Source organism: Chelonus insularis, unplaced genomic scaffold, assembly GCF_013357705.1.
Source record: "Chelonus insularis isolate UGA/USDA-ARS -01 unplaced genomic scaffold, ASM1335770v1 contig_85_pilon, whole genome shotgun sequence".
In the NCBI taxonomy this organism is placed as follows: Eukaryota; Metazoa; Arthropoda; class Insecta; order Hymenoptera; family Braconidae; genus Chelonus; species Chelonus insularis.
In genome coordinates, this window is record NW_023276773.1 from 755,978 (window position 1) to 828,066 (window position 72,089).

The 72,089-nt window shown below is 32.8% G+C and overlaps 4 protein-coding genes and 3 long non-coding RNA genes across 11 annotated transcripts in view; 6 read left to right on the forward strand and 1 right to left on the reverse strand.

Annotated features, from left to right (window-relative positions):
• Positions 1-24,636: 24,636 nt before the first annotated feature.
• Positions 24,637-40,593, reverse strand: LOC118071542 (uncharacterized). Of its 4 annotated transcripts, none has more exons than XM_035090739.1 (5): positions 40,210-40,593; positions 29,281-29,522; positions 25,722-25,871; positions 25,461-25,598; positions 24,637-25,350 (listed from the first exon to the last, which is right to left on the reverse strand). In XM_035090739.1, exons 1-5 carry the CDS (start codon positions 40,274-40,276, stop codon positions 25,138-25,140), a joined length of 810 nt encoding a protein of 269 aa, XP_034946630.1. In that variant the 5' UTR covers positions 40,277-40,593; the 3' UTR covers positions 24,637-25,137. The 4 variants fall into 4 exon arrangements, with proteins under 4 accessions (XP_034946630.1, XP_034946628.1, XP_034946627.1 ...); XM_035090737.1 differs by lacking the exon at positions 40,210-40,593 and adding an exon at positions 31,859-33,843 and having other exon boundaries at positions 25,731-25,871; positions 29,281-29,540; XM_035090736.1 differs by lacking the exon at positions 40,210-40,593 and adding an exon at positions 31,859-33,841 and having other exon boundaries at positions 29,281-29,540.
• LOC118071549 (uncharacterized) lies at positions 30,146-33,819 on the forward strand. The gene is made up of 3 exons (XR_004690906.1): positions 30,146-30,529; positions 30,643-30,769; positions 33,679-33,819. It is a non-coding gene; the product is annotated as an uncharacterized lncRNA (long non-coding RNA).
• Positions 34,713-47,839, forward strand: LOC118071548 (uncharacterized). Its single transcript, XR_004690905.1, has 3 exons — positions 34,713-34,739; positions 34,826-34,999; positions 47,672-47,839. It is a non-coding gene; the product is annotated as an uncharacterized lncRNA (long non-coding RNA).
• A 12,539-nt stretch (positions 47,840-60,378) lies between these two features.
• On the forward strand, positions 60,379-61,659 carry LOC118071547 (uncharacterized). The gene is made up of 4 exons (XR_004690904.1): positions 60,379-60,471; positions 60,553-60,707; positions 60,909-61,129; positions 61,216-61,659. It is a non-coding gene; the product is annotated as an uncharacterized lncRNA (long non-coding RNA).
• Positions 61,660-63,823: 2,164 nt separating this feature from the next.
• On the forward strand, positions 63,824-65,718 carry LOC118071544 (GDP-D-glucose phosphorylase 1). The gene is made up of 6 exons (XM_035090741.1): positions 63,824-64,252; positions 64,329-64,609; positions 64,687-64,789; positions 64,863-65,178; positions 65,248-65,463; positions 65,600-65,718. The coding sequence occupies exons 1-5, from the start codon at positions 64,040-64,042 to the stop codon at positions 65,373-65,375; spliced, it is 1,041 nt and encodes a 346-aa protein (XP_034946632.1). The 5' UTR covers positions 63,824-64,039; the 3' UTR covers positions 65,376-65,463; positions 65,600-65,718.
• A 60-nt stretch (positions 65,719-65,778) lies between these two features.
• On the forward strand, positions 65,779-68,214 carry Elp4 (Elongator complex protein 4). The gene is made up of 5 exons (XM_035090740.1): positions 65,779-66,148; positions 66,236-66,271; positions 66,355-66,986; positions 67,309-67,521; positions 68,030-68,214. The coding sequence occupies exons 1-5, from the start codon at positions 66,022-66,024 to the stop codon at positions 68,126-68,128; spliced, it is 1,107 nt and encodes a 368-aa protein (XP_034946631.1). The 5' UTR covers positions 65,779-66,021; the 3' UTR covers positions 68,129-68,214.
• A 314-nt stretch (positions 68,215-68,528) lies between these two features.
• Positions 68,529-72,089, forward strand: part of LOC118071545 (CD82 antigen-like) — a 3,796-nt gene continuing 235 nt past the window's right edge. Inside the window, exons 1-7 of one of the 2 annotated variants that reach the window (XR_004690903.1) lie at positions 68,529-69,212; positions 69,295-69,513; positions 69,591-69,773; positions 69,847-70,056; positions 70,141-70,369; positions 70,447-71,024; positions 71,196-72,089. The exon at positions 71,196-72,089 is cut by the window's right edge and continues 235 nt beyond it. Coding sequence is in view for 1 of the 2 variants with exons in the window: in XM_035090742.1 (XP_034946633.1) it covers positions 69,150-69,212; positions 69,295-69,513; positions 69,591-69,773; positions 69,847-70,056; positions 70,141-70,369; positions 70,447-70,505 (963 nt within the window). In the remaining variant the exon portion in view is untranslated. Of the gene's footprint in view, positions 69,213-69,294; positions 69,514-69,590; positions 69,774-69,846; positions 70,057-70,140; positions 70,370-70,446 lie in introns of both variants that reach the window. The other variant, XM_035090742.1, reaches the window with a different exon arrangement.

Genomic DNA, 72,089 nt, shown 5'->3' on the forward strand with positions numbered 1-72,089 from the left:
GCTACCGATGAAGTGATGATTGCTGCTGATAGATTGGATCTATATTAACTAAATATTCTTGTCAATCACCACCCATGACTCTCACCTACTTCATATTGTTTATAACAATAGCAATTTGTTGTAAACAATTAAAAAAAAATTCCAGCTATTGAATGATCATTATTAACGATAAATCAGACCAACATTGACGAAATATTGCTGTTAATACCTACACATAACTCCAGACCATTGGATATTATTTCTAACAATTGCAATTTCCTATAAACAATAGAAAAAAATTTTATCTCATTCAATTGGCAAATAAATTCCCATAATAATTAAATTCAATTAAATAAATAATGAATGAAAATATCTGACTTAATTAAATCCACATCATCAGCTATCGAGACAGTCCAAGAGCACTGAAAAAAAAACATGCTTGAATACAAAATCGATAAAATAAGGTTCGATAATCAGATAAACAAAGATATTAAGTACTCGAATAAACGTCGACCTTAAATTAGATCTGAGTTAATAGGTATTTATATGAACCACTTGTAGATAATCCCAATCAGGTCATCCAACGATTTTACACATACTCCACTTTTACAGATCGATGATTCACTTGTAAAGATATCAATAGAGATCACCGATGGAATTGGTATCTCAGATGATTCAGAGATGAGTATCAATAAATGAATATTTAGAGTAATCTGGTAGTACCTAAAAATACATACGCTAGAGCTACTTTTAGAAAGATGGTTTTTTAATAAACTACTCGAGGTTTATCGACTCTCATGTGTAGCTGGAGAGTGACTCATTCGTAAGAATTTCTGTAAAATGTGCATATAATATGGTACTAATGCATTCTTTGGGATGTTTTGATACGTATTATCGTGGATAAGAATATAACAAATGGTGTTGGTCGTGTGTCAAGTTGAAGTGCACGCGTTTGTTATCTTGAAACGTGATAGATATAATTAAACACGATATTCTTCGTGAGAAGAAAAACTTGCTGTAATCATCAAAAGTGTCGTTTATTTGAGTAAATAATTACCTTTTTATTCTATTTACATAACAGATGCCTCATACGTTGTTAAAAAGCTACTGTGCATACTGATGAATAACATTCTATTATTTAACATTTTTTTTGCAGGCTTCTAGTTATCGAAAAATGTTTGTATTGTAGCTCTAGGAATCGATGATTTTCCAATCTTTAACATCCAACTCTTGCTTCATTTTTATTTCCAGTCGTTTACTCGTAATTAATTTTCAAAGACGCATCCTTTTGTTGATGTTTAAGTTCAAACGAGTCATTCTTTTGGAATTTTTTTCGCACACTTAGAGTTGTTGGAAAGTGATTGTATTGGTGTGTTAGAGATCGAGAATTTACTCATCTACAAGACCCAAGTCTTACTTTATCAATATCTCGATTAGTTTATTCACAATAAATTCTTAAAGACAGTCATCTACAAGCTAGATGCTGTTCAGACCAATAATTGTCATACTTATTAATTTGCAATTTTTTTCGCAGACTTCCAGTCATCAAAAGTGCTTGTATTGATGTTCTAGAGATCGGCAATTTTCCAAACTACATCATCCTGGTCTTGGTTTTTTACTTTCTCCATTTATCTAGTCCTAATCAATTTTTAAACCCGTCTATCAAGATCATTCTAACCTCAAGTATTTTATCAACAATTTTTTGATCATCTTTGTCAGAATTTTTCGCACTCTTCTAATGACTCAAAAGTGTTTATATGATTGCTCTAGAAATCGGGAAAGATCCAATCTTCAAGACCCCTATGTGAGTTTCATCTTATCATCATCAATTGAGTCAGAAATAATTTTTAAATGCACCTATTGACCACTGTGTCTCCACTTCTTCATGCTTACCACTTTAATTATTATTTTCAAATAAAAGCTAAATAATTCAAGAATTATTATGACTAAATCAGAAGCTGAATAAGCATGAGAAAACCCTTTAGAAAAAATTCCAAGTGAAATAATAAATATTTTTTAATGATTTTAGTGACAAGAGTCTAGTCTCTCATGATTTTCTGCCTTGCTAATCATAGTAGGATCAAGATTTAGCGCATAAAAAATGATTACGAGTGAATTAAAAGCATCAGATTCACGTATCAGATTAATCCTCGTCTCACATTCACTAGTGAGCGCCATCTTATGTTTTATATTTGTTAAGAGGGCGTCTGAGAATCATAAAAAGGGTAAAAAAAAATGAAAAGTGAAGTGAAGAGAAACGAGAAGAGATACAAGATGAAACGATCTTTAAGGAGCTGCACAAGAGTTAAGCGCCGACAGCCTTACAGGAGTATTCTATAACCATGGAGTTTTGGCATAATTTTTCGTCGGCTCCCTCGATCTTTATGCAGATCGGGAGCAAACATCTAGTCTAACCGGCTGATTGGTATTCCTAAACTACTATATGTAGTCTCATCATTTTAGATTTATCATTTTACATTCCATTCTCATGAATTTTATGCTACGAATATTACGTATCTACGATGGATCGGTATGAAAATTACAGTTTTTATTTCAAAAATCCGTCATTTTTTAAAATTAACTTTCACTGGTGTATTCAACATTCAACAGTGCTCCATAATTTTTTCCATTCTTTTGGTCACTCACTATCCCACTTCCGGTTATCAAAATTGGCTTTCATTGTAGTGTTTGAGATCCGTCTTTTTCTGATCTACATACACCTGGTCTTGGATAATTTTTTCCACCACTACTTTGCTTGCAATAAATTTTTTAACAGAGCCATCAATGCTATCACCAATGCAAGCTTCTAATTACATTAAATTGTAAACCAATTGTTAAAAATATTTCCCATGAAGTCAATGTACCGTACATCCATCAGTGAACTCTAGAAAAAAGCTTTAAAAGAGAGAAGGAATAGAGGTGTGCAATATACCAAGTACATTGTCGGCCGGCAAGTCTTAAGATCTAACGTCAACAAGAGTTTACGCGATTTCTGAGAAGTAGACAACGGCATGGTTTTTGTCTACCTCACAGTGTCTTTCTCACTCTCTAGTTTGCCATTACGACCACCTTCACTTTACCGTATATTTATATTCTCTATTATTACTACACACATCATCCAGGCTCCAAGACTTATTTCTTGCTTTCCTGTCTCCAGCAGTGTCTTTTAATAAATCCCCTGGTGACAAATAGACATCAATTATTATTTCCTCACCTCACACTAAATCCTATAAAATACTGTCATTTAAATAAAACTTACCTCCTGGACTCCAGCATTTTTTATCAATAAAACATCTAGATTCTCAAAGTAGAGCATGCTGATGATGGTCTGGATGTTATCATTAAATAAATATTTAAATAAAATTACTGATAAATATTAAGCATTTGTGGATAAAATACTGGTGAATTTGCAGGTAGTTTGGTATATTAGCAGCCTACGCGAATGAATTTCTGACGTAAACCAAGATCAGATGGACATTGGATGCTGAAGTCATTGAATAGAAAGAGTAGTTGGTGGTAAACTGGATAATACTAATGTATGAGCATACTTTCACAACTGACAATGTTCATCGTAATGCTAAGCCGATTTTTTCAATCCAACCTGGCCAGGAATTTACATCTTGAAGTTGTTGATCTAAAAAAGGAGATCATTTTTAAACATTTCATTGGATACTTGCATTTATGATGAGACGAAATCAATACTTACTGTATCATTAGCTCATCAAAGCCGACGAAAAATGGATAATATTGACGGATTTATCGTAGGTTAATTGGAACCAATGCTGATGATGTTGATAAGAATGGTATTTAATTATTGTCTGATGTTTATGAATTTAAGCGAGTATTTATAAGTCAGGTCACGAGAAGAGAAAGGTATTTGGAGATTTTTTTTCCTTTTGAAGCGGAAGATATATCGTAAGTTTCATCGAGTCGTTGGCATTCTATGACTTGGTCGTATTTGAATATCAGCTGAATCTGCGAAAAATACGTTCGGAATCATTTTCTGTATTGTTTCATATTAAATGGGTATCGAAAATAAAATCGGTGGAACTTTCAACCTTTGGCTTCTTTTGTTTCGGGAGGTTTTGAAGCTTCTACAATGCGACCAGATAGTCAACAAGTTGTATAAATAAATAAATTATGAGAATAAAGTTAAATAATATTTTTTGTTACTAAATTGTTGATACTTGAACTAAAATTATTTAGCTTTTATTTGAAAATAATAATTAAAGTGGTAAGCATGAAGAAGTGGAGACACAGTGGTCAATAGGTGCATTTAAAAATTATTTCTGACTCAATTGATGATGATAAGATGAAACTCACATAGGGGTCTTGAAGATTGGATCTTTCCTGATTTCTAGAGCAATCATATAAACACTTTTGAGTCATTAGAAGAGTGCGAAAAATTCTGACAAAGATGATCAAAAAATTGTTGATAAAATACTTGAGGTTAGAATGATCTTGATAGACGGGTTTAAAAATTGATTAGGACTAGATAAATGGAGAAAGTAAAAAACCAAGACCAGGATGATGTAGTTCGGAAGATTGCCGATCTCTAGAACATCAATACAAGCACTTTTGATGACTGGAAGCCTGCGAAAAAAATTGCAAATTAATAAGTATGACAATTATTGGTCTAAACAGCATCTAGCTTGCAGATGACTGTCTTTAAGAATTTATTGTGAATAAACTAATGGAGATATTGATAAAGTAAGACTTGGGTCTTGTAGATGAGTAAATTCTCGATCTCTAGCACACCAATACAACCACTTTCCAACAACTCTAAGTGTGCGAAAAACATTCCAAAAGAATGACTTGTTTGAACTTAAACATCAACAAAAGGATGCGTCTTTGAAAATTAATTACGAGTAAACGACTGGAAATAAAAATAAAGCAAGAGTTGGATGTTAAAGATTGGAAAATCATCGATTCCTAGAGCTACAATACAAACATTTTTTGATAACCAGAAGCCCGCAAAAAAATGACTAAAAACATGCAAGTGTGAATCGAGTATATTTTAGCACAATACGGTAGTATAAATATCAGAACAAGGATGAGAAAATTGTTAAAACAAGTAGGCTACTCAACCGCAAGAGACTGGGTTGATCTTGACCAGATCCAAGGACATGAAGAAATGTAGTAGACGGCCACCCATGCTGGCCCATGATCCTTGATGCTCAGCGCGTGTTCCCACGTACAATGCCTCGGGCGGTGGTCTAGCAAAACTCCCTCGAAAACTTCTTGAGAGGACCCAAATTAAAGTGCGGATATATCTTAGTACGATGCGCCGATCCATCGGCACTGATGCATAATTAAAGGAACCACGTGTAATTGGACGAGCTTAAAAATTCGTGACTACGCTTCACCAAACTACGTTCTAAACATGAAGATTAAATATTTCTCATGGAGATAAATATTATAGTAAATCCATCTTAAACTCTTTTATCCCATTTTATATCACTTTCGTCCTCTCTAGAAACTCCAACATATTTTCAACTGATTCAATTCACAAAAAAATCCATTCCTTCTTTGCCATTTTTTTTAACCTAAAAAATTCGGCAACTCTAGGGTATTTCACTATCGTTATTTTCATCACAAAAGTCACTAGGACATAAAAAATATTTTTTTTTTTATAACAATTAGAAAAAAGTTTTGATTTTTTATACAAATAAAAACGCGAGATTTTTTAGCAAAAAAATTGCAAACTTATCGGTGGAACCAACGGCTTCGTAGTTCTCGAACTTTACACCGCGGCGACTCTTTCTTGCGTCAGCGAATGACGTCGGTATGTATCTAGAGAGATTTAAATATTTACTTTTCAACATAAAATCTTATCATAACCGTCAAAATCACCCTCTGAAGACTATTGGAGTCAACAAGGATCAAGAAAAAAATTGATTTGCGCTATCAAAACTTTTGGAGTTTTTTTAAATTTTAATCAAAAGATCATCAATGATTGATAAAAAGTACGATCAAGTATTCCAAGAAGCCGGAATTTCGATGATTAATCCCAACAGTATGCCAGTGAGTCAAATGATTAACAACCAAAAGTCAATGATTCTTTAAGTGTCTTTATCTCTTGTCCATTTCTCGAAATACTTTTTTGCATCAAAAGATTTCTTTTTTTCTTTTAGTGAAAATGGAAGTCACGTGTTGCTCATCCTGCGTTGATGACGATCTTAGCGAGCAACTTTATACGCAATTACTTGATGAGTCATTTCAGTAATTGGGGCATATTTTTTGGAGGATTTATTGACGACAGCTTGCGCACCGCTATACTGCCAGTAGATTAGCATAACCCGACGATGACTTACACTGCTTGGTTGACATTTTAACGAGCGCAAGCTTCATTTTATTTATCGTACGTGGTATCGCGACAAGGTACAATCCTAAATCTTGGCTCCCACACGTATCCTTTTTTTGATCGTCGCTTATTTTTTTAGTGACATTTAGAAGATACTTGAGTGACCTGGAAACCCTGGAATTCATCAAAGCTGGCTTTTTGGTGGAGATTGGAAAAATCAGAGCTTAGGTAAGTAATAATAAATCTTAACAACAAGTAAGTGATCATAAATCCAACATTAAAATAATCATCAATCTTTTTGATTTACAAGTCAACTAAAAATTAGGTTAATCATCAGATTTTTATTAGGTCTAGTGACTTGATCAAGACTCAAATGATGAAACAATTCTAATGATCCTAAAATTCATCAAAGCCTTACATTCCAATGATGCTGGAAAAATCGGGATTAGCATTGATGCATTGGTTTTGATGTTAAACTTAGGTGAATCATCAAAGCTTGATAACTGATGCTAAACTATATCCAGTTGAACATAAATGCTTTAGTATGAATGACTCCAATATCGAAAATTTAGTTCGAATTAAGACCAAGCCAATATCAGAATGTTGAGAAAACATAATAATATGTTATGATAATATTAAAATGAAGTTATCCATGTACTGCATGACTGCAGGTAACCGTTGAAGGACTTGTAGGCAGACTAGGTATGTTAACAAGTTAGGCGATACTGAGATAAGGATCCAACGCGATCCTTTGTGAACTCGAGGGGTAACGCGACACCAGAAACAACCCAAGATCTGGACCGAAACCAGATCGCTGGTACCTGCTGCTGTAGCTGCTACTTTCTCACTTTCAGTTTCATTATTTATTTATTTTTTTCAAACATGCTTCTTCATCCAACATCAACCGTTTTATCATTTTTAATTGCACTCTTGCTTTTAATCAATTGAAGTAACTTCATCAATGTGCTAGATCATCACTGATAGCCATGCTGATGATCATAAATCAAAACACCTTTTATATCAATCATGTTGTAAAATAAGATGAAATAATGACTCGGAAATGAATTATAAAGCAGTCAGAATGTTTGTTGAATCGATTGGATAATTTTTATGACTGGAAATTACTCGGATAAGAAAATGATCAATCCTGGTTATTGGAGACTAGCTAGTTTTTCTAGCAACATCCTAGACCTTGGGTATAATCCAACATCCATTTCCATGTAAGTAAAATTAAATATAACAAATGAATGTTAAATTGAGTAGGATTTTATGAAGTAAATATTTTTGCAACAATTTTCTGATGTTTACAGATAAAAATGATCCTGCATAAAATATCCTTGAGTGGTATCCTTGAATCGTGCATCGTGAGGTTTATTGATTTCTAAACGAGTGAGATCCGCAAAAGAGAAGAAAACGACGTCGCAGCAGCAGGTCGAGTATCAAAAAGCCGCCGACTAAGAAGAGGAATGTATACTATAATCCGTGGATTTACGAGACAGAAAAGTGGCAGGAAGTTGCCTCGTTTGCACCCAGTTCACAAGGTAAGAATTAGATGTAGTGAATGTAGTCTCACCAAAAGCTAAAAGAGGAACAAGGCAGAGGTATCAGCGCTAGCGGGGTGATTTCTCTATTAGCTTCAACCTGGAACCCTGTGGCGCCAGGTAAAGTCGACTAACACAACATCTTGGATCTCACTGTGAGTTGGCCACCTCGGAGCTGCTTTGTGGGCAACCTGCACACTTTAGTTTCTCAAGTTTTGAGCTCCCGACAAAATGGTTATTTTATAGATTTTTTCTCGTTAATTTTATTGACTGGTAGAAAGACGGAATTTAATATTAGCTAAGTTATTAATTTTTATCGTAAATATTTTTTTTTATCTCCGCGAGATATACTTTAAAATAATTCCATCCATTTTATGAACACAGATCAGTTTTTTTTATATATTTATTTGTTCATCATTTTTCTGCAGGCTTCTAGTTATCAAAAAATGTTTGTATTGTAGCTCTAGGAATCGATGATTTTCCAATCTTTAACATCCAACTCTTGCTTTATTTTTATTTCCAGTCGTTTACTCGTAATTAATTTTCAAAGACGCATCCTTTTGTTGATGTTTAAGTTCAAACAAGTCATTCTTTTGGAATGTTTTTCGCACACTTAGAGTTGTTGGAAAGTGGTTGTATTGGTGTGCTAGAGATCGAGAATTTACTCATCTACAAGACCCAAGTCTTACTTTATCAATATCTCCATTAGTTTATTCACAATAAATTCTTAAAGACAGTCATCTGCAAGCTAGATGCTGTTTAGACCAATAATTGTCATACTTATTAATTTGCAATTTTTTTCGCAGGCTTCCAGTCATCAAAAGTGCTTGTATTGATGTTCTAGAGATCGGCAATCTTCCGAACTACATCATCCTGGTCTTGGTTTTTTACTTTCTCCATTTATCTAGTCCTAATCAATTTTTAAACCCGTCTATCAAGATCATTCTAACCTCAAGTATTTTATCAACAATTTTTTGATCATCTTTGTCAGAATTTTTCGCACTCTTCTAATGACTCAAAAGTGTTTATATGATTGCTCTAGAAATCGGGAAAGATCCAATCTTCAAGACCCCTATGTGAGTTTCATCTTATCATCATCAATTGAATCAGAAATAATTTTTAAATGCAACTATTGACCACTGTGTCTCCACTTCCTCATGCTTACCACTTTAATTATTATTTTCAAATAAAAGCTAAATAATTCAAGAATTATTATGACTAAATCAGAAGCTGAATAAGCATGAGAAAATCCTGCTGTTCAAATGCTATAATCAAAAGCTCATCTCCAACATCATTCCTCCCACAACAGCATCTCGCGTGTTATTGAATCCAGTAAACGATAAAAAGCGAATTTAACAAGTGATTGAACGACAGAAGATGGTAGATGGCATTTAGCTAAAGAAATAGACCGAAAATAAATAATAAAAGAGCAAAAAGATGTCGAAAAGAAGAAAAAAAAAAGAATTTAGATGGCGGTGTGGCCACGGGTAGAGAAACGGTTTGTTTGTTTGCGTGCCGGTGTGCATCCGTGTCTGATCGTGTTTCACGAGGTTTCGGTACATATCACTGTCTCTATCTAAAAAGCTCTCTTTCTACCACTACTCTCTCTTTTTTCCCGCGGGTCGGACAACTCAATAGCCACACACAACGATTGAGCTGAGGGCGAACTGCACACGCTCTGATCATCGTCTGCTTATTGTCGGGTATGTGCTGCCAACAAGCTACTCAGGTAGGCCCCCCGATTAACGTACTATGTTCAAAGGTGAGAGGCCAAAGATTCCCTTTCTCTTCTATACCTTGATACTTTCCTTTTCTTGAGTATTTATCTATCCTATCCAACTATGTCTCTCTAGCTCATGTGTGCCAGTCGACATTCTCACGCTAATTGGCCGGCAACGCTCCCTATAATTTCATTAAAGGGTCTCGTGCCCACTCACTACTCTCTGATATATCTACGTGTATTCTTCAACACCTTTATTATATACGTAAAAAATTCACTTCGACTGAAAATCACTTTCTTGGGTGAACTAAAAATGATCTCACTGAGAACAAAATAAACTAGTTTTTTCCTTTTGAAACTGATGATAGAATTGGATTATTTAATTAGTCATCAATACCTTGATTGAGATGATGAACTTGTTGGAGATTGATAAAAAAATTGATCAATTATTAATTTTAATTTGTTTTGGTGAAGAATTGCTTTTATATTGAGAATGAATTAAAAGCAAATTAAAAGTGTGATAAAAAATGATCTATTTTGGAGTAAAAATGGTTCGAATTATTTTATGTTTTATCTACATGATTGTTCATCAGTCTACATACCCTTGGTCTTGGATTATTTTTTTAATTATTAGTTTGTTCACAATTAATTTTTATCTGATGATAAATCCTTTGCAATGCATTCAACACTGCTCCATAATTTTTTCCATCATTAGTTTGCTCACAATTAATTTTTATTTACAATTCACTCTGTTCTAGCCATCAACAACTCAGAGATCACCATATGATGTTTACTGGGGATAAAAATCCACTTCCAGTTATCAAAATTGGCTTTCATGGTAGTGTTTGAGATTCGTCTGTTCCTGATCTACATACCCCTGGTCTTGGATAATTTTTTCCACCACTACTTTGCTTGCAATAAATTTTTAAACAGAGCCATCAATGCTATCACCAATGCAAGCTTCTAATAACATTAAATTGTTAAAATTTTAATCTTTTTGATGAAGGAAAAAATAATTTAAATAAATTAAACTAAAGAATGGAAAAAAAGCACCGAAAACATATAAGTTTGAGCGTGAGAATTGGCATGATGATGATGACGAAGCTGATGATGAGGGCCATGACATTTATTGAGGTTCAGAACATCAATTTCACAAAGTTGAATAATTCCACTCACAGAGTTGAGAAAGATAGAAAGAACTAAGGACAGAAAAGGCTTACATGAAAACGTCGCGATGTTATGTTTTCTTGTTTACTTTATGTCCCTACATTTACTACCAAGCAGATCGCATGCTCAGGCACGTTCAGGCCACACCAAGTGTGAAAAACGAACATTTTGTATGCAGTCTCTTATATCCAAGCTATACAAAAATACAACCCACCAATGTCCAATGTTAACAACGACCACCTGAAACTCTATTACTGCAATAATACATGCTCATGAGTAATTGGACATATTTGAGATACTTATTGTTGGAGACTTCATCATTCCAACGGTAAGATATTTTTTTAAATAGCAACCTAAAGGAATGGACTTCTTGACAAGTTGGATATTTTTTTCGACTATAAATCTTGAAATAAAAATTGTTGAAAAAATTAAAAGAAAAATGATGACTGGATTACATCCGGGATCATCAATTTTAGGTACATGTGTATGAAATTCGAAGTCATTTGGTTAAATGCTTTGAGAACTAGAGAACTCTCAAAACGACATAAAACAAGTCTAACAATAAAAAAGTTGACATGAATATCAAACAGGTAGAATAACACCTTGAAAATCAAGTTTTTTTTTGCTCTCTGGCGCTTCAAATGAACAATCGGATGTAAACAAATTTGGGGAACATATTTTTTTATAGTCCCAAATGGATCTCTTAATAAAAAATAGCTAAATAGAAATGATATGAGTGTCAGAAATATTTGGTCATAAATAGTCAATCCAATTATTTATTTATTGAGTATTAAATTATTTTTAACCATCAATGCTTTTGTTTATTAATCAATTGTGAGCAAAGTAATAATGATAAAAATAATCTAAGACCAGATTCATGGAGATGAGGAAATTTCCAATGTCGAAACCCACCAATGCAAGCTATTTTCATCATCTGTAAGTATGGAAAAAAATTAATCAAAACATCTGGATATTTAAAATAATTAATCAAGTGTTTTAATGACTTTGTTTAAATATTTGTTACAGGTAGGCTGATGATTATCCAACACCAGGATGATGAAGATTAGTGTTGGGCAAATGAAAATTTAAAATATTCCAGTTATAAATTACCATGTAATTGATAATGAAAATATTTAGAGGATAAAGTGATGATATTTCTGATTGTAATTTCAATCCACAATTTTATTCAAAAATATTGGTGGAGAAAATATTTTTGGAGATCACTGATGTAGATGAGAAAGAGACTGATTTCAAGCACACCCATCTAAACTATTTCGATCACCTCCAAGTTTGCAAAAAAATAGCAAAAGTAATTGAAGGCTATGATCCAAAGTACATGAATGTATCTAATGTAAAAAATTCATAGGAATAATGAGCGATGTGCCGATTACGAATGTCGATGTGGTCCAGGCTCTCATCCAAGCTATTTTGATCAACTCCAAAAAAAGTAATGGTAATTTATAATAATCTACTCAAAGTGGACACATAAACTAAACATAAACAAATCAATGAAGCGTTGTTAACAACAAATTCAATCACTTTTTAATTAAAATATGGATGGAGACTTATAATTGTTAAATAATCTATCAAAGAACGCTCTAATTATTGATGAACAGCTTTTACTTCTCGATATTCCATCTTTATTACCCTCACCCCATCGAATTGAGCACAAGGATGATCCAGATGTAGGTTGGACCCTGCTATTTCCCCTTCGGATTTGGCAACATTCTTTTACACACTAAATGCGCAACAATAGGCTTGTTTAGTCTATGATTTAGTGGATGTTCTGTTGGTTCGACGTAGTTTTTACACATGTATACATGAGATCTACTACCCTAGCAGCTTCTTTATTTCTCTACACATTCCCCCTATCATTTATCTTTACCAATAGGTAGATGAACAACCAAACCCTGGCATTCCTTTTGTTGTATATTTATTCTACACTCACTATATTTCTTCATCATACCCAACTATTTCTTATCCTAAAATCTACACGGAAATTTTTCTATTATAATATTTTCTCGACATTTCGTGGTTTTAAATTTATTCCACTCTCAGCTCCTTACTCTTCTCTTTCTCAACTTACTCTCTCTCTCTTTTTCTTACCTGCTGCCTAAACTCTTTTAAACAATTGATCATTAAGAATTGATCTTTATACTCCGCTACCCTAGATGTCATAACTATCAACATTTACAGTAATTTATAAAATCAATTTAAAAATATTTTTATTTCATCTCCTTTATGATTAATATATTGTAATAAATAATGACAATAATTAGATAATGGATATTTTTTTCAATGTCACGAGTATCGATGGAAGACTTAGCCATGTTGCTCTGAAATAGTTTCCAATCGATGATGATATTTAAATGACTGTATTTCCTTAAAAAATGAATGGAATTGAATGATTGAGGACTCATTTTAAAGCCAATACTCTCTACTTTCCAGTCACATAATTGAAAATTATTTACCAAGTTCTTATACAACTCTAAAAAATTATAAATGTCATTGATCGTTGTATCATATGAATGATAGTTTGAATCTCATCATAAAAACTTTTTTAAAGAATAGCAAGAGCTCGATTGAATTTTTTAGATATTTTTATCAGAAAATAGAGTGTATTAGCTTTAAAATAAGTCCTAGATCATTGAATTTCATCTATTTTTAAGGAAAATACAGCCATTTGAAGTTGATGGTAAAAAAGCTTCTGACGAGAAAAATTCAGATGATTATTATTTTTTTTTATTAGATTGAATGAGGAATATTTTTATTGAGAGTATAAAATAATGAGTGATATCAAGCTTCAATGACAAGTGGTAAATGAACGACATAAGCACTGGTTTGTATAATAATGCTGGACGCTCCGCCCTCCTGGTTTCACGCCTCTCAACCATCAACAATCTACAAGCATAATCTGCGGGCACATAACGATTTCACGGCTCGCTTAGCTGGTCTTCACGATTTATACTGTGATCATGGCTAGAATAAATATGTGTTCTAGTCATTAGTTTCATTCACATATTAAATTTGAAACTGGTTAAATAGAAACTATTCATTTGATTACTTTGAATTGAATTTTAATATTATTCTGATCATCATTAACTTGCTTTTTATTAATTTATAGTCTAGAGTGCAGTATTAGGACACTATTGGAGCGAGGATTAAAGTTAAAAAACCAACTTGGATTAATTATTTCCATTTTCCAAGGTTTCTTTTGATCATTGAGAAGCTTTGGATAATATTCGGTGACTTATTGGACCCAAGATTTTGTTTGTCAGCTGGAAAATTGTGCTAATGGTCCAGCATCAGGACATTCTTGATGAATTACTGGAACTAACAATCCAACGTCAAAAAATTATTTGCCTTCTCCAAATCACTCTAGATCATTCAGAAGTGAACGGAATGTTTGTGGTGATTTATTTTATCAAAGACTTTGATGATATTTGTTGTAATAGCTGCAAAAATATATCGATGGTCTAGAGTGCAGCATCAAGACACTTTTGTCTAATGATTGAAGCTAACAATCCAACTTGGAAAAATTATTTCCATCTTCCAAGGTACTCCAGGTCATTGGAAAGCATTGGAAGATGTCTAATGCGTTCTTCGATCAACCACTTTGGTAATATTTGTGTCCAGCAGTTAGAAAAGCTTGTTGGTGGTCTAGACTGCAGTATCAAGTCTCTTGGAGTTAAAAATCTAACCTGGACATATCATTCCCATGTCCCAAGGTTCTCCAAAGCACTAACAAGTCTCTGAAAATTCCCACCATGAAAAAGAGTAAAAACTGTTCAGGTTCTGATTAACAAAATTTCTTTTTAATCATTAAAAAAAAAAGAATGATTTAAAATACAGAGCACTGATTTCAATTGAAAAAGAACATCAGTTTAAAAAATTACCCCTGATCAGCGGCCACAAGCATGTGTGTGTCCATGTGATGAAGGCCAAACTTGAGCATCGGGGTTGAACCTTTAGACAGATTCTTTAATGGCTGCCCTACGAAGCGGCTAAATCTCTTAGTTAAGGGCATTGTGGTGTATTTGTGAATGGAATCGCGGCGGCACACTCTGATCCATCAGAGAATAAAGGAAAGGTAGTGAAGAGTGAGAAAGATATAACCACCGGCATTTCCATTGATGAGGATCTCCAAGTTGGAGTTGTTGTTGCCAATGGCGTATTAATACTGTATCATTGCCACCCAATTTTGTGTCACTGTTGGCTTACCAATATTACTAATACCAACCACCAGAAGTCTTTGATCCCAAGTCTTTTTTATTTCATTTATTTATTTCCTCGTTTTATTTCTTCTCGTTGGTGTCCATGCGCTCTTGACCAACCGATAGTGTCTCGAAGGAGACTAACGAGATTCTCTTGCCACCCAAACTGCAGAGATTGGTCATTCTCCATCACCAGTTAAAAGTTAAAAGTTGATAAAAGTCAAAGAGGAAAGAATTTATTTTTACAACTAATTTATTATGTTCAGGGATAATAAAATTAGGTGATTTCAATTAAGGAATTTTAGACAAAATGGATGATACTGATGTTTTGTTGGAATAATGTAGTTACTGAAGAAAGAAGCAATACCTGCAGGTGTTGTTACCTATATAGACACGAGTCTGGTCATGCATAGACTCGTTCTTACTGGCAGCATCAACGTATAAAAAGACATCTGGCTATCAAAAGTGTCCCAGCTTGATCTTGTGATGCATTTAATTATTAATCAATTGTGAGCAAAGTAATAATGATAAAAATAATCTAAGACCAGATTCATGGAGATGAGGAAATTTCCAATGTCGAAACCCACCAATGCAAGCTATTTTCATCATCTGTAAGTATGGAAAAAAATTAATCAAAACATCTGGATATTTAAAATAATTAATCAAGTGTTTTAATGACTTTGTTTAAATATTTGTTACAGGTAGGCTGATGATTATCCAACACCAGGATGATGAAGATTAGTGTTGGGCAAATGAAAATTTAAAATATTCCAGTTATAAATTACCATGTAATTGATAATGAAAATATTTAGAGGATAAAGTGATGATATTTCTGATTGTAATTTCAATCCACAATTTTATTCAAAAATATTGGTGGAGAAAATATTTTTGGAGATCACTGATGTAGATGAGAAAGAGACTGATTTCAAGCACACCCATCTAAACTATTTCGATCACCTCCAAGTTTGCAAAAAAATAGCAAAAGTAATTGAAGGCTATGATCCAAAGTACATGAATGTATCTAATGTAAAAAATTCATAGGAATAATGAGCGATGTGCCGATTACGAATGTCGATGTGGTCCAGGCTGATGATGTCAGGTATAAATAAAAGAAGCACACCCATATCTCTCTAAAAGAGTGGTTATACTGGCGGTCATCTCTTGGTGCAGGTAATCGGATACTCTGAGATACAAATATGTACGCATTAATAGACAAATACCAAGATATCCACGATTAGTATGAGTCTTGCTATAAATATACACTAGTATATTTTAGACTGGTATTTGGCCTAGTCAGATAGGCAGGCGATTATTATTGAAAGTAGCGGCGCCTCTGACCGCCGAGAAGTTGTTAATTCAAATTGAACGTGAAACGACAGTAGAGCGGTTAAAACGTCGCCTTTTGGAGCCGCGGTGGAGGGAGCCATGACAAAGGGACCAAGAGGATGATGATGATGGAGAGTAGAAGAAAGAGAAGAAAGATAGTGGGAGCTTTGACTACCTACTCTGGCTCACCTCAAATTCTCGCCGAAAGAAATACGATTCCGCGTTCACTGGGACAGCTAGGTATTTTCGAAAGAGAGAAAGAACTCTGGCCATGAGCAAGATGGTAAATATGAACAGGATAGAACAGGACCAAGACCCCCCACAGGCCAAACTCGCACTTTCCCACGTGCGGGTGATCTCGTTTTATCTGTCCCGACAACGACTCTGCATACTTTTATAGCCTGCTCCAGCGAATTTAGCTGGCTTTGACTTCGAGAGCTGTTAAGACGAATTTACTGACCACTGAGCTCCTGATGATATGGAACGTGCCGACTCACATCCGGTATGCAGACAGTTTTGCTGTATGTGGTTAACTCTTTTGGATTCTTTCACGAGTTATTTTAACACCGGAAATTGTGTGTTATTTCTCATCCAACACACATCTTGTCAAACACACTGGCTATCGATTAGACAACGAGATAAATTGTTATTATATATGTGTCTGACAAAATATATATAAAAGAGGAATTAGATATACTTGAATATGCTGATACAAGATGTTTGAGTCAACAACCCAACTACCTCGTAGATTAAGTGAACAGGAATCTTGGTGTGTTGGGACACGAGTATCTAGCTCCAATACGACATGCTCTTTGGAATTCCTCACGGTCGTTTCGTGGATGTTAACAAGACATCAGCATGGGACTCGTGCCTAGATACTCTGAAAAACGATTAAAGTGGGGAAAAAAATTTAGTTGATGCTCGGATTCTCTCTGAATTCCTAATGTCAATATCACCTTTTTTTCTGAAGGAAAAATTTCCTGGACTTGGATCAATTAGATATCATTCTTTCAATATTTGGGTAATTATTTCTATTAGCTAATTGATAGATAATTCTACTCCACCAACAATTAGTTCTCAAATTATAATTTGTTTAGTCATTCAAATCCTCATTAATTATATGATTAATAATTATTTATTATTTTGTTTAACGTAGTTTTATTGGAAAGAGACTTTATATCAATAAAATAGCATCAAAATAAATCGAAAATGCTATTATTTTTGATGAAAAATATTTAATACTGTTGATTTAATCATCATAGCTTATTGTTGATGCTAAAATCAGTGAATACAATTTTAAATAAGCTGATAAATTAATAGCTTCAATAATTAGTTTTTAATCCCATTGCTAATTATTTAATTAATCATTTCTTGCTCATTGTTATTGATTAAAGCCTTTTGATGATTTAAAAAAAATTAATTTAATAATTTTTAATAGAAAAAATATTGTTTTAGGATTGATCCAATCATCACCACCATCACCAGTAATTTTCCAACCACCTTGTCGACCTCTTCTAGCTTTTCATCAACACTAAAAAGTACCAGAAACATGATTCATTGTCCATCAATAGATCTAAAATATTAAAATAACATCATTGATGATTTACCTAGAGGATTACCAAGCCACAGTATCTCCAAAGTACGCAGCAGAAAACTCACAACCTGCCAGTTATTTATCTGTCCTCATATTATATTGTCGTTAAGTTGGTCCAAGCCCTTAATCTCATGGCATGAGGGATCAGTTGTACAGCTTTTATGCATCAAGAGAGTAGCGCCTCTTCAAGGTTCAAATGGTCCACCTGGCTAAGGAATAGGTGCGGTAATCGATGCTTCACGGTTGACTCTACACTTCCGTGCTCCTACTGTTTAACGGCAAATTTTAGTCAATGGTTTTTGGTACTTCTTGAGGAAAAGCACATTAGTCATGCCTTTAGCACAGTTGTAGTAATATTATAAAAAGCCAATGGAGAATAGAGTATTTGAAGTACCTGATGTCTGGATTTCACGGATTCTTGTCATGAAAAATAGTATAACAAAAGTAGCTGTAAAAATGAGAGTATCCAAGTGTCTTGACGCTTTTAGAAATGGTAGTTAAAAGAAGTGGCTGCAGTCGACGTTGGTGGTGGATTTAAGCTGTGGTCGGTGGAGATGCAGGTCTCTTGAACACAACACCATCCCACTTTCTGTACTCCCATCTCTTGTCTGGCATTCCAAAACAAAGACCCGCGGTGAATATGTAAATCAGCCTGGCCATGGTCACGATGTCGCGACCTCGTCGCCTGCTGCCGCCACCTTGGCTGAATATAGTCCTGGCTGCTGTACCACACGTACACTGTAATCGCGATACCTTTTCAAAAAATAAGGGCCTCGAAAATCTGTAACGATTGTAATGGCTCACGAACCAATACTTTGAACTCACGTTTAAATTTCTTTATCTTGCTAAAGGTTTCGTGGATTATAATATTAAATACTTAATGAAAAATAACCTCCATCTTGGTGACAAAAAATGGTACATCAAATATTCTTTCTATTAAATTATTGAAAATAATTATTAACAAGCCATTTTTGGAAGTTGGAGTATCTACAAGTTCTAATGTTAATATGTAGAGGGCTATAGCAGTTTCCTGCTTCCTTGACGCCCTCAGTCTCCGCCAGGACATTCGGCCATTTATGAGTCTACAATAAAGAGCTATGGTGTATGTCTAAGATTGTTATTGTCTTTATTTTATATAATAACCTTTCTCAAGCATTACAGAAGTTGTTGTGATGGGATTGATGGCTGAAATCAATTTAAGAATGAAAGTCATTGGAATAAATCACGAAAAAAATGGCAATGTTGATGTTAATGGTGAAATAATAATTTTTCAAAAGTAAGTTGAAGATATTTTTTCTTTATTGGTCACATAATTTACATATATCTAGAATATAAAAGGGCACTTAAATTGTAGACTCATGAAAAAAAAAAAGATGTTAAAAGTCTCTACCTAATTTAATAACTCCCACAGCGAGATAATATTCCAAATCAGAGGCAGAGAAAAATCCAAAATTCACTTTCATAAAAGACTACACATCAAAGAGAGAATTCTCAAGAGATCGGTCAAAGCTAAAATCTACTGGTCCAGGTTCCCATGCATTTCGCGAGATACCTGACCAGTTCTATGGGTCATCAGCTTCTCTTCTTTGGTATCAGCTGCAATTAGCCGTTAAAAGTGTTCGTGTGTTCGCTGCCACTATCTCAAAGCATCCCACGCGTTCAGATTTACCGGTAGGTGTATGTTATCACGTGCGACAAAATGCATCTCGTTGGTTGGGTTACAGCTGTCCAAAATTTAAGAGGAAGAAGGTCGAATAAGAAATAAAAAAAAGCTGACTTTTTATTCAGTTAATGCTGCTTTGGTAGACCCATTTTTTTTACTCTTTGATGGAAACAAGGTCCGAAAAAGAAGCACTACCGGTGATGATGATTGAATCATTCTCAAGGATACCAAGATGCTTTTTGTTGGGGGGAATTATTTTGTTGCAGTTTCATTTCTATGATTTTTAGTCAGGATAGTTTTTATTGATTTATTTTATCAAAAAAACTTTTTTTGTTGATTTAGAGAAACATCTTGATGGTTTGGAGTGCAGTATTAGGACACTATTGGAGCGAGGATTAAAGTTAAAAAACCAACTTGGATTAATTATTTCCATTTTCCAAGGTTTCTTTTGATCATTGAGAAGCTTTGGATAATATTCGGTGACTTATTGGACCCAAGATTTTGTTTGTCAGCTGGAAAATTGTGCTAATGGTCCAGCATCAGGACATTCTTGATGAATTACTGGAACTAACAATCCAACGTCAAAAAATTATTTGCCTTCTCCAAATCACTCTAGATCATTCAGAAGTGAACGGAATGTTTGTGGTGATTTATTTTATCAAAGACTTTGATGATATTTGTTGTAATAGCTGCAAAAATATATCGATGGTCTAGAGTTCAGCATCAAGACACTTTTGTCTAATGATTGAAGCTAACAATCCAACTTGGAAAAATTATTTCCATCTTCCAAGGTACTCCAGGTCATTGGAAAGCATTGGAAGATGTCTAATGCGTTCTTCGATCAACCACTTTGGTAATATTTGTGTCCAGCAGTTAGAAAAGCTTGTTGGTGGTCTAGACTGCAGTATCAAGTCTCTTGGAGTTAAAAATCCAACCTGGACATATCATTCCCATTTCCCAAGGTTCTCCAAAGCACCAACAAGTCTCTGAAAATTCTCACCAAGAAAAAGAGTGAAAACTGTTCAGGTTCTGATGAAAAAGGTTTTTTCCTTCCGATGAACCCACGCGTCTCCATCGTGTAAACTTCTCGGAAAGAGCAGCGCGGTTCCCACGAACGACTCAGTTTTTCTCTGAATAAGACAACACACAAATTTCAACCAAGAATAAAGACAGAATCTATATATATATATATATGTATAAGAGTCTCAATTGAAGGGCGCCGGGCTCATGTAATCTCTTTTTGGAATCTCAATTTCTCATGACGTATTATCCCTATATGTGAGAGCGTGTAACATCAAAATATTTTTTTTGTGCAGTGTGTGGAGAACAAAGGAAAAAGTTGTTGTTTTATCATAAAAATAATCTACTGTTGAACATATATGACGACTTTTTTGAGAAGCAAAACCACATTTAGCTTGAGGCAAACACGAGCCGACAGATCCATCATCGCGGCAGGACGCATCCTGTTGGCTAACAAGACAAAATTAGCTGTAAAATAAATCTAGGGCTATTTTGGAAGGTACAAAAACGTATACCGCGTGCTGAGGTTAGACAAGTTGTTTTGGGGGTGGATGAAACCTATTAGCACGCGGCAGCAGGCCTCAATCAGCGGCAGTTATAAGAGACCTCTAACTATCAGTCTAACTTACAGTGGATCTATTTTCTCCAAAACAACCTGAAATAAATTTTTTTCTCATCTTTTTTTTCCTTCAAAATATCTCTAACAATCACCATTCGCCATGAATACCATCAACCTAGCATCTTACTGCCCACATTCTTGCATCAATTAAAGCCATCATGGATCAACTTGTGCTGCTAATCAACCACAAACATCCACTAGCATCCAGCAAACAATAGTATTTAATCATCGAGGAATATCTTAGCTGATAGATATCAATTTTAATGCAATGATCTCCAAGGAATGATGTAGTCCAGGTCTAGTGTTAGCAAGCATTCATTTTGATGAATTCAATAATAAAACAATAAACCAAGAAATGAATGTAGTCTTCATCAAAAAGGCTTGAAAGTTGATGAAAAAAAAATTAATCAGCAATATGAATTGAAAAAAGTACTTCCATGATGCAACATAAATTCCTGAGGGATGAGACTGGTGCTGAGAAACATCTCAAAACCAGCAAGGAATAGTAGTCCTGATGTTTATTGAGTAGACGAGCTATGCGGGCACACTGTCCTAATTACAACAAGGTCTCAGGATTTTTTTCAAGCTGAAAAGAGTCTAAAATATTTGCCCGAGGCGATCATGGGACTAGACTAGATTTTAGCGTACTCCCAGGACCAGAGAAAAGGATCATGACGTGATCAGATGAAGCCGCCAGCGGACGTAAGTGACAGCAATGGAGTCGCAGTTTTCCCAGCCATTCATGAAAGCATGGATTTTTTGGGGGTCTTCTCACGACTCATTCATACCTTCGCTGCATGAGATCCGATCGTGAAACGTGCCTACCTGCCTTCTCCACCCATCTACTGTCACTGCCGCCGCGTCCGCGCGTTAAAACCGACGCCACATCAACCACATCTTCCCCTCCCTTCTCCATTTCGTCATTCTACACGGATCACCATAGAAATAATCGGTGTACTGTGTGTGATTTTGGCCTGTCTTTCGCTTGTCCGACACGGGTTCCCACCTACTCTCAATCTCTTCAAGCCTCTAGTCATGGTCCAACCATCGGTATGATGATATCACCGAGCTCACTGCATGCTTTGCTAATAAACAATCCTCCAGGCTGCTTTGGATGGTGCTTTTGGATGATCTTTAAATACTTTATTCAACCAAGAAGAATTGTTTATAGCGTCAATTAACCAAAGATCACTAAAATATGTTAAAAGAATCTTTCCTCAAGCTAACCAGGATGATGTTCCAGTTTTAATAATGCTTTAAAAACCATCTTTTAGCAAAAAAAGATACTTTTTCAATTGAAACTAATTTTTTCAAGCAACAATTAATAAAAAATGATCAAAATGTGTTGATAAAATTATAGAAGTTAGCTTTATTGATGATCAAAAAAATTTTTATCCAGCAATAAACAATTTTTCCCATCAAAAATAAACTGGACCCCATTGAAAGATGTTGAAAGAAATATTATACAAGCTTGGTCTGAGAATAGAAAAAGAATAATCAATTTAAATAATAAAAAAAGGTTCTTTATTTATGAAAATAACTCCAATGGCAAGGAGAAACATTGACACCTGCTCAACAAGCCCAAGATGATCAAGAGAGGAAGTGAAAAGGACCGGCTGCAAACGTCAAACAAGGTCTGAGAGAAGTTAAATCTTTACGAGAGAGCGCACTGCAATATGCTTGTCGATGACAACGAGCTAACAAAGTTGGTAAACACGGCGGCTTAGCACAGAGTCTTCATATATAATATATTCTTGCTCATTTCCTCTCAAACACGTGTACAAACGAGTGAAGATAGACATACACACTTGACTCCATGATCATCATGGGAACCACCAATCAATAATAACCGTTAAAATATCCCATACTAAATTGATAAAAATGGTTGACTTTAGGTATAAAAGTTGAATAAACAAGTCAGATATAATTGGATGTTGAACGGTCTTTGGTTTAATATGATACAATAATAGAGTATAGGACATATTCAATGAGTAGGTAGCAAACCCTTAATCTGTAGCTTCTCTTATCCATATTACAACATTGTATATCATTCTTAGGATTATATTTTAATCTTTCTACATGTTCATTTCACATATATACCTAGATATATATCATCAAATCAGATCTTTTCAAACATATTATTTACAATACAATCGTCTTACCCGAGACAATTATTTGATCATCTTACATATCTATTTATTGCATCCAATATCCAGAATTTTTTTTTTTACAAAAGTCCAGGGTTGATAAACCAACTGATGGACCTGGTTCAGATCTCGATCATAAACAAGTCTAGATCATCAATAAGCTTTTGATGACATCTATATCCAACTGTCCATCAAGTTGGCTTATTTTCCCCCATCATCCTAAAGGACACTTGATTTGATAGAACGCTGCTACGACGTTGTTAACATATCACTTTCCTTGTAAAACAATAAAATAGCAAATAAATAGACAAACAAAAAGAAAATGCATCAATACAATCATAATTGATTGATATTTTTTAAATAAATAAAATGACATGATTTTTCTTTTATTTTTAAGATAAGGAATATTATTTTATCAAAAATGATCATTAAAAATTGCATATCACAGTCTTGATGATTAAATGAGAGATGCATGTGATCTGATACATCTTGTCTTTGTGATTTTTATGAAATCATTTACAATAAAAAATAAATAAGCTCTAACTGACATTGAGATAGAGAGGTACTTAGTCAGTCATGAATAATAAAAAAAAAAAAAAGAAATGTTTTACAAATAATTTTATAAATAAAAGCCTATATAAAATAAAAGGATATTCCTTTCACGTAGTAGCAGCGTAATTATTATTTTTTTTTTCCTTTTTTTTTTTTTATATATATATATAATCGATTTAACAGTTGTTTAAATATATCGATAATATATTTTTATAAAGGCCCATGTGTAGGCTTTTTAAAAAAATAAAATAAATAATCTGAATAAATAAAGAGAGTATAATAATAATAATTATAATAATAATAATGATGATGATAATGATTATGATCATGTATTAATAATAATTAATAATACAGTTAGTCAATAAATATTGATTAGAATTAAGTTGTTGCATATATAACGTTGTGAGTTATCATTATGTTTCATTAAAAATGATTGTATTTAAAATGACATTTTGTTTTTTTTTTTTTATCTCACAATATGCACAAATACTGTATATGTATGTGTGTGTGTGTCTGTGTACGTTGTTTTGTATTTATATTATCTATAAATAAATATATAAAATCGATAGTAATTAATTATTAATATTACTTATAAAAATTCTGTGAAATAAAAATAATAATCATATCATTATTATTACTATCTTGGACGTGAAAATGTTTGTTTTCTTTTATCAATATATTATAATAATTATTATTATTAAAAATAATAATAACATTTGAAATTGGAGCATATTTATATTTGTACCAATCTCATTATTTTAATTAAATTTCCTACTATTGTTTTTTTTTCTTTTTTTTGCATCACTTCAATTTAGTCTATCAAATAATTCCGTTTTGATAAAAAATTAAGTGCTGCACTTGATGGAATTTCAACAGATCTTTGGATCACATTTTAGTATTTTTTGTTTTTTTAAAAAATAATAAACAGTAAAGTACATACGTGCATGATTAGCATTACTAATTAAAAAAAAAAAAATGTATAATTGTATCGATAAAATAATCGATAAAAGTCGGCGGCGATTAGCCAGCGAGAGACTAACACAATTCGACGTAGCTAAACCATATGATGATGATGATGATGATGATGATGACGATGATGATAATGACCACACAAAAGTGCCAAAAAAAAAAAAAAAAAGAAATGTAATACTTGGAATTTAAAATTTCGAGTTCAATAATCAGAATGGCTTAGCAACTATCATCACGAAGTGGAAAGAGTTCGTGGGATTCGTCTAGAGAAACGAATGATTCGTCGTCGAGTAGTCCTACGCCGACCACCGCCTTGCCATCCTCAAGATTCCAGGTTACGTTTAAGGTGTTCAAACACTTGCACTACATACTCCAAGCCATTCATGTAATCTCGGAAGATCAGCCAGTCTCGTAGATTTCTGTATGTTGATGATGATGCCATAGCACGATATTCAGGTGTCATGACTTCTCGAGTCACGTCTGCTCGTGGTGTTACACCACGTTCCATCAAAGCTACCTGTAGCTCACATAGAACCTGTCAAGAAATAATTCATTTAGTTTATCAAGTTCTAGATCTTTCAGAGTTATCAACATTTCATCAGTATTCTAACAACGAAAATAAGTTCATAAATTGACAATGCTTACCGTTCGGAGTTTGTACTCGGTGTCTTTAAATTGTTTGAGAAACTCAAGTCGATGATCCTCTTGGTCCCAGACTATTTGCTCTAAACCCACAGCGTATTTCTGCATAAACTCGTAGGCATTTAAGAGGGCAGTATCGAGCTGTAAAAATAAATGACAATGAAACAAGTGAAGATGAGTGGAGAAAGAAGAAAGCAGTGAGAAAATTTGTGAGAGATTGAAGATGATGAAGGAAAAAAAAAATTTGATGACAAGCGCACGAACCATTCGCACCTCCAGCTTGTTTAAATATTCCTTGGTTAATTGTTCTCCCAGCTGCTTTGGGATGTCTTTGGAGCCTGGCAGCCAATCGTAATGATTATCTTTCCATGTTGAATGTACATCGTTCAATGTAGTATGAAACGTTTTTTTAACCTAAAAAAAAAAATATAAACAATTTATTTTTATTTTTTCTAGGTTACAATACTGCTGCCATCTTAGAATTAATTTCAACAATTGTCTAACCTGCTAAACAAACAATATTATCAATTGTTTAAACGCATCAATAATTTTGTTTATCAAATGAAAGTAATTAATTAATAAATACAATTAAGTTATTATTATTAACCTAATTGTTATAGGTTATTATTCAGTTAAAAAAATGTCCAGTTGAAAATAAATGACTTGAACTATCCTAAATGGTTGAAAATACATGAATTCTACTAAAATACTTCAAATTATAAACAAATATAAACGTTTAAATAAGTTTTTAATGGTGGAAATGAATTATAACCTCTACTAAATAGGTTATAATTCACAAGAGCAATAATAAAATCATCAGAATTATTATGATCATCACAACTCCCCTATAAAAAACTATATCAAGCTTCCCTACTTGACAAGAAAATTAGTCACAGTGGCTTTTGACTAACACATAATAAATTCGGGGAAATCATCATTGTCATAAATACTAAACGCAAAACACTTGTAGTAGAATCGGTGACTAAACTACTCGACACTCATAATGCTTGGCGCCTTAATTTGATAATTCAATTAAAACCAGAGTGATCTATCAAACCTAGAAAGACCCAAGATGATGACAAAAAATATTACAAAAATTTTATTATTAAATTCATACGAGGAATCAATGAATTGCAGGCCTAGGTAATGTGGTTTTATTGGCACGCGCCACATAATAAAGTGAGCATGGATGATATATGTGTGATATCCGGAGTGTGATGTAGTGTATAACGTGAACGTTGATGAGTATAAGTAGTGTATCAGCTGGCTCACGAGGATCATTTGACGAGTGGGGGCTTATCTCTGTCCAGGAATGGCAATAATCAACGTGAGAGCTACCTACGGTGGCAATTATATGCGATAATGCGATTAAATATAATATAATACAATCCCTGAAGTATATATTTGATAAACCTTTAACCTAGCAATACCAACAATAACAAAATCAGGGATTCTAAAAGGTTAGTTTTTTTTTTTTTATATTTTCTATCAATACATATAGAAATTGATTGACTGTTTTATTTCTTTTAGGCTTTCCTTCTTTTTTGTTGCGGGGGCTCCTACGGTGGTCTAAAAATGTTAGGGTCAGCTCACTCTGCATAACTGTGACTAAGTCTTTGGATGTTTAAATTGGCTTCACTTTATGCCGCCCAGTCAATTACGAAATTTTTAGGTACAAGGTAAAACAAGGTAGAAATCTTTAACGCTTTACTTTGTGTAAACCTAAAACACGACAACCTTGGAAATAACTCACTACACTTTCGCGTCAACCGGTTATTATTTATAATACTTTTCTGAATGACCAAAGTCTTACTTCTACATAATTAAACACTATTTTACGATAATACTAATCTCAAAGCCCTGAGAATATAATCTGGGTCCAGGATAAATAAAGGACAACTATTGATTTTACGACCCATATTCTTTACTAAACTCAATTAAATCAACTCTTTATGGTTTATTACTTCATCTTCAACTGTTCTGACTACTCTCCAAATCACTTGGACTATTTTTATTGATGCTTTGTTCTCGATTACTCCAATGTTATAAGTATAATTATTTTTACTTTAATCCCATAGACTTTGATGATGATCATTTTTTCAATTTTAATTCAACAAAAATATTCATTATTGACATTTGTTTTAGGTTAAGTTCTTCAATATGTTTATGTGCTGCTCTAAAAGATGCTGTTGATGAATTTTCTATCAAGACCAACTGTAATTATCCAGATAAAAAAATATATCCCAATCTATTCTAGACCAATGAGAAGTCAAAAATAAAAACTGGAATATTGTCACTAACGACTGTATTTGTGGTACGAAAATGACTGCCTTAGGTATTTTGTGCCTCATAAAATTTCTCGTCGACCCATCACGAAATCATGATGGAAAAAAGTGGAGACAGGAAGTAAGCTAAAAAGAGACTATAGAAAAGGCTCTGAGACAAATTGAGAAGTTGGTCAAAATCAATTAGCTAATTTTTTTTTTTTTTTGTATTCTTTAAACTCTTGAAAATTTGTTGACCATATTTTTTTTTCCAATCTCAACTAATCATTCTGACTCTAATTTAACATCGTAAACTAAATACCCACACCTTAATGACAACCTGTGTGATAATTTGTCGGGGTTATATATCAAATTTATTTTTATGCAGACATACAGAATTGTCGGCGTAGAATCTCCGCGTGCCAAAGCCAAGTATACACGAGGAGCCGACGCGTTGTATATCCGGTCTGCACTTTAGTATGCAGCCAGAGTAACAGTGCTCGGTAGTAGTAATTCGGAGAGAGGGGCAGCTTCCGATTTATTTTAATCTCTTTTTTTTTTTATTCCTCTTTTATATTTCTTTGATGTACTTCTGAATGAAGTGTCTTGGCTACTCACTGTACAGTAATAAATGCCACATCACTAGATTGGAATTATTCTAATTAAATTGAAAATAAATATGATGATGATGATGATGATGAGTTAGCATGAGACCAATGCAGACAGTACGACGCCAAATAATCTCCACCACACCTGACCCACAAGTAAGCACAGCATACTTAAGTTTGATAACACGATCCAAAGAATCAACCCAAGACTCATCTCATTTTTCATTCTCTTCTTGAAAATCATTTCTCCATGTTCTTCTTCTATTCATGACAACTGACTTTGAGAACTCTAGTATATCGAGTGTCGAGTACTAGTGATGATGATCTAATCGTCGAGAGACTCAGAACATGGGAAAGAGAATAATTCTATAATATTTCTAAGCTATTGAAAATGAATTATACAACAATAAAAAAAAAGTATTGACAGGATTTCCGGTAGTACAGTTGTCAGGGCAATGGGAATTTCCCATAGGCCAAAAATGTTTGTAAAGAAACCGGCTAAGGTTGAGGCATAAAAAAATAACGTGGACTGAATAAATTAGAAACTGGCTCATTGCTCATAAAACCACTATTAGTTAACACGCGACTATCTCGCGTCATCTGACATTTTTTTACTTTTTTACGAAATTTCTGACCTAAACATGAGTGTTATCAAAAGCTCTTACTGTCTTCAATTATGACGATTTCATAACAATACTTAGTCAGAGGTAAAAGTGTTAAATATTTTTAACAATATGAATATATTGTCATTACTCTTTCTCATTCAATCTACTTTCATTTTCAGTCTTTGAAGAAATATTTATCCTGGCTGGATGTAATGATCAACTTTTATTGTCATTAAAGCAGTTTCCCGGCAATGATTTATCAAGAATAAGGTAGGAATGAATTTATTTAGAAGTTAATTTGTTGGATAAATATTAAGTGAATTTATTGAAATGAATAGGTACTTACAAAATCGTCACAGAAAAGTTGTGCATGATCTAGAGCCGTTTTAGCCTGGACAACAACTTGAGCAAGCAGTTGTTCATCTTTCAATTGTTCGACATCCAAGCTGCCATCAATGTCTTCAGCTGCTAGACCACAGGGGTTCACCCACTTGGGTGGCTGGCTGAGTCTCCGATCGTCAAGAGCCATTGACGTCGGAGCACTTTGAACTGAAACCACAAGGAGTAGCACCAAAAGGCTTCCTAGCCCTGAAAATAGACAGAAAACTATTGAAAACAATTAATGATTAATATCAAGTAAGTCAAAAGTTTGCATAAATAAATAAATAATTAAATAAATAATAACTAACTCTAATCCTAAAAAGAATTAGCGAATAACCTGTCTGTTGCAGTTATAATAATTAATGAGAATAAATCAGAGGAGAGGAAAAGAGAGCTAAAGGTAAAACGAAGTCGGCGTTCCAAGTGGAATTCTTGACAACCCACGGCAAACTGGAAAAAAGTAATGCGCACACCGGGAGCTAAGTACCAAAGCTCCCAGCAAGGAGCATCTTGGTCACAAGAGTCGAGTAAGAAGATGAAGAAAATATGCGGTAATGGCGCACTGTCCTCGCATTACTTGCGACAATTATACCCCATTACCGCCCTGATACTGTGCAGGTTAGTCTCCTACATCATTCCACTCTTTTCTCCTTCCCATTTGTACTCATGGAATCAACGTACGTTGCGGTAGGTCGTGAGCTCATCGATTTATACACCAACATAATGTCTAGAAAATGGTGTCTAATATTTACTGATACTTTTTTTTCCTAGTTTATTACGTGAATTAATGCTGCCAATTAATACCAAGTAAAACAAAATGACTTAAAACCACCTGTGGGATGTGATTATAACTCCAAGACCATCAACAGGTGGCATGGATCCAAGGCCAGAGTTCTCTCTACGATCTATTTACATTCCTCGTTATTTTTGTATTTACTCAAGTGAAAAACGTGCTTGAGCAGCATTTCTCACACGACAGGGCGCAAAATGACAATAAAAAGGTCAATAAAATTGCTCATGATTATGCTTGGGATGTTGATCATCAAAGAGTTAATGCACCATGGGGATTCCCCCAGATTATCCCTAAATTTTAATCATCTAAATAACTTTGGTGATGACTAATTCATCGGATCACTTTCAAATGTGACGTCAAGTTAGAATTGACTATGGAATGTATATTTCTATTTCGAGACTGATAAAAAAAAACGTCTCAGGTAAGGATTGACATTTGGCTGATGGTTGACAGCAGTGATAATTGATTAGAAGTTTTTAAAGTAAATCTTTGTCTTTATAGGACAATAAATCAAAACTTATTCATTATTTTTAGAGTCACCAGTCAAATAGCAGCAGGTGTGGCGGTCACTTGAGGACTAAAAGGAGAAAGAGAATGACTTGGGAACTGGTCAAAGACCTAAACTGTCATAAATTCTTTTAACTTAGGAAATAATAGGGAGGTATGAATTTATTATTTTTGAGGAACTTCAGATAAGCTAACGTGGGTGGTTTTTTTTTCGGTGGTACCGTTATACAAAGACGACGTTGTTACGTTTAATCAATTGATGACGTTGATGTTTCGACAAAGTTTAAGATAAATAAATAAATGAATGAAGATATGTGATGTTGATGATGATAGATGTGATATTAAGCAGTTTATAAAGGCCAAAGCTTACGTAGCTTTTCTACTCTCACCGACGACGAGATAAATTAATCGAATCACGACTCGGCGCTTTTCCGGCCGTTAAAAAGCGCGCCAATCGATTTCCGCCGACTCGACACGTGGAAATACACATATTAACTTGGAGAAATATACCCAAGTTACTTTTATTTTTGTTACTTATTCACTTTAAAAAGCTAATTCACACGAAAAAAAAACAAGAAACATCTTAAATTAGCTAAGATTGTTTAAATATTTTTCTTAAAAATAATTTAAAGGGAAAGAAGTATTGAGACATTAATTAATCAATCAAATATCATTTTTATCATACAAGGTATCATATAGATGCCTTCTTGAAGATTAAAAATTAAAATTGATGCTTGATAGATTTTGATCAATGCTAGATTGACATTAGAGTATTTTAATTAATTAATAGAACAAATTATTAAGTGAGTATTGATGATTTATTTATTGAGAAATATTTTATAAAATATATTGTTGATGAATAGCATTTAGTTTTGTTGATGAGTGGTATTTGTACAAAGTATAAGGAAAAATAATAACTAATTATAGAGACTTGTTTGATAAATTAAACAGACTTTAGCAAGCAAAATTTCATTTCTCGTTATATCTTTGTCAAGACAATAATGTTTATTATCAATAAAGAATAAGCATAGGTGAGATAAAAGAAAATGAAGCGACAGAAATACGTAATGACTCAGCGTCGGATTATGCAAAATTTTAAGCAACCAAAAATAGTATACCCTTGAGACAGCGATTTGAAAAGCCATTATAGTAACAGAATATTAATTAATAAATTAGTTAATTATTTAGACAATGATTAAATCCTAAAAGCTAGACAGTTATTTTGATGTGTATGTAAACTTACTTAACCACGTGGTGATGTTTGTTCGCGAGGACTTTCTTGTGAGTCTTTTAAATTCCGAATAGAAATTATGTCTGACATGACATGGGTTACACGATCTCACACTCGAATGTTTAACATTATTATTATTATTACTATTATTATTCTGTTCAATATCCACATGTCTTTTAAGACGACTGCATAAATGAACAAGTTTCGTTGTTTTGGTCATCCTTGTCATTAGTCTTGGAGCACTGTTAACAGCTGATGTTGATGTATCACGATCTAAGACTCGATGAGATGTAGTCCTTTGATCTCTCATCATAATAACATCCATAGCACCAAAGGTGTTGATAATTTGCACAGTAGTTGAATCCATTATAACCAACACTTAAATCACTCCACAAGTTAAAATAGTTTTGAAAGCTAAATGATTTGTTGGACTTAGTGTTGTAAAATCGTGTCAAATGTCATCGATGACATTAACAGAAACACTATTGAGTCTGCACAGAATCACAATCCGTTTAGCACTGGTTCCCGCACAAGCCATGCACTGATTCTTATATGAGGGGGGAGGTGAACGAAGGAGGAAGAGCAGAGTGTGAGTGAGTCTCGAGTGGGGGAGGAAGGGTGTCCTGAGGAGCGCCAATGTGGTGGAGATTGTGAATAAGGCGGGGGTAAAGCCTTAGAGTATAGAAGAGTCTCAAATTTTCCAGTCTTTAGATAAATTAAGGGTTGGCCAATGTCCTAGACCTTTATAATCTGATGATCTAAGTACAATGATCTCCAATGTCCACCTGGATGAATGAAATACTTGAGTCAATGTTATTTAATTACACTTCAACAATCACTGATGTAACTGTGTATTTTTATTACGTGGTAACACTAGCAATCGCATGTAACGTGTTGGTAATACTCCGAGTTTATGATACTCAAGTGGCGTAAACCAGTGCCTATATACGATTGTTGGTGGTTCTGGTTGATACATGGAGAAGAGCACGTGGCCCATGTTCACCCCGCTTTAGGCCAATTCAACCCTCCCCACTTACTGCCAGGATACATTGGAGGAGCTTGCTTGGGTAAGCTACTTTGTGGACCTCCCTCCAACATCAGAGACTGGACACTACTCTCTTCCCTCCCCCTGTCTTTCATCACCGACTCATTCATAACTCCCCAATCGCTCCACTCCCACCACCAAGCGTCGTACGCCACCGTCGTGGTCAACACCACTAGACCGTACATCACACTCCCACCAGCAACACCTTCGTCACGCTCAGGTAGACCAGTTGTACCCTCCAATCTCTTCAATGCTTATTTTACTCATCCAACAGTGTTTCAGGACTTCTAGGATTCTTCGTAAAAATACCCTTTTTCCATTCTTGCTTTTTTTTTCCTCCTGTTCATTCATATACAGTCGTCAGAACTTTTCATTATCAGTTGTAATTATTCTATTACACAATAGAATACACTTGTGTGTTGAGGATAAACATCACAATTTTCCGGCTCGTGTTAATACACTCTCGTGTGAGATAGCATATCTACAATTATCATAATCACATTGACGCCGCACCCTTACCACTATTTTTATACTTCATTGACGTATCACAGTGTTTTAGGTCATATTCTGTGGGAATCAAACGTCATGATGGTCACCAAAAAAGGAAAATGCATATCAGTTTCTTGTGACGTTTACTTTTTTATTAGTTTTTAGAGCATCTAAGTAATCCAGCTGTTTGTATGGAATATTCAACATATGGGTTTTCCTCTTATTAGTCATAATAATGGAAAATTTGCGAACAAACGTGCTTTTTCATGAAATTCACTTTTTTTTTGTTTTGTTTCAGATTTATTGGGTTATTTTCACCTTTATCTGACATGAAACCATACACGTGACTAATTCAAGGATTGATTCATTTTTCAACAATATGTTGCTTTGAAAAAAGATCTCATTGGTTATATATATATTTTTTTTTATTACTTTTTATTTTTAGCATCTTTATTCTTATATAATGCTCAATGAATCCAAAGAATACTGGGATTAAAAAAAATAATTAATGATTTTAATATTTAATGTCTGATAAAAAAAAGGTATGAAATCGTTTTTATTCAACACTGCTTACCTGTACTTTTTGTTTTTTTTTTTTTTTTATTAAATAATAATATTATTATTTACTCTCTAATACATTGAAATAAAAAGTTTATCATCACTGAATGACTCCAACATCAACAGGAAATTAATAGATAAAAAAAAAAATAGCTGAGATTTTTATGAACAACAGCTGATTGAACATTTCTGCAACAATTTTTATTGCCAATTCAATTTAATGATAATAAATTTATTTATTGAATCATATATTCAGCTGACTTTTAGTGTTAAAAATATAAATTGAATATTTTTAATGACAGTCATGTCATAAAATGTGGGAACAACGTTTCTGAAAGTGATCCTCTACATGTTGATTATTAAATTGCAACAATCACCTTTTTTTCAATCATATTTAATAGTATAACCTCGTTTTCATTCCATTTTTTTTTATACAAAATTAATTAGAGTGTTGATTTATGATTATTTTTTTATTGGATCTAATGTATTCATTACTTTGAAGTCTTTTCTAACCTCAAAGAAAAATAGATCGATTGAATTGGCCAATTAATTGAATGAATAATTATTTATCAAGATTTATGATGTCTAGAAAAATAAGAATTAAATATTATTTGTATATAAACTTATCATAATATTGAACTAAGTAATAAGATAACTTTTCTAACCAAAACATCATTCAATCAAATCAAACATTTAATTGCGAATATTCGACATTTTGTTTTTTTTTTTTGCTACCAGAGGGCGTGTGCTTATTTGAAGAACGCAATAATAATAATAGATCAGGAGAACCAGTTGTCTTAAGTAGGTGTTTAACATGTCATTATTTACTAACGTTTAAATTATAAATATTCTTCACATAACTAATTCAATATGTCTAAAATCCTCAGGTAAAGAGACCCTGAAGTTAAATCCAAAGGGTAGCTGTTGAAAAGGAAGCATTGTAATCCTCTTAAAAGTCAGACTTTGCAGGCGCCACTTGAATCTTCACCAGCAGGACTATTTAACATAGGGGCATACATTATCAACTCCTTCATTGGAAATCCCAGCGTAGGAGAAAGTTGGTGAGTTATTCAGCTTTTACTTGATATCACTCAATAATTTAATTGCCAGGATTATTCCAGAAATACATGAGTGTATTGAAAATGACGCCAGGATTCCAAATTTATATGAATCATTCTTGTGCTATTCATAATTTATTATAAGGATGTTGGAATGTTGACTGATTTGCTGGTCTAATTATATTCTAAAATACTAACATCGGTGGTAATAATGAAAATAATAATGATAACAAGCAACAGATTTAATTCCGTTATCCGCTATAATATGACTAAGAAGCGTGAGTGCCTTTAGTAGGAATTCGTGCCCACGTGCGGTATTCGATGATGACGATGGAGGAAAGGAGATATTGTACTTGTTACGTATAACTTGTAGGTCGTTGTCATAGGAATTAAACCATGTGGTTAAATTCAACTAAAACATAGTCAAATATAATATATAATCAGCGCATCCTACCTTTTATTAGCTACTTAAAATGAGATCAAAGTTATCATTGACTTGAAATTATTTTGATATGGAGCTTTTTTGAAAAAAATTTATGGTGACTTAACATTGTCGTAGTTAATGAACGAATGGTGCTACATTGATGAGTCTAGATTCATTAGAAAGCTGAGAATCTCCTTTTTACAATAGTATCTATGAAGATTCAAGAAAAAATTTATTTGTTTCTCTGATATTTTTTCTAATAGAGTAATGAAGAAATACTCATCTAGACCTGGAGCACAAAAATCATCTTCAACTTCCGATGCTCATAACTTTGGAACCAATGATCCTACAAGAATAAATCTGTGCTCATTGGAAAGCTTAGATTCTGATCTCCAGAAACACATCTCTAACAATTGATGAAAAAATTAGTTGGTCCCTGTATTTATTTAAAATCAAATGATTGAACATCATAAGCTCTGCTTGAAGCATCAAAATCAGGTCTAACTTCTGATGCTTATAACTTTTGGAAGAATTATCGTACAAAAACGAGACTGAGCTCATTGAAAAGCTTGAAATCTGTTCTCTGAAATACATATCCTAGTTATAATTGGAAAAATTTATTTCAACCCCAAAAAAAGCGTAGGAATCAAGTATTCCAAGATAAAAATAATTTCCCACGATCTCCAAGTGTCAAAGTCCGTAGCAATGAGATGTTGGATTGAAAAAGTCAACGTTGATTGTTTGCATACAAAAACGCGACGCCAGCAAAGGGTGATACGTTGAAAGAAATCCAGCTTCATATTACCATCATCAAAGACTAAATATTAGCTCATCAACCGATATTGCGATTACTTAAAATATGTTTGATGATTTATTAGCAAACTTGACCGTTGACTTTGTAAATTAGATAAGCTTAATCTTTTTAACAAAATGAGTATTTTCCCATCATTATTAAGACGCCCTTATTTTACATAATCTCTGAACAATAGAACTGATGTTCTGGCAGTTGGTCTTAATCTCAAGTAAACTCTTTATTTCATCACGTCTAGATATTCGTAAGGGCCAACAATACAAGTTTATCCGGCTTTGGGTTTCGTTAGTTCAAGTACTAGACTCAATATTTTTAGAGTCAGTTGAAATAAATAAACCTCTAAATTATTTGGAACCATGAAGAGATAATGGTGACTGGGAAATCCAAGGCGTTAGGTGGCTACATATTATCTTATCATTTCGGAGTCTTGGAATTTTCTGCAAACAGCTATTGTTCTCCAACATATTAACTCCTTCAAGAAGCTTACTAGTTGGTAGATGATGAAAATTCATTTGTTGGGCTAGAAATATTGGTCCAACAATGAAGGTAGATTTGAAAGTGATGATGATGTTGGGTGTTGGTGGTAGTGATGATGAAGTACTAACTTAAGTAGAAATGAGAATCCAGAAGAATTGTTGGAAAGCGAATTGATGGATGAGTTTATTGATGACCTTGATCTGAACTAGAGAGATATCTGGATGAATTAGCTTGAAAAATTGCACGTTTTCCTGTTAAATGATTATAATATGAGTCATTAATTGGGTTAAATAGTTTTTGCTACTAGTAGCTAGCTAGAACACGAGACCAAGTGTGTTTAGAGTAATAGATTATACGTAGATATGTTGTTTCCACGTAGAGTAGGCTCATGATGCAGAGTCACCACTTAAAATTACTCCGTGATATCAATTGGTTTATATGCATTTATTATTATCAATGCAGTTAGATGAATTATTCAAGCAATTTCATCATACTCTAATTAGTTGGACAATATTTTTTGATAGAGACTAAAGATTGCTTTGGTTGATACTTTTTCTATCAAGAAACTGTTGAAACACCTAAACTGTCATAACTTCCGAACAAATAATGATACATGAATGAATATGGGCTCATTTGAAAGCTTAGAATCTGCTCTTTGAAATGCTATGCATAAAGGTTCAAGAAAAAATTTTATCTATTCAACATTTTTTTTTATAAAGTGGTCGAAAAAAAAAAATCTGAAAATCAGATTTAGCTTGAAATATTTATATTTTTTGAAGGGATGAGCTTGCAGGAATAAGTCAGAGCTCAGTTGGAAGCTATGATTCTGTTCTATGAAAATTTATGTTTGATAGATGAATGGTTAGAAAAGTTCAATAGTTTATTTTTATGTTACATTATCATCGTCATTATTATCATCAGAGTACTTTTTTCATTAATAATAGTTATTATTATTTAATTGTAAGCATTTTTAAATTAAAATGTCACGAGAACTATTAAATAAAAAAAATAAAAATGATTTGTAGATAAGAATGATGATTAATATAATAATTCTGCTCAATCAAAGAGAACAAGAGATTTAAAAAAAAAAATGTTCATTGAACTCTAATCATTTTTTATTGATAGAAAATGATGATGAAAATTAGTGGGAATTATTCAATATTCTAAGTAAAATCGATAAGAGAACTTATGACAGTTATTTTTTAATTATCAGTTTATTTTTCTATAACTATCTAACTTTGAAAGAGCAGGAATGACTGGTCAATGATATAGAGCTTTTTTGCAAAAAATTGGTGGTGACTTAACATTGTCGTAGTTAATAAACGAATGGTGCTACATTAATGAGTCTAGATTCATTAGAAAGCTGAGAAACTACTCTTTACAATGGTATCTATGAAGATTCAAGAAAAAATTTATTTGTTTCTCTGATATTTTTTTTAATAGAGTGATGAAGAAATGCTCATCTAGACCTGGAACACAAAAATCATCTTCAACTTCCGATGCTCATAACTTTGGAACCAATGATCCTACAAGAATAAATCTGTGCTCATTGGAAAGCTTAGATTCTGATCTCCAGAAACACATCACTAACAATTGATGAAAAAATTAGTTGGTCCCTGTATTTATTTAAAATCAAATGATTGAACATCATAAGCTCTGCTTGAAGCATCAAAATCATGTCTAACTTCCGATGCTCATAACTTTTGGAAGAATCATCGTACAAAAATGATACTGAGCTCATTAGAAAGCTTGAAATCTGCTTTTTGAAATAGATATCCTAGTCATAATTGGAAAATTTTTTCTAACCCCAACAAAAAAGAAACAATTCAAATCAAAACGAATAAGAAGCTCCATTATAGTGATATGCTATTTATCAATGAATTAAAATACTTTATCATGATCATTTTATCCTCCATGGTTATTTCTTAATTTCTATTTGTTCCCATACTCAACTTAAAAGTACAAAAAAATATATAAAAAGAGAAAGGTCAATATGCTGACAATCTTCGCCCTGGACTCGTTGCGCAACTTCAAAGGGAGTTCCCAGGGAACAAGAATTGGCCATGTTCCAGCAAAAACACACGAAAAGATGATGTTTTGCTGACTCTAAAGGAGAATCGCGGAAACGATTTGGCCAAGAAGATATCTCTGATCTGATGACAAACTGCAACATGGTTCGTTGTACATGACAACATGAAGCAAAATGCGTATAATAAAAGTGATTATTTAGGTGTATCTGAAAAGTGAATTCGATGCGCGTTCACAAGATGAGAGTAAGAAAGACATGGAGGATTACCGATGAGGAATGAAAGGAGAAGTAGAGAAAAACGACATTTAACCAAGCCAAGTGGAAAAGGCGGGAGCAATTTTTGGTGGTAATTATATCGATTCGTGTGGTCTCGGTCCTTCAGGAGGTGGACAAGAAGCGGATAGAGACATCGGCCACATTCCGGACTACAGAAAGGCACGCGGTAAAACGAGGACAGATATCCGGAGATCTCTTTCTGCTTAACATTTTACCCAGTCCATGGACCACCCAGGAATCAGCTCGTTTGTCCTCGCGCGCAATATTCAGTGCGCGCGTTACCCTTTTTTAGGTACAAAAAATTTTTTTCAACCATTTTGTTCAATAATATTCCCACCAAAAATACCGGTATCCATCATGCTAAGCTTTTAGACACATCCATTGGACTACTTTCGACAGCTTTTTGACGCTCAGACGATTCATGCCTTCAACCCTCACATCTAAAAAAATAAACACACTTTTTCCAGCTTTAATCAAGCAACTTTTATCTCATTTTATCAAGGAAATATTTATTTAAAAAAATTACCTGCAAATATTTAAATATTTTGCTTCATTTATTGACTTTGTTTTGGATTAGAATAATTTTTTTTTTTGCTATTTAATTATCGAGATTAATACGAAAGAAGACATTTTAAATGTACAATTAAAAGTCAGCATAAAAATTAATCTCATGTATATATTTACACTTCTAGAAAAATAAACATTCATTTTTCTAACCTATCTATCAGCCTTACGAAGCTTCCTAATAAATTTTCCAACATTTCTGGGTAGAGAAAATAATCTCAATTATTTCAAAAACATTATAATTCATTTAAATATGATGAAATCAGTTATAAACTGACGGTTATTTCATGATTTAGCATTGCTATCACTACACTAGATTCATTATTCCACTAAATAATCTCCATTATTTCCAACCTCAATATCTAGTTGTCATTATTTCCCAATAATTTTCGCCATTTTCTTGTAAAAAAACATTTCTACCAACCTGATATGACAAATCATCTGGTCATTTTTAAATAAAAACAATCAATAAATAAAACTAACTTCTTGAAATGGTTAATTAGAAAGAAAAAAGAATATATTAACAATTAAAAATGATAAACATTAAAGGTTAAAATGAATTAAAAATAATAAAAAAATAAAACTGATAGGTTGATGAGTGAGTAAATATGAAAATAGTTCATTAAACTCACTAATGGCGTCTCCTTGGTAAAAGACGAATGGAGAGTTTTTGTGCAAGCTGTCTGTGTGCACTGCCATGAATTTATGAATTTAGTATCACGTTCGTACATTTTATCTCTCTATTCTCCACTAAGAATCTTATTTTCCGCACGTAATCATTAACATATTCACCTCACAAGTGATGCAAACATTTTAAAATACTTTTCAATTTAATATATCAACACTTGAACATTTGTTTAACTGTCAAAATGATGATCAGTGTCAAATACTTATTGACTATTCTAGAAATGTGTCTTATTAATTCAAATAGTCGTGATGTTTTTGATTTTGACAATGTGAATTTGAAGGTATTGATGTGATAATAAATATTGTACGTGATAGAATTGATAGATATAATAATCTTCGATTAAAAGTAATATGAGTTGGGATGAAAATAAACACTGGTGTTGGATGTGTGAGTAAGCTAAAAGGTATATCAATACGGAAAATAAATTGCCAGAGGTTATCAAGTAATACTAGAACGAGGAAATAAATTATCTAAAATTGTTTATAATTGTTTACTTAATGTAAATATGGCTAAACATTGATTATATTCCTTGGTTGATGAATAAATGTATTAGAATAATTTTTTTAACAGTATTTATCAGATGATAAATTTATTAGCAATGTATTTTAGGGTTTGAGTATGATATATTTTGGTTTCAAGTGTCTAGAACCGTTTCCAAGTGCAGGGATGCTCTAGATCAGCTTCAATCAGCCACTAGTGAATTTTAGCACAAGAAAATTCTTTCTCATCCACAAACGGAAGTTGGTGATGATTGATGATAAATGAAATCAATGATCGACAACTTCCTATGGGTTGATGGCTTGTAGAGTGTTTATAGAGTCTTTCTCTTTGCATCTTGGAGATGCTGGAAGACGATCTTTGAAGATGAGTTTTTATTTAATATAAAAATGTACACTTACTTATTCGCCGACTTGTATATTAGATCATCGTAGGCTTGGCCTCGCATAATTATCGACTGTATTCTGTCGGTAGACGCACCCTTAAACTTTTACTCATCTCGATGGCATGTAGACGAGTGCAAATTACCTAGACCTTTTTCAAAACCTAGATTTTATTCTTTGTTTATTTTTTTTTTAATGTTTGCTATTGGTAATTGCAGTCAGTTCAAGTGCATTACGTGATTTATATTCTTTTCTTTATATATAGGATTCGAGATTGATATCATTATCTTTAAATGATGCAGGAAAATTTGTTGGGAGGGTTCAAAGGTTGCTTTGATGGATGATTTTTTTTGCAAAACATTGGTGGTGACTTAAAATTGTCGTAGTTAATGAACGAATGGTGCTACATTGATGAATCTAGACTCATTAGAAAGCTGAGAATCTCCACTTTACAATGGTATTTATGAAGATTCGAGAAAAAATTTTTTGTTTCTCTGATATTTTTTTTAATAGAGTGATGAAGAAATGCTCATCTAGACCTGGAACACAAAAATCATCTTCAACTTCCGATGCTCATAACTTTGGAACCAATGATCCTACAAGAATAAATCTGTGCTCATTGGAAAGCTTAGATTCTGATCTCCAGAAACACATCCCTAACAATTGATGAAAAAATTAGTTGGTCCCTGTATCTATTTAAAATCAAATGATTGAACATCATAAGCTCTGCTTGAAGCATCAAAATCATGTCTAACTTCCGATACTCATAACTTTTGGAAGAATCATCGTACAAAAACGAGACTGAGCTCATTAGAAAGCTTGAAATCTGTTCTTTGAAATACATATCCTAATTATAATTGAAAAAATTTATTTCAACCTTAAAAAAATAATTCTTTAACAACTAAAAATGTGATAAACCATTTTACAGCAACTTGTCGATTGTCTCCCAACAAACGTGAAAAATTGAAGATATATTTATGACATAAAGATATTCTCTAACATTGGAGAAAGAATTATCAGGACATATTTTCCATATTTAAATCGTGCTGACAAAGAAAAAGAGTTATTAGAAAAAATGTTGAGGCAATTTATCATTCATTAGTAAACAACTGGAATTTTTGTTTCATCACGCTTTTGCAAAAATTATTGACTTTGATAATAAAATAATACACGTACCTATCGGTACCGGTTGGCTTTGAAGCCGATGAAAAAAATTGTTAGGAATGACCACCGCCAAGGATACACTTTGTGTACCTTATATTATACAACTGACGGCGTAGTAAATCGCGGTGTTATCAATTCGTGCGTGACTATTCTGATCGGTTATAATTTTCCCTACCGATAATAACCGACCTCGCTAAATGTGATTCACCACCTACTTATTTCCGCGATGATAAATACATTTCTAAATCCCAGAAGAGTATACCTTTCAGTCATTTTTAGTAGTACGCCAATATCAACATTCACTTCTTATTGTTGATGCTTGACTATGTTTATTTGTTGCTTCAAACTGATTAGACAACACTTTATCTCTAAATAATTCATTTTTACTACCATTATCTGAATGTCCAGCTTCTACTTGGGATGCCCTGCTACTTAAGAAGATAAAGAAACAATATTTGTAGCAGCCTCTTATTGAAAAAATTCTGTTGAAGACAATCAGGACCAGGTCAGGGATTCCTGATAAGCATAATGAACAATAGGTAACACAAATATTTAAACAAAAATAAATCACAGCATGGTTTTGATTGATTATTTAGTGTTTTAGAAAGTGGAGTTGATTTCTGGAGTATGAAGATGCATGCTGGGTAGATTTTGAGAAGATGTGTAGGTATGTCAGGGTTTTTTTCGTTCACGAAATCCCGAGAATGAATGAAGATATCGACTTTGTACTAATTTTATTCGAAAGATAATGCGATAAAGAAGATCTCAAAGAAGTTTCAACTAATTCGGTCGAGCTGTTTTTTTTATAACAAAGAAACTACGAGATAAATAGAGTGATGGAGAAGTGGAAACACATTCTACCTATTGGATGATCAATATTAATATGTGATTGGGTCAACATCAACAAAGTATGGTTATACACAACTACACATGACTCTTGACAACTCTATATTGTTTATAACAATTTAAATGAGTTATAAACAATGAAAAATAGTTGCTACCGATGAAGTGATGATTGCTGCTGATAGATTGGATCTATATTAACTAAATATTCTTGTCAATCACCACCCATGACTCTCACCTACTTCATATTGTTTATAACAATAGCAATTTGTTGTAAACAATTAAAAAAAGTTTCCAGCTATTGAATGATCATTATTGATGATAAATCAGACCAACATTGACGAAATATTGTTGTTAATACCTACACATAACTCCAAACCATTGGATATATCTGGTTGGAAGTCATCCCTATCATCTTCAACATGATGTTGGCTTCCATTTAAGATACTTAATTAATAAAAAAGTTTAAGAAAAAAAGTGGCAGCACCTAGAATAGCCAATAAGCTAGCTTTCATCAACATTCATTGATGAAGAAAAATAAATAAATATTAGTTTACTATTGAAATGTAATGCTAATGACATCATCTAGGAGATGAATTGTGAAATGAATATCTATCAATATCACTAGTATAATTCCATCCATGATATCCGGAAATTCGAAAGGGAAGAGTACCCATCTGTAGTCTTCACCAAGGCTACGTCTTACTGACCGAGTTGTGGTTTTAAGTTCAAGAATTTCAATGACTCACCTCAACGCCAATAGAAGCCGATGTCCCGTCAGTCTTGCCAAGCTTTTCTTTTCCTTCAATTTTTCCTGAAATTCAAAAAATAAAAATTATTTGAATACATATCCGTTGGATCCAAGGTATAAAAGTCAGAATATAATGATCAGGAAATGGATCAAATAGTTGGAAAAAGGATTAGTGAAGACGATGTGTGGCCTTTAGTATTTATAAGAGGATTATGGAGAAGTATTTTGCAAGTCATGGTTAGACATTGAACTTTGATAACCGCAAATGAATCACATTACCTCACAATAACAAATACGTCAATGATTAGACCAAAGTGTTAACGATCTAAAATTACGGAAAATTTAGAATTGGAATTTATTTATTCCGCAATTCATCGTTTTTCTTACATAAAAATTAATAATAGCATCTGATGATGAAGTAAGTCATAATTTTCACACGTTTCTAAATGGAAATACTGAGAAAGTCGTTTTCCATTTAGAAATGATGTACACCTGCACCTTGTCACATTCAAATGTGTATATTAATTTGATGTTGGTATAAATTGAAGAGAGCAACAGCTCACACACTTGCGAATATATATCTTTATCTGGGTACTTTACTTGCAGATCACTTCCTCTGCGATGATTCATCCTAGATGTATGCATGGATAATATCGCTATGCTTTACATTGCGGTTCGAGGTTTCGGATCTCTGACACCTAAACTATCGCACCGTATATCGCATTACGGGATGGATCAGTTTGTATCAGCACCTGTGTGCTTTTAGGAATTTTTCAATTCTTTTTGTTGGGTTTTGTTCATGATTTTGACCATTAGATGAACATGGATAAATCATAATTAGTTGATGAATTAAGTTAATGTTTGATTGCAGTAAGTTCATTGCTATTTATAATTGTCTTCTTTTTTATACGTAGTATTCAAGATTGATTTCATTATTTTTAAATGATGCAGGAAAATTTGTTGGGAGGGTTCAAAGGTTGCTTTGATAGATGATTTTTTTTGCAAAAAACTGGTGGTGACTTTAAATTGTCGTAGTTAATGAACGAATGGTGGTACATTGATGAGTCTAGACTCATTAGAAAGCTGAGAATCTCCACTTTACAATGGTATCTATGAAGATTCAAGAAAAAATTTTTTGTTTCTCTGATATTTTTTTTAATAGAGTGATGAAGAAATGCTCATCTAGACCTGGAGAACAAAAATCATCTTCAACTTCCGATGCTCATAATTTTGGAACCAATGATCCTACAAGAATAAATCTGTGCTCATTGGAAAGCTTATATTCTGATCTCCAAAAACACATCCCTAACAATTGATGAAAAAATCAGTTAGTCCCTGTATCTATTTAAAATCAAATGATTGAATATCATAAGCTCTGCTATTTTTAATCTTTGATCATCATCACTTTCTACAATAGAATGACCTACCAGTTATTCACCGTTCTCAACAGATCAGCTTCTTATCTCTTATTCTTTCCTTTTGTTGATAACATTATCAAAGAATTAATTACAAGCTAACTAATTAAATTTATCATCTAAAGTATTTATTGATCTTAATAATTAAGTAAAAAGATCAAAAGTTACCTAAATGTATTCAGAATAAGTCCAAATGACAGGTTGATCATCAGTAATCAAAGACAAGCTGATGGAGTTGATGAAAATTATGTGAAAAGACTAGAGGATTCTATTGATAATCCAGTATTCAAGAAACTAGGATCCATATCAACTTCAGAGATTGCTTACACTGCATCCGAGTAACAGACAAATGATCCTCGTGTTTTCGTCGAAGACAGTTAACTGTGAGAATAAAATGGTAACATGAAAAATAGCAGCATAGTCTAGTGACAAAATACCCACGACAAAATTAAAAAAAGTAATAAATCACGTGATTTATACAAATCGATAGTAAGTGAACGAGTGATTCAACACCTTGAATTCCAAGAAACTGTTTCATTCATCCGGTAGCAATGTCTGGACACGCGACGATTTCTATTCTTTCATATTTCAGACACTAGTGAATTACGTCTAATGGTTTTTCCTGAAAGACGTTGACCAATTTTTAGAAGTTAACGTCAGCATATTAACATTGACCTACTTTTTTACATTCATGAATGTCCTATAGTAGGGAAAAAAAAACATATTCTCCAAAGCAGTTCCGTTGGTAAGCATAGCACGTGGTATTTTATCATGATGACTATTGCTTTGGAAAAATGCAAGTGAAAGTTGTTGGTTGTATGGAAATTTATGTCTTGCTTGCTCTCTTGAACAATTATCTACGCTATTAACTGACTAATCTTTATATAGAGAATAAATTCGCGTGTCCTATTACGCATAAACTTAACTTCATACTTTGAATCTCCATCAAAGAACGCTTGAGACGACCCTACCGAATTCTTTATCCTCTTTTCAATGCTTGTACTGACCTTGAAGCCAACCTCTTCATCGCATGAATGGAAAGACTCGATTGAATGGAAAATACTGAAAAATAATGTTATTAGAAAATAATAATAATGGTACATATTTTTTGTTGAAGGATAACCAACACATTTATAACGAATAAGACTTATTGTTGGAGTAGGTCTTGATAAATCATTTTTTTAGGGGTTGAAATAAATTTTTCCAATTATAATTAGGGTATGTATTTTAAAGAATAGACTTCAAGCTTTCTAATGAGCTCAGTCTCGTTGTTGTACGATGATTCTTCCTAAAGTTATGAGCATCAGAAGTTAGACCTGATTTTGATGCTTCAAGCAGAGCTTATGATGTTCAATCATTTGATTTTAAATAAATCCAGGGACCAACTAATTTTTTCATCAATTGTTAGTGATGTGTTTTTGGAGATCAGAATCTAAGCTTTCCAATGAGCACAGATATATACTTGTAGGATCATTGGTTCCAAAGTTATGAGCATCGGAAGTTGAAGATGATTTTTGTGCTCCAGGTCTAGATGAGCATTTCTTCATCACTCTATTAAAAAAAATATCAGAGAAACAAATAAATTTTTTCTCGAATCTACATAGATACCATTGTAAAGAGGAGATTCTAAGCTTTCCAATAAGCTCCATATCATAGACTATCCGTTTCTGCTCTCTCAATGATTTCCGTGATAGTTTTATTGAAAAAATTGTCATAGCTGAGCTAACAAGAATAGATACTGATCATTGAAAAACCTTATAATTAAAATATCAAGATCGTACCTTATTATATCAATTTTCTCTAGAATTTCATATAATTTCCAACAGTTTTTAGCATTATTTTTCATCAATAAAAAATAATTAGAGTTCATTGAACACAATTGAAAAAAAAAACATTGTTTTTTTTTTTCAATCCAACAAAGTTAATCAAATCATTGTCATTCTTATCAGCAGATCGTTTATTTCTATTTATTTTATAACTCTCGTGACATTCGAGTAATAATAACTATTATCAATGGTAAAAGAACTGATGATGAAACAGAAACAGTAAATCATATCATAATAAACTACTAGTCTGTTCCAGTCATTCATTTAATAAATTCCCTACTTTTCATTGAAGCTTCAATTCCCTAGACTTTATCTGATGTTTCCATTGACCAAACATCATCTAAAAAAATTATTACCAGTTCATTAATACTGATCAATAGTTCCAATGATCACGAAGATCAAGGAAAAATGCTGGGAATTTATCAACCAAGTTCTTTTTTCATAAAATAAAAAAACTTTGTTTCCTGCTATAAAAAATTCAATTCATTGTTATTCTAATTAAAGTGATAAAACATTGGTTTTTCAGGTGCTAATTCACCAGTTCCATTGATATCTTCATAAAAAGAACCACGAAACCAAAAGCAACTAGGATCAATTGTGATGTAGATCCAAAGGAAATGATTGAAATTGATAAAGCAAGACTCATCGATATTGAAATATGTTTAAAAACCAGTAAAATTATTCATCTTCCAATTCCCAAGTGAGTATCTCTTAATTTTCCCAAAGATTTAGAGTCTCTCGCTTCCGCATTTTAGAATTCATTTTTTTTCTTCAATAGATTTAGCCACTTCTTTAAACACGCCGCGGCATTTCCTGGTCTAATTCTTTGCATTGACGACAATCCAACTTTTGTTGAATTTTCTTGCTTTTCTGTAACCCAGAGAGACCCAACACGATGTGTGGTGATCGTTGGCTATCCATTTCCTTTGCTTTTCTTCTCTTAAAATCCCCCAGCATGACTATGGTTTTGAATTTTTCGAGTTCCCGACAACTAGGCGCCAGACGCAAGTCTTTATGACAATGGCCAACACCAGGTGATTTGAACGAGCAAGCTGCACGTGCCGACTACATAGCTTTAACACTCAGAATAAAAGATGCTAGACACCCTACAGATTCAGCTTCTATAGCTAACGTGGCTCTGCAAATTTTCTATTTTGCTCCGCCTTGCTCTTGAAAATGTCCAAGTTGAAATACTGATTTTTAGTCTAGGAGGACCATCCCAAGCTTATCTTCATGTTTATTTTATTTCGTAGTCAATTGTTGCCAACATCGCCTAAGGGTGATGGATACTTGGCTCTTTGGAGGATTGTTGATCAGCTAAGTGGAAAAATTACCGTAAATTTGATTTATTAATAAACTTTGGGATTTACTCTTGACACTGGGAGATCCAATTAGCACTGAATCCGGTGCTTTTGTGATGAAAGATAATTTACAACAGTTATATTTTAATTATAAGGTTTTTCAGTGATCAGTATCTATCCTTGTTAGCTCAGCTATGACAATTTTTTCAATAAAACTATCACGGAAATCATTGAGAGAGCAGAAACGGATAGTCTATGATATGGAGCTTATTGGAAAGCTTAGAATCTCCTCTTTACAATGGTATCTATGAAGAATCAAGAAAAAATTTATTTGTTTCTCTGATATTTTTTTTAATAGAGTAATGAAGAAATACTCATCTAGACCTGGAGCACAAAAATCATCTTCAACTTCCGATGCTCATAACTTTGGAACCAATGATCCTACAAGTATGTATCTGTGCTCATTGGAAAGCTTAGATTTTGATCTCCAAAAACACATCCCTAACAATTGATGAAAAAATTAGTTGGTCCCTGTATTTATTTAAAATCAAATGATTGAACATCATAAGCTCTGCTTGAAGCATCAAAATCAGGTCTAACTTCCGATGCTCATAACTTTTGGAAGAATTATCATACAACAACGAGACTGAGCTCATTAGAAAGCTTGAAGTCTGTTCTTTAAAATACATACCCTAATTATAATTGGAAAAATTTATTTCAACCCCTAAAAAAATGATTTATTAAGACCTACTCCAACAATAAGTCTTATTCGTTACAAAAATGTTGGTTGTCTTTTTTATTCTAAATAATTTTTTATATTTTCAATCTCTCAGACCTTGCTTTGAAGGCCAAGATCTATTCCAACTCTCATTTTCAACCATTTATTCATATTTTGGATGGTATCCAACCCCTCATCTAGACACCTTATTCCTATTCCACTCTAGACCTTTGATTTCAATATTTTCTTCGATCTTCATCAACTGGTTCAAGCAATTAGCATGGATAAGACCATCAAATACCGTCTAAAACTCATCTTGTTTACTTAATCTTCCAATTAGCACATCATTAATCACACCTTTCCTTTGATCAAACTCAAACATCCTACACAATAAATCATTTTTCTTGATGAACATGACAGAATAGCTGCATCAATTTCAAGTAAAACTCTTCATCTGATAGAATATAATGTTATTGTTATCCTCAGATCATGTTGGATGATTTTTCGAGCCATTAATTCCACTTGATGATTTTTCATGACTCATTTTTTTTCAGATCTCTAGAGTTTCTTGTGACTCACATTGTCATTTTATTTCATCCTACTTGGATAATTATTTTTTTCTCCTTTATAGCACAGATGTAATTGGTAATGATGACTTATACTTGTCGAACCCGGACCTTTCCCAAGTAGCTTTTTTATTTAAGATGGATCTCAGTTCACGATTTACTTCTCAACATGTTGCTCAATGTTGCGTGATTGTTGGCAATGTTTGGTCTTGATGATTCTTGGGTTATTTCATGATCTAATTGTCTACTTAGGGAGACCGGTATTCAATAGAGTTATTCTGATGATCAATTAGCTAGGATTTTTATTAGATATTATTTTTTTTTTATGATGATTATGATATGCGGAAGTAAGTTAAAATGACGTAAATACTTTTTTCCTTGATGCAATTTAAAAAAACAAATTCTTTCTTATCCTTAAGATTATCAATGATTTATAGAAAAAATCATAGCTTTCGAGATAAATATAGATGTAGAGAAAAAAAAAATTATATAGCGTTATGTAATATTTACTCATGACGTTTAATTGAAATCGTGTAAGTGTGATAGTCTTGATGGAGCTCCGGGATTACCATACGATTGTGCAATGCCTTTCGACGTCATTGGGTCGTTACACTTGCGTGTCTGATTCATCCGACAACGTACACCCACTTTGTATATACTTGGTTGGAATAAGTAATATGAGACTGGAATATAGGCTACGGACTTGGCTTTTCTTGCAACCTAGATATTGATTGTTTATCGATTTCAGATTGACAATTTTTGATTGCAGTCAGTTCAAGTGCGTTTTATAACTTATGTCAGGTGTTTTATTCATGATTAATTTCATTGTCTTCAAATAATGCAGGAAAATTTGTCAAAATGGTCCAAAGGTTGCTGTGATGGATATCTTTTTCTGCAAAAAATTGGTGGTGACTCAAAATTGTCATAGCTAATGAATGCATGGTGCTACATTGATGAATCTAGACTCATTAGAAAGCTGAGAATCTACTCTTTACAATAGTATCTATGAAGATTCAAGAAAAAATTTATTTGTTTCTCTGATATTTTTTTTAATAGAGTGATGAAGAAATGGTCATCTAGACCTGGAGCACAAAAATCATCTTCAACTTCCGATGCTCATAACTTCGGAACCAATGATCCTACAAGAATAAATCTGTGCTCATTGGAAAGCTTAGATTCTGATCTCCAGAAACACATCCCTAACAATTGATGAAAAAATTAGTTGGTCCCTGTATTTATTTAAAATCAAATGATTGAACATCATAAGCTCTGCTTGAAGCATCAAAATCAGGTCTAACTTCCGATGCTCATAACTTTTGGAAGAATCATCGTACAAAAACGAGACTGAGCTTATAAGAAAGCTGGAAATCTGTTCTTTAAAATACATATTCTACTTATTATTGGAAAAATTTATTTCAACCCCTAAAAAAATTCTAAAAAGGTCAATGTTTTTTTAATCAAAAATTAAAAAACTGATAATCCTATTTGTTTTTGCATAAATCTACATATTCATTATCACTAGTTTCTGCTATTCAATCTATCACAAGATTCTCCAATGAAACAACAATCATGAAATCGATCAACATCACCAACACTACTCTCCTTAACTTCAATCATCAATGAAGTAATAGCAACCGATCTAAATGATAACAACTCGATCTGAATTAAAAAAAAAACCAAGCCATTAGAGACATCTGTACATGCTCATATCAACTGCGATTTCTATTTCACACATGAAACCTAGACCAAACCCACTACAACTGTAGACAAACAAGTATTAGCATAAATATCCTACTCGATTGCGTAAAAATAACTTGATTACATGAGAACCTCTTTACCGATCTCCATTCCTCCTATCGACTGAGACCTTTATTTTTACTCCAGTTTCCAGGTTTATCTAGGTAATTTAAAGTCATAAAAAAGACCAATTACTATGGATAAAGATCTAGGCCAGCATGTCACGAAACTCCCACGAGCTGGACACTTTGTTTACTGGTTTCCAAGAGCTAGGATATTTATTTTTTCAGCAGGTGGACTATTTGCCAATAGCTATTATTAGCCAACTGATATAATTATTGAATCGATACCGTTCTAAGAATATTATTAAATAGGTAAATTAAATTTAAAAAAAAGAAGTAATCATGATAATTGTTGACAAATATCAACTAATTGTGTTAGTTTAGAACTCATGGAGTAACAATGGCTTTAGAAAGTTGAAAGTTAGCTTTTTAAAATAAGAATGAATGAATGAACGATGATATTTCCGGTTAGTTAAGATTATCAGTCAAGGTTGGGGATCTTACGTAAGAGTCTAGCTGAAGCCATGGCGCTAGCGTCAAAGCTGTAAACATAAAAGCTAAAATAAAATCACAAATGATATATGGATGTGAAAGGTGTAGGATATTGTTGATGATGATGATGATAAAATGATGGATAGTGATAAAAAATAATTACTTTGATTGTTACAAGATTGTGATGGAGACACAGACACCTGAGGTAGAGTTTATTGTTAGCTCCTTTATCCACTGCAAGAAGTCTACTGTATTTGATGATGATGATGATGAGGATGATGATCAACACTTGAATGTCACAATACACTTCCGTTGTCTTTTGCTCGCTAAACAATAACAAACAGATGCTTTTGTTTTGGTTGATTAACTGCTTTATTAGTTACCAAGAGAATTCACGAGACGAATACGCGTGCTGGATAACGCGAATTGACTTGATATGTGGTGTTGTGTGTACGTAGGCCGCCGATGCGAATAGATTTCTCGGTGGTGGCACGCGTGCGCGTTCAACACGATCTTTATTTACATGTGTTCAACCTGGTATCACGTGTATTAGCATAACTATGAATTTATTGCGAAGGAAATTGTGGGCTGAGAAAAAGCAGAAATTGCTATGATGAAGTTTGATCAATTTTTTTTAGCACTTCTAGTTGGTGGATCAGGCTTTCATTGGACATCTAGAGATCGGAAATTTCCCGTTCTATAAAACCCTGATGATCAAATATATTTATCTCCATTAGTTTAGTTGCAATGATTCTTTTTTAACAAAGGTAAGTTAAAAAAACCTAAGTACAATTGTTACATTGGGATCTCAATGTTTGATCATGTTTTTTAGCACTTCGAGATGGTGGATCAGGCCTTCATTGGACATCTGGAGATCGGAAATTTCCTGCTCTATAAGTTCCCGGTTCTAGAATATTTTTATCTCCATTAGATTAGCTGTAATGATTTTTTAAACAAAGCTAAGTAAATAGAAAATTCAGGAAAAATCTTTGCTTCGTTATCCATCCTAGACTTTATGATTTCTTTTCATCACTTCTATTTAGTGATCAAAAACGGGTTGCGTTATAGTGTTAGAGATCAGAAATTTCCTGCTCTATAAGACCCCGGTCCTAGAATATTTTTATCTCCACTAGTTTACTTACAATAATTGTTTAAACAAAGGTAAGTCGAAGAACCCAAGTAAAATCATGATATCGTGATCATAATGTTTAATTATTTTTTTTCAGCACTTCCAGTCATCAATAATGATTTGCATTGTGATGTTTGAGATCAGAAATTTACTGACCTACAAGATACCGATCCTCATCAACTTTAATTACTTCTAGTTTCTTCATAATTAATTTTTAAACAAATTCAAAACAAAAAAAGGAGACAACAATTCCAGCAGAAAATCAGAAATAAATTAAATTATCATTCCAATGAGTACATAAATATGTGACACATGTAATCATCAGTAAAAACTCAAGCTATTGCCTAGGCTATTATCTACAAATGTAGTACCTAAGGGGAATAATTAGCAGAAAAATGTTGAGAAATTGTTGACGAGAGGATCTATGCCATTTATCGTATTCTCGCGTGCATTTAAGCTCCAGGAAAATATCTGGAGTCATTGTAGGTCTCTCTAGATATTACACAATCACCTGTCACTTGTTTACTAACCATGCTGAAGACATAGAGGTATTACACCAGAGAGAAATATAATTGTTTAAATAATTTAGTGTGACTTGTTGTTGTTACCATCATTATTACTTTTATTATTAACATCAATAGTCAATACTCTTATTACTGCAAAACGGATGTTTACGTCATCAAGTACTTAATCATAGACTTCGGAACACTCCTGTATATTCTTTTTAACAGAATATTATCAGTTAGGAAGACACAAAAAAGTTTACAATGAGCTATTATCTTCGCGTCATGAATTCTTTGCATTTAAATCTAGATATAATGCAACACTGTTGCTTTATGAAAATTCTTTTTTATTTTTAAATAAATTTATTCATGAATAAGAAACTTTATCATCATTCAAATTTCTGTTTCAGTTATTACACTTGGTCTAGAAATATATTGGTGATGTCCAGTTGCAAGAGGATGTTTACTTCTAGATGTCTAGCTATCTTTGGACCTCTCAAGCTGGCTTGGAGTATTATTGGCACACTTCTATGCTTCACTGATCAATTCAACCGGATGTGAAAAAAAAGATAACGTGGAAAAATACTAATTAATGAGTCTTGTGCTGGGGGACTCCCAGAAAGATAATTGATATGACTCTTAGCAGCTTAGAATTTGTTGGAGGTGATGGAAATTTTTATGCTACTCTGGTCAAGATGATGGTAAGTAATAATAATTAACTCTTATTATCATTAAAGATTCATTAGATTTTTTTTGCACATTTTTTTTTATGAATTATGTGATAGCTTTGATCTAGACTTGGATTGATGAAGTTCTTCAGACTTTGGATGATCATAGCTCTGAAAATAATAAAGCTAGATGAGTTTTTGGGTACTCATTGGAAAGCTGTGAATGTCCTCTTTATGATACTGACCTTGGAAATTTTAAAAAAAATGTTTTTGGTGGAGAAAAAAATTTTTATTCGATGATAGAAAGGCTTGGACTTGAAGAAAAGAAATGAAAAACTTTTTTTGGGCTTTAGATGTTGGTATTTTTAAAAATAATGGTGTTATGTTGATCAACTACAGCTCATTTTGTAGCTTAAAGTGTCTTTATTAAGTGCCTATCTTTAGATTTCTAGGAAAATTATTTTTTTTTAGTAGAAAAAAATATTTTTTGTTAAACAATAAAAAAGGTCTTTTTAAGAAATAAAAAACTCTCTTCGGATTTTAAATATCGATATTTTGGAAAATAATGGCCGTAGATCAATCAACCATGGCTCATTTTAACGCTGAAAATGTTCTCTTCAATGCTGTATTCTTGAATTTTTTTAAAAAATTCTTTTGAAAAAGAAAAAAAACTGTTAAAATAATGAAACAATTTTTATTCATCAAAAAACTAGAAATTATTTATTTGACTTTAAAAATCGATATTATGGATAATTATTGTTGAAAAATGATTTCATTGTAGCTCATTTCAAAGCTTAACATACTCCTGTGGCAATGTTATTCATGTATTTATTCTAAAGAAATGATTTTCTTCAACAAACATTTTTTTGTCTAACGATTAGAAGGTTTAGAATTTATTAAAAAATAAAGAAAATTCTTCTTTATTTTTAAATATCGATATCTCAGTAAATATTCATCTAAAATTCATTAACTCAAGCTTATTGTAAAGCTGAAAATGTCCTCTTTAAAATGCCGTTCTTAGTTTTGCTTTAAAAATTTTATTTCCTAAGATTTATGAGCAAATAAGTTGATTCAAAAAAATCTAATTTCTTTCAATGATTAAAATTTCCAACTTTCTCAATTTTATTGTCAAAAAAATCACCGTTATGCTATTATTAATAATGAAACAAGAACCTAAAGAGGTTGATAATCTCATGAAATCAGCAAAAACAATTTTCAACAGAATAAGCATTTATCAATAATAAAACCAACGTTTGCTTCTATTGTCCAACAAACATTTCAACCATCATTTAATATTTATTGTTTATGTAAAAAAATGCTTATAATTATGCGCTGCTGACACTTGATTTTCTTTTAATAAACTCAACATAGGAAATAAACTGGTGAATGCAGTTTATTTGTCAGACACAACCTCCCACTGTGAAATGACACAAAGAATCTTAGTAACGCGCTTGAGAGGGTAAAGAGGTAGCAGAAGTTGTTGGTCTCGTTGCACACGAACAGTCTTTTCTGATGTCGGCGATCGAAATTGTTGTACAAGATCTGTAATTTGTCATCGTGGCAGAATGCCGTCGCAAAAATCTACGCCATCAAACTAACGACTCGCTTCCTTTTCTTTTCTCTGCACCTTCACGTGTGCTACTACTTTTTGTGCATTCACAATTACACTCCTAATTAATATAATCGTATCAACTTATAAAAATCGGGATCTTTTCGTAGAACTCATATTTTTTCTTAATTAAATAATAATAAAATCAATACTTGAATTTATAAGAAAAAATATATCCTATGTCCTTTTTTTGTTTTGAATTTGTTTAAAAATTAATTATGAAAAAACAAGGAGTAATTAAAGTTGATGAGGATCGGTATCTTGTAGGTCAGTAAATTTCTGATCTCAAACATCACAATGCAAATCATTATTGATGACTGGAAGTGCTGAAAAAAAATAATTAAACATTATGATCACGATATCATGATTTTACTTGGGTTCTTCGACTTACCTTTGTTTAAACAATTATTGTAAGTAAACTAGTGGAGATAAAAATATTCTAGGACCGGGGTCTTATAGAGCAGGAAATTTCTGATCTCTAACACTATAACGCAACCCGTTTTTGATCACTAAATAGAAGTGATGAAAAGAAATCATAAAGTCTAGGATGGATAACGAAGCAAAGATTTTTCCTGAATTTTCTATTTACTTAGCTTTGTTTAAAAAATCATTACAGCTAATCTAATGGAGATAAAAATATTCTAGAACCGGGAACTTATAGAGCAGGAAATTTCCGATCTCTAGATGTCCAATGAAAGCCTGATCCACCATCTCGAAGTGCTAAAAAACATGATCAAACATTGAGATCCCAATGTAACAATTGTACTTAGGTTTTTTTAACTTACCTTTGTTAAAAAAGAATCATTGCAACTAAACTAATGGAGATAAATATATTTGATCATCAGGGTTTTATAGAACGGGAAATTTCCGATCTCTAGATGTCCAATGAAAGCCTGATCCACCAACTAGAAGTGCTAAAAAAAAATTGATAAAAAATAACAATTTTAATGAGGATGAAAGTTATTGTTGATTATTTCGCAATTATCCAAAGAGAAAGTAGTCAAATTAAGCAACAAGTACGCAAAGCAGCTGATTCGTGTTTGCGAGCACTGCCACACCCTATCCCGTACAACTTCCGCCCTTTACCAAGACTACTCGCCAACAAATTGTGGCCCTTCCTACCTGTAATTGGCAACCGATGCACTGGGCGTTTTTCTCGGACTCGCCCCAATACGTAATTGCATCCAAGCCTGGTATTCTACAAGTCAACCAATCTATTACCAGCTATTTCTACTATCCATCCAAATCATCCATCGACTTCAGTAACACCAATTAAACCAATGTTGATTATCAGAAAACTTGAGAAAAATAAATCTAAAAAAACAACAAATGATATAAAAGCCGGAAATAGTGGTGGAAAAAAATTATGATTCCTTGGTACCCTGTCATCTAGCGGCTCATAAAGATCCACTTCTTCGCTCTGCACTTGTCATGCTAGTGTATCCATCAGCAAGATGCTGGAGACCATTTTCCACTTGGTCGAGTAATTGTCTTGCTACTGATTGATTTTTGCCGCCTGTTTATTTTATTGCTCTGTTTTTTTTTTTTTACACCAAAAAAAAACCCATCATCAGTTTCTTTTTCTCTTGCTATGATAAAAAGAATGCTTTCTAGACTTTCATCATTTGATATTTTAATTCCAAGAACTCTTGATCATCTATTTCTGATTTTATTTACATTTTTGTTTAGTCAGGTGTATCAGTGTAATTAACGTAATTGCAAGCACATGAATGGAATTTGTGTAGTTGCGGCTATACAAAGAAGATAAAAAAAAAAAAAAATTCAGAAGATGGTTAATTCTATCTCTCTCGACAGGCGATCATCATCAGCTAATAGTCCAGCAATTTCTATTACTGCATGGCAATAATGATCACTGGAACATGGAAAACACGTGATTACTTCTCTTAGAGACATGCATTTCCTGTTTTTCCTTATTAGTGGCTTTATATACATAATTTAGCTTACCTAAAAAATACTTGCCAATTTATACAATACAAAAAGAGTCTTATATTCGAAGATAAACTTATGTTTAATCATTTTTCCAACATCATAAGCTGATTATTTTCATCATTACTTGACCAACAATAAATTAATCATAAAAATAATCCAGTAAAAATTATTAGAAGAAGTCAACAACATCAAGAGATCCGTGCTGTTGATTTAGAAGTCATTGGAATGCTCTGAAAAAAATGACTGTTAGATTTACAATCAATACACGTGAGTGGAGATTTATTTTAATTGTAAAGGAATAGACTTTGAACTCGATTTATTGACAACAAAGGATTAAAACTGAGGACAATTTTAAATTGACTAGCACACAGGGATCTTCTATTCATCATCATATAGCCTAATTTCAAACTTACCAATCACAAAAACTTATACATCAACATTGGACTACCGCTCAGGTGTTTTACTTTGTCAATGTGTTGTTGCTACCAGTTAGGACAAGTTCGACCATGATTGATTATCTAATCAGCTGATTAACGAGTGCTAATTACCCTGACTATCCAGACATTGAAGTTTATTTATTTTTGATTTATTTAGTTTGAAAACATTAAAAGTATTATTACTAATGTTATTTATTATTATTCGGCTAATAATTAGCTGATCAGTCAGTCAGCCATCATCAACCTGACCCTTTGAATGCTTTTATTTATCATGGTATTTAAATCTTCAAACATTTTCTGAATAAATCTGTTCAATGTCATCCTGGTCCAGGTTTCAAATGATGTCCTTTCCGTACTTTTAAAAGCACTTCTTCATTCCTTTTATCAATCATTATCTCATGAGCAACCTAATGATAAAAATAATCTATTAGCACCAAGTCTTCAACAACCCTACGTCATTAAAAAACTTTTTAAATAATATTATTGAATAAAACAAATCTTTTGGTACTTAGAAGTTATTTAAACACCAAAGAAAAAAATGGAGAAGATTATCCACGTGTTTTAGAGTAGATTTTAAGCTCTTTCAAATAGCTTTTTATTTAAAATGATGCCATTACTAACCTAATAATGTGAGTAAATAAATAAAATAAGATCTAACTACTCCAGAAGCACTGACAGATCAATGTAATAACCTAAAAGTCATTAGAATTGTATTGACAAAAATAACCAGAGTAGTCCCAAGTGCTAAACATTGAAAAGTTGACCTGCTGATGAAAATAAAAGGTTAGTTGTAATAAACTTAAACAAGACTGAGCATGCATATTACAGTTTCGAAAGTCATGATGAAAGATATGGAAAAGATGACTGAGATCAGCAACCCTCCAAGCTATTATATACCTTTACGACTTTTGTTGAACAAAAAAACGTCAAGCCAGCTGAGGAGTCTTTTATTTCTCGTCCACTTCCTCCCTCCCTTTCTCACGATAGTTTTGCCGACATTTTCCGATGCTCATATTTAAGCAAAACATCAATGAAGCATTCCTCTTCAATGACTTAGCCAGAGACAAAAAAAAATTCCTCAGAGCACTAGACTTTCAATAGAATGATGAATGAAGGCGTGAATGGGATGTCTTTGGCAAAGTTTCTCTCTAGACAATTGTCGTTTGAGAGTTTCATTTTTTTCTTTTTTTTTGGAAAATAATACTATTGTTAAGATGCGTCCCTTCAGGCGCCTACGGTTTCCGGGCTTGGCCAAACAGGTTATGTTAGTCTACAAGAGAAATTGGAAACAAACTGTGAAAAATTCGTTTCGTAAGCTTCTTTAATCTCCTTGAAACATCTTTAAGTCCATTGATGCTACATTGGAGCAACCATAAAGAGAATAACAGTTGAACTTAACACAAAAAATAGGTAATTCATGATCACAGCTTCCTGCTTGACTATTGGTCACTTTTTGCCTCAGAGTAAATATTATAGTTGGATGTGAGAACCCGAACACGAACGTCGAATAGATGGGAATGATAGGAAAGGGATGATGAAGTCGCGATTTCGATGACAAAAATGCCAATCAGCAGGTGGAAAAGGATCACGCACAGGCTGGGGGTATAATTAGCTAATAGCTTGTTAGGTGGTCTGCTTGTGCACGATAATGGCCGGTATTACAACACGCGACCGTTATTAGAAGCCTAGGCTTACTGCACCCTCTTTAACATCATTTATTTATTCGGTTCGGATGAAAATTATTTCAAATGTTTTTTTACTGAGTTTTAAATTGTTTTGATTGATTTACTTTATTTCTTTTCAACAAAACCTTTGGATAAAATTTTTTTTTTATTTAATACTAAAATATTGTGCACACAAAGTCACTCCATTGTTCAATACACTTTGATTGGTGACAAATTGTCAGGTATATTTATGAGAAAGAAAGGTTAACTCTTCAGACATGTTATGTAATGATGAGAATATTATTTACTTTTAAAGTAAAATGCAATTGTTTTGATTCCTTTTTTTTAAATAGTCTTATGGGTTAAGATTTTTCATATGTTCACAAAATGTCATTTTCTTTTATTTAACACTCATTGAAATTTTTTTTCCGATTATTTTAGAATATTATAATAGGTTATTGTTCTCCAAGGGTCGCAGTAATATACCCAGGTATAAATGTTTTATTTTGTTAGCATAGTAAACATATTAATTTTTATTATATCCTTGCCAAAAGTTAACTTTTTTCTGCAGCTTTGAGGTTAGAAAGGTAATGGTTTTTTTTTCTTAAACAAAGGCAACGCTAATCTGTTTTCAAGGGGAAAAACTATCGCTTTCTTGCCTGAAAATAGAGGAAAAAAAGTCAATTGTCAGCGACAACATGAGAAAAAATTTATTTTCCTCCCTAGGTATGGAAAATACTATTTTTAACTCAAAAAAATTTTTTTTTCATTTTTATAACCTCTAAAAATTTATTGAAAATTACAAAAAAATCATTACAAATTCTCTAAATATTTTTCTCCTGTAAATTAATTTATTTATCAATCAAGTAACATGTACAATCAATTCTCCAATAACTATTGTTTGTTTTTTTTTTTTTTCTTTTAAAGAAATCATTTCAAGGTCCAGAAAAGATGTTCTTCAACTCCAAAATCCTGTGAGAAAAAAATAAAAAGCACATTGTCAACCCTCTTGACTTTTACAAAAAAAAAGAAACCTGATCAAAAAGAACAAAAAAACAAATTCCTGTGGGAGGATACCTTTAAACTACAATAAATAATGCATCCTGATTGTTTTTTTATGGCCTCAATTACAAGATGTTCTATAGCTGGTAATAAATAACAAATGGTCTTTATAAATAAATAAACGTATGCATTGTGTAAAATAACAATAAATAAGGTTGGTATGTCGTTGCAGGTAGACGTGTTTTTGGGTGTCAGGAGGATGGGGTACATTTGGATGAAAAAGACGAGCGAATACAGCAATAAATGTACAAAGGAACGAGGAACACGTCTTCATTGTGGGATAGCTTGTTGATATGTTGGACTTTTGAGGGGATTGATGATGTTGGAAATCAACGATGTACAGAAAGGATCGTCGTGTGGGTTCGAGCGTGCCGGACATAACACTGCGTCTTCCGATTGTTGGTTTTGCCAGTCAAGTTTTTCGCATCTTTCTGTGGCGGCGACTTGGACCCCAAGGTGCATTACACGCAATTAGACGCCAGGGTGGCCCCAAGGTATGCCCGACAAACGGATCTCCCTTCATTTCTTCTCTCCTCTTGTTTCCTTCATTCACCTCCCAGTCGAACAATTGTTCATCGCTTATTTTCTTTAAAAGCAATAATGAGAACAAATTTGCTCCAAGTCAATGACATTTACTTTTTGATATCTACAAGACATTTTCAATTATAATACCTTGAATTCAATAATTTATTACACCTTAACTAGCAATGATTTAAATAATTATCATCAGGATCTTTCAGCACAATAATTGAAATGATTTCTTACAACAGGAAGTGTGGAAAAAGATTATTTTTATTGAAGAAGCTGATTGATATTGATTTGATATATTTTTATTATTTTATAATAAATAAAACCCTTAATTAAAAATTGTTTATCAATTAAATAAACATTATTACACTGATTAAATTTTTTTATAGTAATTTTACCAGTTAATTTACGGCCAAAATTGCTAGTAAAAAATTCAAAATCACTAGGATTTTTTTTAGTAAAAAAAAACTTGGTAAAAATTCCTATTTTTTACTAATTTTTACTAAGTATAATTTTAACCAGCACACCATCTCTAAACTTAGTTTTTTTTTATTAAAAAAAAAAAAATTATGCAAAAAAAGATGAAAAAGTCATTCTGATTTAGAAAATCTTTAGTCAAAAATTTATTATACCTAAACTATTGACAATAACAATAGATAAATATTGTCATCTTACAGAGGGGAAAATTTCCAATTCCTAGCACACTAATGAAACCGTTTTTTACTAGCTGGAAGTATGCAAAAAAAAAAAAAATATCCAACATGATAAATAGCTTATTTGAGAAACTGATCAATTTCCTTGGATTGAAAATCTTTTGAATATCAAACACATAAGGGAAAATGAATAAAAAAAAAAACCATCCCCTAATTTTTAAGCTGAATATATATCCTAAATATACCATCAATGCCATTTGACCTCATTTACTTGCAGAGCTACATCTTCCAACCCTCATGTGACATCTGTATGAGTCGCCCGTGCCGACACAATTCCCCATTTTGAAATTGGGATGTTCTCGTGCCTTCTTTAGACATGAACGACCTGCGCTGACTCGTATGGACAACACCCGGACCACACCGAAACTGGCAGGTGCAAGCATCATCCTTTTTCTCCAATTCATCTGTCCCTTTTTCACGCTCTCCATTCCCTCGAGGACTTGATTGTTCTATTGCTAGCGTGCCATTCACCAACTAAATGATGACAATGACACTGTTAAAGCGTATGAAAAAGGTGTTTTTCTCTTATTGTTGTAATCACGAAGAGTCTGGCTGGTGGTCCAATTAGAGTTGGTGATTCTGATGGATAGTACTAGGGTGTAGATGCCGCAATTGCTCTTATAATTTGCTATATAAATTTTCTCAGTAAAATGTAGAGAGTGATGCTGATGGCTAACTGTGCGGACTTTCTTGCGCCTCGTAAATCCCAATGAGCGCGTTCTTTAAAGGGTATTTAATGTTGCTTCCTTCTAGGCTAACTCATGATTGCACTGCGACAGTTACTAGCTGGAAATCGCAGCCCAGGTAATACAACAAAACCATTCAACCAACGAAACAGTTAACCATTACTTTAGTGCCTTTGATTCCATACCAGCTGCCTTGAGACCTTTTTTATTCATTTTTAAATTAAACTTGATGCAATGACGCTCGTTTATTTGTGCTGATGGATCACTTCTAGGATCAATATTCATTTCATCAGGATTGGTGGATATTAAATGAGCTATTGGGATGATTGACAAATTTTCTCTGTCATTATCATCATATCCATCATGTAGATCAGCTTTTTAGCGATCTAAAATCCTACAATATTACTGCAAAAGTCCAGCCTTTAGGTTTTTTTTAAAACTCTTTTTAATTGGAACTTGATCTTATGACTCTAAGTCTGATGGATCACGCTAGAAATTAATATCAAAGTTTCTAATAGAAAGATCATCATTTCCTGACCATAAACACAATTTGATATACATACTTCGATATAAGTTTTTTTATCACTACACCTTTCATTGCAAGCTTTGGAATGATTATTTAACCTATAATTGACTTTTAGGTTAGTTAATTTCAATTAGACTCAATGTAATTGTTGATAAGTTGAATAAAAAGATGTTAATTAAAACTATTTTTAATATCAACTCTATTTTTTCAGGAATAAACCCTCCGGAGACCAACAAAACGACATCTAGCACTTTTTGTGATGAGTTTTTCAACAAACATCAAGATTCTTCAATACTTCTAGGTAAAATACATTCTAACCTCCAATATCATCAGCAGATATTGAATTAATTAATAACTGGTATTACAGAAGCCAGATCTATCATCAACGATTGAATGTATAATTCTCTACCTTATTCACTCACAACAAATCCTCGTGTGCTTCCATCCACCTCCACCGCTTGAAGCATGCGTACCAATTGTCTACTGTAAACAATCTTCTTCAGTGTCCTGTCAACAGGTGTTGTGACAACACTCATCACAAGCATGGAAACTGTTAAGAAGTTTGATATTTTCCAATATGACTCCAAGGACTTTAATTTCATTGTCCAACAAAATCATCAGGATGCGAATGACTCCAAGTTTGATAGGATTCTGAAAGAGAAATACGAAGAAGGTATGAAGAACAACATTTTCCGATACAAATTGAACATCAGTGAATCTAAAATCCTAGATGGACAATACAGGTTTTTTGCACAGGTAATTTTTTATGTTAAAACCTACTAGATTATTGATATTAATAACATGATAGTTTATTGTGACATCTTTGATGCAGCTGAATGTGGAAAGAGGTTCAAATCGCCGAGCTCCTGAAGACATTCAGTCAATGAATACTCCATTTGATCCATCAAGATTTAATTTCACGAAAATCAGTGATAAGGAAATTTACTTTGATATTTGTGTTGGTGATGGAAATAATGTTGTAGCAGCCAATGTCAGTCCAGTGGAGTATGGACATTGTTTATTTCTACCAGAGAGGTTAAAATGTCTACCACAGCAAGCTACTAAATTCAGTATCATTAAAGTTATTGAATTATTCCTCCTCAGTAAATCACCGTAGGTAGTTCAATCTTACTTATTTATTAACAAGAAAGAAAAATAAGACATTACCATTTTTTTCCTGATGAATCTAGGTACCTCAGGGCAGCATACAACTCACTGTGTGCTTATGCATCAGTGAATCATCTCCATTGGCACTTGTATTATTTAAATATTCCAATGCTGCTAGAAAAATATGTAAGCTTCAACTCTTCTTTATTTGTTAATTTATTATTTATTTTATTTAAAATATGATTATGTTTAATTCCAGCCTTTAGAATGTCTGTCTGAGCCTTTATATTTATTAGAAAATTACCCAGCCAAAGGTTTCTGTATTAAACAATCATCATTTCTAGACAATGATTACCTTAGTTTTGCTTCTGCAGTCTATTTGTTTGTTAAATATCTCCAGGAACAACTTATTCCACATAATGTTTACATAACAAGAGCTAAAAAATCTAGGGAAAGTATCAGCTATGATGATATAAGGGTCTATATCTGGGCTAGAAAACCAAACTTTGGGATCAAGAACACTCTAGGATTTCTTCCAGCTGTTAATGAATTCTCTGGGCATTTATCGATTAAAAGTATTTATAAATTAATACTTTTTATTGATAAATAATAATAATTATGGTAATTTTGATTATCTATTTCAGCTAAAGAAGCTTATGAGTCGCTGACTGAAGATATGGTTGCTCAATGCATGGAAGATGTTACAAATGATTTCTTTTTGAAGCTTAAAAAAAACCTTGAAGATAAGAATAATATATTTGATGGATCATAACTTAAATAAATTAATTTAAACAATAGATAAAAAGTGTGAAGAATGAATTAATTAATGGAAAAATATGCACGTGTATACAAAAGTAATGGTAAGTAGGTTAGAAATTATTTAATAATTAAATTTATTTAAAAGGTAAAATAATTTAAATTTAATAATGACTTTTAAATTATTTTACATAATAAAACAAAGTAATTAAAATATATTTGATCATTTTTATTTCTTAGATACTTTTGGTTTCTGTTAGGGAGGTTAAAATTTTAGGTTAAGTCTAACTTTAATATAATAAATAATAATAATAATAATAATAATAATATTTATTGGATTTAAAACTCCAAAGTTCTACACAATTGAATAAAATAAATAAAAAAAATATAAATATTTAAATTTAAATTATCATTAAAAAAAATAACCTACTGTCGATAAAATTTTTATTATTATCTGATCAACAAATATCTGTCTTACCGACATGAAGTAATTCACTGCGCGCCTGCGCAATATTTGTAAACAAACAAAGGTTATGTGTGGAAAATGCTACGTCAACACGTATTTAATTTACTCTAAAATTAATTAACATTGTTAATAAAAATAAAAGAGTTACTATATTTAGAAAATATTAGCAAAACTTTCTATACCTTTGTATATAATAATGAGTGCCAATAAAATTAATAATCAAGAGAAAAATAAATTAAAGTCAATTCCTGGTACGAAACCATCATTGAAAAATGCGCAATTGCTCATATCAACCGGTATTCCATCACTAGACAACTTGATAGGTAAATTTAATTTAAACTTCAAATCATAAAGTAAATAACCTAAAAATTTCAATAATTCATGATAATTAATGTGATTATTATTTCCAGGTGGTGGACTACCTATAGGCACGATAATATTAATAGGTTTTTATCATAAATATTTAAAAAATAATTATCATAATTTATACTGAAAGAACTCTAGTGTAAATAATCTCTTAAACTTGCAGAAGAAGATTTGTATGGATTTTACTCCAAAGCGATGTTGAAGTACTTCCTGGCAGAAGGTTGTGTTGCATCTCATGAGCTCTTTGTCGCTTCTCAAGACATATCTCCAGAAAAACTAGTCTCAGAATTGCCAGCGGAGATTAGAAATGAGCCCAATCTGATGCCAATGAACCCTCAAATAGACTCAAGTCATGATAAAATGCAAATTGCCTGGAGGTATCAGAACATGAAGGTTACTGATTCACTGTCAAGCTGTCCCAGTGATAACTTTGGTCACTATTATGACTTGACAAAAAATATGGACAAAGAATTGATCACCAAAACACACGTGACATATTGGAATGGTGAAGAAAACAAATGGCAGTCTAGTGATTTTAAAAATTTAGCTTATGTAGATCTGTTGAAGAGTATTCAAGAAACATTGAAAGAGAGACAGTTTTATGTATCATCTAATCCTGAGAAAAGGAATATCATGAGAATAGGAATCTTATCATTGGGATCTAGATTATGGTTAGCTGATAATGATGAACAAAGTCAATCAGAGTTGATTAAATTTTTATACTGCTTTCGGGCGATATTGAGAAATTGTTTTGCTGTTGCTGCCATCACTGTGCCTTCTAGGAATTTCGAACACGTAAGTTAATGAATAAAAAAAAGGAGTTTACACTCATTATTAGGTCATTACTCTTGAAAGCAACAAAGATAAAAATGATTTTAAAATGGAGTAAAAAAAATAATTTAATGGATCTTTTAAAAAAAAATCTTTCCGGTAGAAGTAAATAAACATAAAGAACTTGCTCAGATAATTAATGTGATTATTTTAATAGACATATGATTTTCATTTCCCCAACACTCTCATATGGATGCATTTATTCATGAGTGATTTCGAAGCGTGTAAATTATGCAGACGTAATGAACAATTTGTAGAAGTATAATAAATTGAAATTATGTTCTAGAATAATATTGTTGAAAGGATAGAACATCTTGCAGATACTGTGATATCCTTGGAATCATTCGCGGGATCTTCAAAAGAAACTAATCCTGTTTATAAAGACTACCATGGTCTCTTGAATGTTAGAAAATTATCAGCAATCAATACACTAGAGTCACACTGTCCTGAGACGTTGGACTTAGGCTTCAAACTTCGAAGAAAAAAATTCACAATTGAGGTAAGAAATTTTATTCACATCAGTCATGGTCATGTGGTAGTTCTGAAATCGGGATTTTTCAGCATGGAGGAAATTCTGAAGAAAAATCTTCGAAGATTGTTAAAAAACATTACTGATATTAATAAGAGTGTTTTTATCTTGAATAATAGATAAAAAGTCTGAAAAAGCAGCCTTCGGTTCACTTTTTTGTGATTTTCTTGAAAACTACAAGAGATAAAGGTGAAAGTGTTATGACCTTTTTTGTATAAAATTGCAGCCTCGACATATTTTATTCGAAACTTTTTCCCATATCTTTTACCGTTTTGAAAATAATCACGAAAAACAGATTTCAGAGTGATTTTTTAATTATTATCCAAGGTAGAATATAGCTTTGTTAATATCAGAAATTATTTATAACAATTCCAAAAGTATTTTCTACAAATTTCAGCCATGCTGAAAAATCTGGATTAAGCTATTTTGATTAAACTACTAATTAATTATGCAAACAATTAAATAAATTTATTTTCAGGTTCTCCACTTACCTCCTGATTTCGGTGATTCAGAGCATGATGATAAAAAGATGTCTTTAACTGGATGTGGAACATCACAAAAAATGTTAGATTTTTAGAAGCATACCTTAGTTTTATTTTCCTTAAAAACAAAAAGAATATATCCTTAAAGTAAACAAATTTAATAAACTGGTTTTTTAATGAACGAATTGAAGTTTATTGCTCAACCTATTTAACGACATGTGCGTGACTTGTTCCACAAAAATCGATAGAACGACGTCGGAGATAAGCTTGGTGAACACTAAACAATAATACCTGGTAACAATGCATCATGATGATCTCATTCTCATGTACTTTACACCTAAATAAAATTACCTACTAATCGTAATCTCTATCTTATATAGTCCAGTCAACACAGGGAAATGGATGATTCTTGACAAGCTGGTGGAAAATTCAAAGTAAAAACGGTGTTGATCCAAATTTTCTGGCCCCCCATAAGGGAGGGAAAAAGAACAATAAAAGCCTTTACCATCGAAATATCTCGAAATCTAAGATAAATAGGAAAAAGAAGTCTATAAGTATCCAAATATACTTTAACAACTTAACACACATCTCCATTACCTAGCAAAACATCTAAAAAATTTGCAGGAAGGATATTTCTACCGGTTCCAAAGAGCTAATTGATCCAAAAAACCAACACAGCATTGAAATAAATAATAGTGTGTATAAATACTGAGAATGAAGAACCCATACCTCATGGAGCCCCTCCTATATGTAACCCTCTTCCGGACCTATTTCCTTCCGGCGCCATTACATCTGGTTCCATCCGGTCAATGATGAGCATTGAACGCCCTGATGCGTATCCGAACGTTATTCCACTAGGACTGGAGCCGTAGAAAAATAATTGTTACATGTTCAGTTGACTTTTAAAGTTGGAATTAAACGAATCAACTTGTTTAATCCAACATCACTGTGGCTATGATTATTTGTTTAATCCTCAACTGTCTTTTTTATCAATCATTTTTTATCCTTTAATTATGAAGTGCCACCAAAATAACAAGATTAACTGGATAATCTAATTAACATCCAATTAATTAAATAATAAATCAATTATTTTTAAAGTGTTTTTTAACTTCCAACATGAAGCTTCACAAAAGAACAGTGTTTAGAGCCTTTATGTGCTCATCAAATGTTTTATTCACGGTAATATTAAATTATAATCATCAGTTTTAAGTGTCAATTATCAACAGAATTGGTATTAAAGATTTTCTTTCCTTGCTTTTAGATATCGGGATTTGTTTTAATGTCTTTAGGAGTTATATTGTTGATCGACAGTGATCGGATATTGATGTCAAGATTACTTGGTCCTGATGAATCTCAGCTAAATCAACCTTTATTTTATTACCTGGCATTTGGCTTTGTAGGATTAGGATTTATTATTGTTATTACTGGACTATTTGGATGTTGGTTATCATGTTCATCTCACTGTTGTGTTACTGGTTTGGTAAATATCCATTTTTTCCCCCCAATTAAAAGCAAATTCATCAAGTAAAAGGTCAATTAAAAAATTTATCATTGCAGTACATAACAGCTTTGATACTTTTATTGCTAAGTGAATTCACATTGTGTGCTGTGGCAGTGTTTTGGCCAGACTTGATAGGCGTTGATGTCCATTCAACGCGTCTAGTTCGTGCTCTTCAACGCAATTACGGCTTACCTGGTCGTGAGCAATTTACTGCTGCCTTGGACCTGGCTCAAACAACCGTAAAATGGAGCATTAATACTTAATTTTATTAATAGGATGACATTTAGGTATTAATGAGGTGTTTCATTTCAGTATTCATGCTGTGGGATCAATGGAAGTAATAATTATGGAACATCTTGGTGGCGTTTGCAAGAAATTGGACGACGTGATTTAATTGTACCACTTACCTGTTGTGTTCTTAATAGTACAGGAAGTGACAGTTTTCTCAACCCTGTGGCCAAGGATCTTGAAGCATGCCAGGCACTTAATCCAGCTAGGCATCAGCATGCTCGACATACTCAGGTATTTAGAATCCATTTATTAAATCTTATTGATAAGATCTAGTTAGCTTAATGTGATTTTAATAGTTTAATTATTTTATAATAGGGTTGCTTGGAACTTATTGAAGATTGGGTTCAAACACAGCTGTTGATATTATTGACGATTGGTTTGTCATTGATGTTCTTTGAGATCTGCGTTCTCTCATCGTCTTTGCTAGCATGTAGAAATAGGAAGAAAGCTTCGAAGAAGAAGAATACAAGTGGATTGTCATCTTTTACTTCAACACAGGCATTGACTCCTCATTCACAGTTTACTGATACTGATTATGACTTTGGTAATTTTTGATTTGTTAAAATTACCATTCAATTTTTAGCTCTTAAATCATTTAATAATCATGGAATAAATTTTTAGAAACTGGATTGGATAAAAATCCACGTATGAACATCGCAACGATCAGTAGGAAAGCATGAAAATGGCACGAGGGCAGCGAAAGGAGTGAAATTCTGAAGAGTGTGAGTGATAACAATGGTGGATCTAGTGTTGATCATTCTAATATAATTTCTACAAGTCAACAAAATTTGTCAAAACATGTCAAACAGTCTAAAAGTCAATATTCTATGGATAAAATACCACCAGAGCTTCAAGGAGACAATCAGAGGAATTCATTCATCAGAGACAATTATCGATTTTCATTCTCAAAAGCTGGAAAGGGAAATAAATCTGATCAAGTCTCAGTCTTACAGATATCTACATCTCCATACCATCAGCTTTGCTCACCTAATTCAGAGTTTCACTCCACTAGTCGGAGGATTAAAAGGAATAAATATCACTTTAAAGGGAGTTTTCCTCATACTAGAGACTCAAAAAAATGTCGGAGTTCAAATATTGATTATCTAGATCTCATAACATCTCCATCATTGGTATCAAGGAGTGTCAGGAGTGTTAATAGGTCATCAATAAAAGGTCAAACGTGTTCTAAAAATGGTAAAGTAAGTCGAATAATATCAGCTTTTGAAGAGAATGCTCGAAGTTCTTCTAAAAAACGAACTAAGAATAAAAACAAAAATCGATTGATTGGTGTACCTTTAATTGGAATGCACAATACATGTGGGCTTCCTGTGATTACTCAATGGTCTGACAAACATTTAAATTCCCTTCAGGTGTCAAGTGATGTTGTTAAACGGCTAGGATCCAATGGATTAGTTGATGGAATTAACAGGACTATCATAAAACATCATTTGAAAAATTCTTTCAAAGATCCAGCACGAAAATCAATGATCCTAGTGAAGTTGATGAACGAAAATAGCTCTAAAAGAAGAAATAATAATCCTAATTATAAAAAATGCATCAACTGTTCATCAATGCCGAGTAGTAGTCAGTTATCATCAAACAGCACCAAGCAGCATTCTCAGTCTTCTAGAAGATTGGAGGAGGATAAAACATCTTCTGAAACTAAAAAGTCTTATTTAGATTTAACAAGACATGAGAAATCTGTAAAACGAGCTACACTTTATGCTAGAAATGACAGTAGTGAAGCAATAAATGCATTGACTAGTCTTTGTTTAAATCCCATGGCAAGAAGTGAAAATGCTTCTAACATGATATGGTAGATTTAATAATTAATTTATGAGTTTCGTTGCCCTCGAGCTTTTTTTTTTATATTCTTTTATACTATTATGTCACTATTATTATTGAAATAAATTTTTTACCTTCGTTTGATGAGTTGGAATTATTTCCAGGTTGAAACATCAGTATTTAAATCTACACAAGCTGTATCTTGTGCTGGCTATACACATGACATAGTATTTATTAGCATCACAAATTTTAGTTTTTGTCGAATTATTCCTGCTAATGTAGAACATCCAGCATGTAATTGGTAGGTCCAGGTTTGATTCCAGGTCTCGACAACCAAATAAATGAATAAAAAATTATTCTGGGCTGGTTGTGGAGTCATTTACATTGGCACTTTACTCCAATTCTTCAATAAAAAAAATTAAAATAATAAATGAACCATAGAAGGCGCTCAAAGCAGCAAGCTTTGACCAGCACTCAAT

Bases quoted from the DNA above. Each gene is read 5' to 3' on its own strand.
- LOC118071542 (XM_035090736.1), bottom strand. From the start codon at position 32,213: ATGGATTCAACTACTGTGCAAATTATCAACACCTTTGGTGCTATGGAT. The intron at 25,872-29,280 runs GTAAGTACCTAT...TTTTTTTTTTAG, and splicing joins AACTTTTCTGTGACGATTTT to GTTAAAAAAACGTTTCATAC. The intron at 25,599-25,721 runs GTTCGTGCGCTT...TTATTTTTACAG, and splicing joins ACAAGCTGGAGGTGCGAATG to CTCGATACTGCCCTCTTAAA.
- LOC118071544 (XM_035090741.1), top strand. From the start codon at position 64,040: ATGGAAACTGTTAAGAAGTTTGATATTTTCCAATATGACTCCAAGGAC. The intron at 64,610-64,686 runs GTAGGTAGTTCA...TGATGAATCTAG, and splicing joins TTCCTCCTCAGTAAATCACC to GTACCTCAGGGCAGCATACA. The intron at 64,790-64,862 runs GTAAGCTTCAAC...GTTTAATTCCAG, and splicing joins CAATGCTGCTAGAAAAATAT to CCTTTAGAATGTCTGTCTGA.
- Elp4 (XM_035090740.1), top strand. From the start codon at position 66,022: ATGAGTGCCAATAAAATTAATAATCAAGAGAAAAATAAATTAAAGTCA. The intron at 66,272-66,354 runs GTTTTTATCATA...TTAAACTTGCAG, and splicing joins AGGCACGATAATATTAATAG to AAGAAGATTTGTATGGATTT. The intron at 66,987-67,308 runs GTAAGTTAATGA...ATTATGTTCTAG, and splicing joins CTTCTAGGAATTTCGAACAC to AATAATATTGTTGAAAGGAT.